The following is a 72,089-nucleotide window of genomic DNA, read 5'->3' as shown; positions in this document are numbered from 1 at the left end:
TCTAAGAGGATTTGTCCTACGAGGAGATACTAATCAGCATTGTGGACCGAAAGAGCAGAGTACTCCACAACTGGAAAATTCTCTTCGTTAAGGTTCTATGGCAGAATCACACACCCGAAGATGCCACATGGGAGTTTGAATCATACTTCAAAGCCCAATATCCCCAACTATTTGATTGAGTGAGAGAAAGACAAATTTGAATGAACAAATTTCTTTTAAGGGGGGAGAGTTGTAATATCTTTAATTTATTTTAATGTAATTAAAATTAATTGTATAAATATAATTTTTTAATTTTTTATTTAATGTAAAAATGAAGAAAAATAAGTGGATGATGAAATTGAAAATAATTTTGGGGAAAATGAGTGAAAATTTAGGTTTTGGGGGTATTTTTGAAAGAAAAATAAAAAACTAAGGGTCAAAACGTAATTTAAGAAAATTGTGCTACGTAGGACGCCGAGTCAGCAATCTCGACGAACTGGAGTGCGCCACGTAGCAAGGCACGCTGACGCAGTGCCATGCGGGAGGCCACGATGGCGATCCACATATCTGCGATCGGACAGTCCAGATTTGTTCCTGCGCGCACGGATGGTCTGGATCAGTTCTCCCTTTAAAATACAATCGGACAGTACAAATCAGATCGCAATGAACGATCCAGATCTACTTCTTATTTAAATGCGATCGGACGGTGCAGATCAAACGCGATGGACGGTCCATATTAAAAAGAGACATATATAAATAACCTTCTTCACACCAAACCCTAACCCTACCCGCCAAACCTCCCCGTCAAAGAAGAAGAGCTAACCGTCGGGAAGGGAGTCGATCGCCGCCTATTGCAGCACCAGAGCCACTTCCGATTACCAAAAAAGGTAAAATTTTTCTTATTCGCTCGAAATTCAATTTTGAACACCCCCATGACCAAATTGGAGCAAAAGGACCAACGGATGAGCTGAAAATCGCGGGCATAGCTCGGCAGCGTTGTCGCCGAAAAAAGTAAAAATCGCCTCCGATGAGACCCTTTCCGATTCCCGTTTCATGTAATTTTTTTACTATTGTAATCACCATTCCGTTCTCTATAGGTTGACTAAAGCAAAACACCCAACTACAAAGGTGAGCTGGTGGAGCCGCCGCACCGAAAAACTCCACCACCGGTAAGCTTTGTTTTTTTGAATTTTTTGGCCAACCGAGGCCCTTTAACATATTTTCTTGTAGGAATGTGTACAAAACAAGCCAAAAATGTTCAACTTGAGGCAAACCGCCGCCATGCCAGAATTTTAGAATTGGTCAAAAAGGGTTTCTAACATTGATTTTGGGCTTTTTGGGGTATTTTTAGGTAGTTGGAGTGTATTTTAATCCCGGAAGAAAAATTCAGGGAACCCAAAGATTGCCAATTTGAGTAAGAATCTCTTACCTTATTCTCTATTATGGAATTGAAGTTTAATTAATAATAATACGGTATTTTGTATAGTTTAGAAAATATCCATAATTAATTACAAGTCACTAATTGAGCCGAAACTGATTATTTATTACTTTTTGCTGTGTTTAGCTGATTGGTTGATTTTATAGTTTTCAAGTGCATGATAATACACTGAAATTGGCATGATGATGCGATTGTATTTCTTTGATGTATGTATTACTTGTTTTATGTAATTACGGTTAAATTGAGAAATTAAAAATTAAAGGTAAATGGCACATTATTTGATTAAGCAAATGGATAAACAGTAACCTTACTGGATATCCTGGGAGATGGTAGATGGACCGAGTACATAGGGAATCCTACCGTGAATATTGCTTTATACTAGACGGGATATCAAGCATTAGTATTTTGGCGCTCATACCGGACGGGGTATGAAGACGACCCACTTCACTCTCATACCGGACATAGTATTGAGGGATGGTATTTTGGTATTCATACTAGATGGGGTATGGGTATGGTTCGTTAATTAAAAATGTGAAAAAGGGTTCACGCATAGTGGGGACATCTCTATGGACCCCAATAGATACTAGTAGACTGATAAAAGAGAAAGTTGTTGTTGCCGACTGATTGCATATTAGATTATGATATTGTTTATGTTATTGACTCTATAGGTTGATTTTGAAAATTTTGCTACGGTAAGTATTCAGTAAATAATTTTATTTATAATAAAAGAATTTACTTACAATTAAAAACTGCATTAGTTATTTTCATTATTTTTATCAACCTTCATTTATGTGTCGGTGAGTAGCGTGATATTTTTATTGAGTTAGTGTAACTCACTTTTTCATTAACCATTTTAGATCAAGAGAACTAAGATTTAGAACCCGATCCACAAAAGGGTTGCGAGTAAGATGTCCAATTATTTATTTTCTATTTATTTCTTTAATTTTCGTTATTTCATTTAAAAAGAGTCATTCTCGTAACTCTATTGGGTAATCTGAATTATTGTTAAGGAGTATAAATCCTAACTATTTATTTCGCTTCCGCATTCAATTTATAATTTATTTCCTTTCAAGTTCACGGGACAGTTACAATGAAAGAGATGTACTTTTTATTTTAATTATTGCATAAAATTATTTTTTTTAAGTTACTTTATTTATCATTACATGGTGTGCGTACGTTTAGAATTCTAAGTACGAATTTTTTATCATTACACAATGTATGAAAAAGATTTAAGGAGATAATGGATAGAGAAAGAATGACATCTATTCTTTTAATTTGTTTGACATGACGTGGATTTGAGTGGGAAATTCATAACCACCACAAAGGATTCCATTAATGAAATCGTTGATTGGGATATTCTTTTCATTATTTTCTTGAAAGCCAATAATTTATGATCTTAAACCTTAGCAAAATCTGTTGATCTTAATTTATAAGAATATTTTTTATATAAAAAAAGTAAATGTCAATTTGTAGATTTTAATCCCGTATGTATAAAATATCTTAACAATTTTAAATAGAATTGAAAAAATTCTATAATATAATAATTATAATATCTCTTAGTATAAATATATAAAATATTTTATAATATTATGTACATAAATCTTCTCCAAATATTTTTAAAAATATTAAATTAAAAGAAGGAAAAAAATATATAGATTTGGGTTGTTAGATTTATTGGTTAGAAATGGTTGGAGCCACAGAAAATAAAAATAAAATTTGAGTAGGAAATTAGATTTTATAATGAGAAGTAGTGGTTAATAAATAAAATGAAAATGACTTTCTCCATTGACTCTGGGGGCACCTGCAAACAAAGCATTGCTGCATAGGGACCATTAAAATATCTCCCACCTACAACATGTGTACATGAGAAAAATAATGAAGTATATATTATTTTAAGATAATAAATATAATATCATCTACCATCTTTTTATGCTTGCATCAACCTCTTATCTTTTAATTACTTCTACTTCTCAATCACTCCATTTGATTTAGTGTTTATTTTATGGAGATGATTTTGTTGCAAGCCAAAAAGAAAATCTTCTCCTAATTGGTATTTAGGTATCATGCTTCATGACTTGTAAATTTTTCTAATTATATCATTGACTTTTTTTTTTGGGTTTAATTTCTTTCAATTAAGTCTTTAACTTTTTTATTTTCTTTCAAAATCATTCATCTATTTAATTTATTCTATTTAAATAAATTTTTAAACATAAAAGATAATCTAATTATTATGTAATTTATATTATTTAAATTGAGAAACAGAAATTTAAACATTTGAACCATAATAACTACGTAATCAATTTTTAATTGCATATGTGTCTTATATACTGACTAAATATTTAAATTTTTATTTATTTTATAAATAATTTAATTGAATATTTAATTTTATAAATAAAAGAAAATATTAAAAAAATAATTACAACAATTGAAAAATTAAAAAATAAGTTATGTGGTTCTCAATCTATTTTTAAAAGTTCAAAAAAGAAGAATCTACAAATATCCAAGTTGAAGACACTTAAAAAGGAAAGATTCAAAACCATGGGCAAAATAGGAAGAAAAGAAAAAGAAACCACGGGCATCATTTTAAATTTGAATAATTCCACTTTAAAAATAATATTATTGTTGTTTTTAGGTGAGAATTTAATTTTAATTTATTATATTCTTATATTGCAAATATGGCCGACTGACTCCCTTACTTACCCTCCAGAAAATGAAACTTCAACCTGGCCCCACTTGCCCAAATTGTTTGTCCCAATCAACACCAACTATTCTGGAACCACTCACAATTACCAAATTAATCACCACCGTCTGATTTTTTATGACATCATAAATTATATTTTAATTATCGTATTTATTTCTTTCCTTTTTTTTTAAATTAATTTTTTTTTTTTTTTTTTTTAAAAAAAGAGTGTTTAAGTTTAAGGTGACATGACTTTTACATTAAATTTAGGTAATTTTAAACTTTGCTTTAACTAAATTTTCATCATTTTAAACTCATTTAGAAAAGTTAATGTAAAAACTGAGGTTACATGTTAATTAACGCAAACTAATTTACTAAATCTTCTCGTCAAAATATAGTAATTGATATCTTTTAATTTATGTGATATTTTAATTAAATTATATAGAAGAATATATATTTGAATTTACAGTTATTAATATACATCATTTAGTATATATCTAATTATATAAGAGAACGTGTACTTTAATGTATTGTATATTATATATTTAATTTTAAGATATTTAATAATACCTAAAATAATGTTTTTATTAATTATATAAGAGACTGAGTCACTTATGATAATTGATATATTTTTTTTGTATAATATATTTAATAATAAGATATTAAATAATGATGAAAATAAATTTTTGTAATTAATAACGTTTTAACTTGTATAATATTTTTTATCTTTTTTATTTTACAAAATAACTTACTTACAAATTTATGATTATTGTTTTAATTTATATAAGATAAAAAAATTGTACCAATTAATGATTATAATAAAAACATAAGTAACCAATTTATATCATTCAAATTCAACAAAAATAAATTTTTGTGTACTTACGTTAAATTTTTTTATATAATTTATTTTAAAACTTTGAAAACAAATATATTAAATAGGCACGCGCGTAGCTTAGAAAGCTAATATTTACACAGATATATTAACTATCATAATGTAGTACTTGTTAAAAAAATTATCATAATAAATTACTTTTAATAATAATAATAATAATAATAATAAACATATTGATCGATGAGGACAATGTTTGTGACTTCGTAGTAAAACAGCATCTTAAGGTGTTACATGGACTTGGAAAATAAGGAAAACCTTTATTCAAAGATATTTTCTGCAAAAAGAATGTTATCATACTTGAGTTTGATATGTTCATTTGCCCTCTTTTTTTCTTAAGTAAATTTAAAATCTTTATACTTATAATATCTATAAAGGCCCGAACTAAAAGAAAATGATTTATTATCTAAATGTAAAAGCGAACAATAAAATTAGAGTTTACATTCTTTACACACTAAATTGGAATATCCAATAGAGTTACGAGAATATCTCTTCTATACTAGTTCATAAAAAAAGTTAAACGATAACTATAAATAAATAAATATCCTAGAGGGTTAACCTTCACTAATACTTGAAAAGAGTTAGGGAGTTAAACTACTCACAACCCTCTTGTTGATCAGGATCTTAATATTGATCTTTTTAATCAGAAATGGTTAATAAAAGAGTGAGCTATATTAGGCCAATAAGAATATCACACTAATCACTGATAGAGAAAATCGAATGTTGGTAAAAATCACAAAACAACCAATGGAACATTTGATTTAAGTAAATACATTTAACATTAAAATATTTATTCCATACTTACCATTACGAATTTTTCAAAATCAACCTATGAATACAAGTAACCAGATGACATTTATAATTTTATGTATAATATTTGTAACTCTTCATTTTAACCTACTTACTGGGACCCTTTGAGGTCCATAGGGATATCCCCTTATTCGGTAACCCAGTATCTAGATTGATAATTAATTCAGTCGTCTTCATACCCCGTCTAGTGATGAGCACTAAACATACCATCACCTCGATACCCCATCTGGTATGAGGGTGAACTATATCTCTTAAAACCTTTCGGTATGGGATTTCTCAATCTCGTCCGACTGAGGTAATGTCTGCAATAGAGTTCCCTATATACCAGGTCCGTCCACTCTTTTCCATGGTACCCTGTAAGTTTTCATATATATAGATCCTCATTATCTCAACAACCACCAATCTCATACCAATGCCTTATTATGTATTTACAGATTAACTTAAAAGGCATATAAGCAGGAAATATAGTTTATGATAACCGGATAACCAAATAACCAAATAAATAAATAAACAGTACAGGAGGAACCAAATAAAGCAAATAACCGAGGATACAGTTCAAATTAGTAATTTAATATACATAATTTAATAGTAAATATTTTAAGTAATATATGAGAAAATAAACGATAAACTAGGGCAATCGTACACTGATCAGTTCCAGTTTTACTAGTGATTTGTAATTATTATTAGAATTTTTTAAATTTTTATAAAATACAGAATTATTGATTTTCAACCTTCAATAAAAAAAAATACACTACAAATCCTATAGAGTTAACCTCTGATGGACAACTCTGATGGGATGTGGGAGGCAGCTTTTCTTCGCAACTTTCTTGTAGCGCCCGGAAAGGGGCCGAAAAAAAAAAAAAAAAGAAAAAGCCACGTCGGCAGTCACGTCAGCAGGCCCGGTCAGCAGTCCTGGCCAACCGGGACCTACCACGTGGCAAGACCACGTAGTTCCGAAACGGACCACGTTGGCGATCCGTGTAGGCGCGATCGGACGGCCCAGATGTAATCGCACGGACGGCCCAGATTCAATCAAAAACGGACGGCCCAGATTAAAACAAAATGGACGGCTGAGATCAAAAGGCAAAGGGTTATAAATAGAACCCCCACACCAGACCACAAACCCTAGCCGCCTGCCGCTCGCCGGAGAAGACGAACCAGAAGCCGGACGCTGCCACCCGCCGCCGCACCGGGGAAATTTCCGACCGCCGATCGAGGTAAATTTCGTACCCCCGACTCGTTTTTCCACGCTGATTCCTCCTGTGGCCAAATCGGAGCCAAAATCTCAGCCAAACGGCCGAAGCCCAGCGGCGCCGCCGCGCCCCTTCTCGGTTTTTGCCTCCGATGAGGCCCTTCCCGGCCTCTGTTTGATGCAATTTTTATATCACCGTGATCACCATTCTTTTCTCTACAGGTTGACTGGAGCCGAATCACCAAAATACGAACCTCGCCGGAGAGCCGCCGCACCCGAGAGCGCCGCCGCTGGTAAGCTCCGTTTTTCCGTGATTTTTTGGCCCCCCGAGGGCCCTAGGGTTGTTTTCTCGCAGGGACCGATGCGAGTGTGGCCGAATTCGGCAAGAAACGACTGAAAACAGCCAACCCGAGGTGAATCGCCGCCGCCAACGGCGGTGCCGTCGCCGGAGCACGGTGGAGCCGCCGTGCCGGAGTTGCGATATTGGCCGAAAGGGGCCCTGGGCCTAATTTGGGATTTTTTGGAACACGTGCAGGTACCAGTAGTGCGTTTCAGTTCCCCGAGAAAAATTCAGGGAAAATTAGGGACAGCCTGTAGGCGCACTGTGAAGTCGTGTTCAGACCCCGAAACGTGTAAGGACCCCTCACCCTATTTCCTATCACGGTTTTAAAGTTCAATAAATGATAAAACGGTATTTCATGAATCAACGAATGTGTGAAATTGCTTAAGGTCGCTAATGGAGCCCAAGTCTAGTGTATTTGTCGGTTAACTGTTATTTGGCCTGTTTTACAGTTTTAAATGCAGTATGAGGTTCGATGTTTTCATTTTATAGTTTCGTGTGCATATTTTACTGTTTTATTGATTATGGATTAAATGACCGGGATATTGATGCTGTATGTTGTCTGTTTAGCATAAATTACTGTTTGGTTGCTTGTATGTGGATTAATGATGCTGACTGAGAAAAAAGAGAATGAAAAATTATGTAAATGGGTAATGGTATAATGTGGTCAGCCTGACTAGAAATCCCCAAGACGGCATTCCGAACCAGGTACGGACACTATGAGTTCCTGGTTATGCTGTTTGGGCTAACCAACGCCCCGACCATCTTTATGGATCTAATGAACAGGATCTTCAGAGAGTTCTTGAATCAATTTGTCATCGTGTTCATCGATGATATCTTAGTCTACTCAAAAAGTAGAGAAGAACATGCTCATCATCTTGCCCAAGTCCTACAGGTACTCAGGGAAAAGAAGTTGTATGCAAAGTTGAGCAAGTGTGGATTCTGGCTCGAGCAAACCGCCTTCCTAGGACATGTTATATCGAAGGAAGGGGTGTCGGTGAACCCCGAAAAGGTTGAAGCGGTACTTGGTTGGGAAAGGCTGACAACAGTTAAGGAAATTCGCAGTTTCCTAGGGATGGCAGGTTATTACCGCCGGTTTGTCGAAGGGTTCTCTAGTCTAGCAGCTCCTCTGACCCGACTCACAAAGAAGAATGCAAGGTTTGAATGGAATGAGAACTGCGAGAGGAGCTTTTCAGAGTTGAAAAAGCGACTGACTACTGCACCAGTGCTGGCTCTACCGAGTGGATCAGGAGGGTACACAGTTTATAGTGATGCCTCCTATCTGGGCCTGGGTTGTGTCCTAATGCAGCATGGAAAGGTTATAGCATATGGGTCTAGACAGCTAAAGAATCATGAGAAGAACTATCATACCCATGACTTGGAGCTTGCCGCAATCATACACGCTTTGAAAACCTGGCGCCATTATTTGTATGGAGAGACCTTTCAGATCTACACCAATCATAAAGGTTTGAAGCATATCTTCACTCAGAAGGATCTCAACATGAGTCAGAGAAGGTGGATGGAACTCCTCAAGGACTATGATTGTGACATCCTATACCATCCAGGTGAGGGCAACGTGGTGGCCGATGCCCTCAGCAGGAAAAGTGCAGGCACCCTAGCCCATCTTATGGTTTCAGAATGTAGGTCCATTGGGGCTACGCAGCAGGTTCGCCTGCGAGACCTGAAGAGAGTCACATGTTTGGGCCACCTAGCAGTCCAACCCGAGTTAATCCAAAGAATAAAGGAAGCCCAGTCAGTCGACCCCGCGCTAGTAACCCGCAAGAAGAATGCAGAACAGGGAGTGAGCTCAAAATTTCAGATCTCTGCCGACGGATTGATTCGTTTCAAGGACAGAGTGTGTGTCCCAGACGACAGTGAGTTAAGAAGAGACATCATGACAGAGTCCCATAGTTCAAAGTTCGCCATGCATCCAGGAAGTACGAAAATGTACCAAACTATGCGACCTCGATTATGGTGGAATGGGATGAAGAGAGATATAGCCGACTTTGTGTCTAAGTGCTTGGTATGTCAGCAGGTCAAAGCAGAACATCAACGCCCGGGCGGGTTACTTCAGCCTTTACCGATTCTAGAGTGGAAGTGGGAACATATCACCATGGACTTCGTATCGGGACTACCCAAGGCACGATCGGGACATGATGCTATATGGGTAATTGTTGACCGACTCACTAAGTCTTCCCATTTTCTGGCCATCAGATGACTGATCCTTTAGACAAGTTGGCAAGAATGTATATCCGGGAGGTAGTCAGACTGCATGGAGTTCCGGTAACAGTGGTATCCGACAGGGATCCCAGATTCACTTCTCGGTTTTGGAATAGTTTCCAGCAAGCTATGGGAACAAAGCTGTCTCTTAGTACTGCTTTCCACCCCCAAACCGATGGACAATCAGAGAGGACAATTCGTACGCTGGAGGATATGCTCCGAGCTTGTGTCCTTGACTCCGAGGGCCATTGGGACGACCACCTATCCCTGATAGAGTTTGCTTACAACAACAGTTACCAAGCAAGCATCGACATGGCCCCATACGAGGCACTATATGGGCGTCCGTGCAGGTCACCGATCTGTTAGGAAGAAGTGGGCGATAGAAGATTGTTTGGCCCGGATTTGGTAGAAGAAACCACGTCCAAGATAGTTAAGATCAAGAAGAACATCCAGACAGCTCAGAGTAGGGAGAAGAGTTATGCTGATACCCGGAGGAGAGACCTGGCCTTTGAGAAAGGCGACCGGGTGTTTCTTAAAGTCACCCCCTTCAAGGGGATTAGTAGGTTCGGCAGGAGGGGAAAATTAAACCCCAGATATATTGGACCCTTTGAAATCTTAGACAAGATTGGTACCACGGCCTACAGACTTACACTGCCTCCTGAGCTCTCCCGGGTTCATAATGTGTTTCACGTATCTATGCTACGTAAGTACAATCCGGACCCTTCTCATGTCTTGGCTCATGAACCGCTTCCACTTCGAGAGGACTTGTCTTATGAAGAAGTACCGGTCGGTATCACGGACCGAGAGAGCAGAATACTCCGCAATCGGGAAATATCATTTGTAAAAGTCGTGTGGCAGAACCACACGCCCAGGGAGGCCACCTGGGAACTGGAATCAGAATTTAGGGCCCAATATCCCCATCTGTTTGATCAAGAGTAATGAGGCAAATTTGGGGACCAAATTTCTTTAAGGGGGGGAGAGTTGTAGCGCCCGGAAAGGGGCCGAAAAAAAAAAAAAAAGAAAAAGTCACGTCGGCAGCCACATCAGTAGGCCCGGTCAGCAGTCCCGGCCAACCGGGACCTGCCACGTGGCAAGACCACGTCGTTCCGGAATGGGTCAGTTGGTGATCCGCATAGGTGCGATCGGACGGCCCAGATCAAGCGTGCGATCGGACGGCCCAGATTAAAACAAAATAGACTGCTGAGATCAAAAGGCAAAGGGTTATAAATAGAACCCCCACACCAGACCACAAACCCTAGCCGCCTGCCGCTCGCCGGAGAAGACGAACCAGAAGCCGGACGCCGCCACCCGCCGCCGCACCGGGGAAATTTCCAACCGCCGATCGAGGTAAATTTTGTACTCCCGACTCGTTTTTCCACGCTGATTCCTCCTGTGGCCAAATCGGAGCCAAAATCCTGGCCAAACGGTCGGAATACACGGCCGAAGCCCAGCGGCGCCGCCGCGCCCCTTCTCGATTTTTGCCTCCGATGAGGCCCTTCCCGGCCTCCGTTTGATGCAATTTTTATATCATCGTGATCACCATTCTTTTCTCTACAGGTTGACCGGAGCCGAATCACCAAAACAAGAACCTCGCCGGAGAGCCGCCGCACCCGAGAGCGCCGCCGCCGGTAAGCTCCGTTTTTCCGTAATTTTTTGGCCCCCCGAGGGCCCTAGGGTTGTTTTCTCGCAGGGACCGATGCGAGTGTGGCCGAATTCGGCCAGAAACGGCCGAAAACAGCCAATCCGAGGCGAATCGCCGCCGCCAGCGGCGGTGCCGTCGCCAGAGCACGGCAGAGCCGCTGTGCCGGAGTTGCGATATTGGCCGAAAGGGGCCCTGGGCCTAATTTGGGATTTTTTGGAACACGTACAGGTACCAGTAGTGCGTTTCAATTCCTTGAGAAAAATTCAGGAAAAATTAGGGACAGCCTGTAGGCGCACTGTGAAGCCGTGTTCGGACCCCGAAACGTGTAAGGACCCCTCACCTTATTTCCTATCACGGTTTTAAAGTTCAATAAATGATAAAACGGTATTTCATGAATCAACGAATGTGTGAAATTGCTTAAGGTCGCTAATGGAGCCCAAGTCTAGTGTATTTGTCGGTTAACTGTTATTTGGCCTGTTTTACAGTTTTAAATGCAGCATGAGGTTCGATGTTTTCATTTTATAGTTTCGTGTGCATATTTTACTGTTTTATTGATTATAGATTAAATGACCGGGATATTGATGCTGTATGTTGTCTGTTTAGCATAAATTACTGTTTGCTTGCTTGCTTGTATGTGGATTAATGATGCTGACTGAGGAAAAAGAGAATGAAAAATTATGTAAATGGGTAATGGTATAATGTGGTCAGCCTGACTAGATATCTTGGGAGATGGTGGACGGACCGGGTCCGTAGGGAATCCTACCGGGATTGTGGTCTCCCATACCGGACGGGGTATGGAGATCTTATGTGTTTTGGCACCCATACCGGACGGGGTATGGGGACGGCCCGTTTCACCCTCATACCGGACGGGATAATGAGGTCTATGGTTTGGCGCCCATACTGGACGGGGTATGGGGGCGGCCCTGGAATGGATTTCAAGTGTTAAGGATTAACGGGTAGCGGGACCCCTATGGATCCCCATGGATACTAGTGGGCTGGTGAATCAGGAAAATATGTTGTGTAACGATTGAATTACGAAAAGTTTGATAGGTATTATGTTATACAGTTCATATATATGTTTTCATGATGATGATGATGTTATTACTTTCGGATATTGTTTTATGAATTTCACCGAGGTAAGTGAATGGTAAAGGTTTTATTATTAATAAAAGGATTTGTTGTAAATTATGCTCCATTGGTCTTTTTGTGTTTTCTACCCACCTTTACCTCCGAGACGGTGAGATATCGTGATGTCTTTACTGGGCTAGTGTAGCTCATTCCTTATTTAATCATTTTAGATCAAGAGGACATCGTTCCCGAGCCGGTTCCGCAGGAGGACGACGAAGGGGACGCCTAAAGACTCCCTAGTCACATTCGTAGTTTTTTACTTTCAAGTTTCTCCTTTAGGTAGTTTAATCTTTTATATTTTGTGAGCACGTTTTTGGTTTTAGTGTAAGGGATGTTATTCAAATTTTGACTTCGCTTCCGCATTTGATATTTATAATATAATTTCCATTTTAAATTTCCGGGGCTGCTACATTTCTTACTGTTTAGGATCTGGATCTTGGTCTTCCTGATTTAAAATGGTTAAATAAGGGGGATGAGCTACACTAACCCAGTAAGAATATCATGTTTAACACTGATACGAAAAACTAAAGGTTAGTAAAAATCGTAAAACAACCAATCGAGCCATTATATCTTTTTAAATAAATTCATTTAACATAAAAATCGTTATTTCTATACTTATCCTTATGAGTTTTCAAAACTGACCTATGAAGACAATAACTAGAATAACACTTTATTACTCATTTAAATGAACGATAACAATAAACTTATCTTCTTACCCGCTTACTAGTACCTTTGGGGATCCATAAGGATTCTCCCTACGCATGTACCCAATATCCAATTTATTATTTAACCGGTCGTCCTCATATCCTGTCTGACAATGGGCGCCAAACATACCACCGTCTCAATATCTCGTCCAGCATGAGAGTGAACTATACCTCCCAAACTTTTCCTGTATGGGACTTCTCAGCCCTGTTTAACTGAGGTAATGTCCACGATAGAGTTTTTCTTATGCATCAGGTCTGTATATCCTTCCCCAAGGTACTCGATAAACCTTTCATACATACATCAACATCATCAACGAATCACCCATTACATACCAATATTTCATATTTACAGATCAACAGTAAGTCATGCAAATAAACAATATAAAAATCAAGAAAATATGATTAGGACATTTGCTTCGAATAAGTCAATAGGTGAGAATAATCAGTCAAGTAATCAATGAATAAGAAAGTAATTTAAATTAATAAATAATAGTAATTTTGTAACGGCCCCGGAAATTTGGAATGAAATATGTGTATAAAAAATGTCAAATGCGGAAGCGTAATAAAAATTTTGATTAACATCCCTTACACTAAAACAAAAAACGTGCTCAAATTATAAAAGAACAAACTAACTAAAAGAGAAACTCGGAAATAAAAACTATAAATATAACTACGGAGTCTTTAGGCGTCCCCTTCGCTGTCTTCCTGCGGAATGGACTCGGGAACAATGTCTTCCTGATCTGAAATGGTTAAATAAGGAATGAGCTACACCAGCCTAGTAAAGACATCACACTATCTCACCGCCACGGAGGTAAAGGTGGGTAGAAAAAAAAAAAGACCAATGGAGCATAATTTATAACAAATTCTTTTATCAATAATAAAATCTTTTACTGTCCATTTACCTCGGTGAGATCCATAAAACAACATACGAAAGCAATAACATTATAATCATCATGAAATCATATGAACTGTATAACATAATACTTACCTCTCCTTTGTATTTCAATCATTACACAACATATTTTCCTCATTTACCAGTCTACTACTATCCATGGGGATCCATAGGGGTCCCACTACCCGTGAACTCTTAATATTTATAACCTGATTCCAGGGCCGTCCCCATACCCCGTTCGGTATGGGCACCAAAACCATGAACCTCAATACCCCGTCCGGTATGAGGGTGAAATGGGCCCCCATACCCCGTCCGGTATGGGCGCCAAAATACAGAAGGTCTCCATACCCCATCCGGTATGAGAGACCACGTACCCGGTAGGGTTCCCTACGGACCCGGTCCGTCCACCATCTCCTAGGATATCTAGTCAGGCTGTCCACATTATTCACTATCAATTCACATAATCTTTTGACCTTTTTCTTGATTTCAATCAACCAAACACACACAACATGTGAACCAGTAATGGACACCAAACAAGACAACACAGTATCGGGTTAAGTATAATACCGACCATAATCAGGAAACTATGATTCATGCATACGGGACCATAATATAATTACATCAAACATCATACTGCATTTAATACTGGAAATTAAATCAAACAATAATAGACCAACACAGTATCAGACTCGGGCTCCATTGGCAACCTAAATCAATTATACATTTATAAAGTTACACAATACAGTTTAATTATTTATTTAGCTTTAATACCGTGATAGGAAATAGGGTGAGGGGTCCTTACTTGTTTCGGGGTCTGAATACGGCTCTACAGTGCGCCTACAGGCTGTCCCTAATTTTCTCTGAATTTTTCTCGGGGAGCTGAAACGCACTATTAGTACCTGCACGTGTCCCAAAAATCCCAAATTAGACCTATGACCCCTTTTTGGCCAATATCGCAATTCCAGCACGGTGGCTCCGCCGTACTCCAACGACGGTGCAGCCACTTGCGGCGGCGATTCGCCTCGGGTTGGCCGTTTTTGGCCGAATTCGGCCACGCTTGCATCGGTCCCTGTGATAGAACAACCTTAGGGCCCTCGGTGGGTCGAAAAATCACGAAAAACTGAAACTTACCGGCGGCGGTGCTCTCGGGTGCGGCGACTCCTCCGGTGTGAGTCGTGTTTTGATGTTTGGCTCTGATCAACCTGTAGAGAAAAGAACGTTGATCACAGTATTATAAATTTTGCATCAAACGGAGGCCGGGAAGGGCCTCATCGGAGGCAAAAACCGAGGAGGGGCGCGGCGGCGCCACTGAGTTTCGGCTGAGTTTTCCAGCCGTTTGGCCGGTGGTTTGGCTTCGGTTTGGCCATAGGCGGACTCAGCGTCGAAAAACGAGCAAGGGGGAGAAAAATTACCTCGATCGGCGGTTGGAAACTTCCCCGGTGCAGCGGCAGGTGGCGGCGGCCGGCTCCTCCGGCGTCTGGTTCTTCTTCTCCAGCGAGCACTGGCGGCTAGGGTTTCTTTGGTCAGGTGTGGGTGGGGGTATTTATACCCTTTGCCTTTTAATCTTGACCGTCCATCAAGATTGAATCTGGGCCGTTCGATCGCGATTTAATTGGGATTAAATCTGGGCCGTTCATCGCGATGCAATCTGGGCCGTCCGTGCCTGATTGAATCTGGGCCGTCTGTGCGCGTGAATATAGGCCGTCCGTGCGCGTGAATCTGGGCCGTCCGTGCGCACGGTTGATCTGGGCCGTCCGTGCGCACGGTTGATCTGGGCCATCCGTGCGCGCGGGAACGGATCTGGGCCGTCCGATTGCGCGCACGCGGATCGCCCCCGTGGCCCTTCCCCTGGTCAGCGTGTCCTTGCCACGCGACGCGTCCTGGTTGGCTGGGACTGCTGACTGGACCGCTGACGTGGCTGCTGATGTAGTGCTGACGTGGTACAACATTTTTAAATTACGTTTTGATCCCCGGTTTCTGATTTTCTTTTCAAAAATACTCCCAGAATCTAAATTTTCACCCCTTTTTTCCAAAATCAATTTCAATTAAATCCAGATAATATTTTTACCCAATTTTATCATTATAATTATTTTTATTTTCATTGAATTAAAGTAAATTAAATTAAATAAAAAAAATCAAATAAATAAATAATTTTTTTTTTAATTTATTTCGGTGTTACAAATTTAGACAGTATAAGAATAAATAAACAACACAGCTAGGACAGATATACACTCACCGATTCTGCCTCCACTAGTGACTTATAATTGATTTAAAAATTTCTAAGTTTTACAAATCCACGGTTCTTGGATTTTCTGAATTTTTTCTGCAGAAATAAAAAACACGCGTTATATATTCCAAAATATCCCAAAAAGTCCAAAATGAGCATTTTAAAAATTTTTCGACTAGTTTAGGGTTTCAGCACAGCTGCGCCACCAAGCTCAGTGCCGACTCCACTGCACACGGTGGCGCTTCCCGTTGGTTTTACCATTTTCAGCCGATTTTGGTCAACTTTGCATGAAAACCTACAAAAAAAAAACAGGGTTAAAGAGCCTCTATTGCTCAAAAAAGGAAAAAACTGAGACCTTACAAGGGGAGGGGTATTCTGGTGCAGCGGCTCCGCCATTTCTTTCTTGCGATTGGGGCTTCCCTTCAACTAACCTACAAAGAAATGAGACGAAGAACATGAATGTCAAAAAAGTGAGGGAAATGAAAAACGGGAAGGGGTTCATGAGAGGGATTTTCGAGTTGCAACCGCGGTAGTTAGCCCGAGCTCCGCTTACGTTTTCTGACTCACCCTTTGATCTTTTAGCTTTGATATGGGTGTGGGGAAGTTCGAAATTCAATTTCGAATGAAAAGGGCAAATTTTTTACCTTTTTGGCATCAGCAGTGGCTCCGTTGCGGCGAAAATAGTGGCTGGTCTTCTTCTCTGGTGACTAGTTTGCTTTTTAGCCTCCCCTCTTTTTCTTCTCTGATCTCCTCTCTAGCGGCTAGGATTAGAGTTTTCTGTGAAGAGGAGTTTAAATACTCATCTTCATTAAATCTGGGTTGTCCGTTCAATGAGGCATGACCCATCCTCAGCCGTTGGATCGCTCTTATTTGAAAAATTAATCTGGATTGCATGATCTGATCAAATACAACCGTTCGATCGGGACTGAAGAGAAAATGAATCTAGGTCATCTGTGCGCGCGGGATGCAATCTGGCCTGTTGGATCTGTTAGCACACAGATCGCTCATGTGGCCTCCCCTGTGGACTCGTGTCAACATGTCCGCCACGCGGCGCACGGAAATCTATGCACTGCTAACATGGCAGTTCATGTGGCCAAAATTTTATTAATTTCATTTTTACTCCAGTTTTTCAGATTTTTTTTTCAAATATGTCCTCCCTTATTTTTACTTTGACTCTAATTTTAAAAAATATTTTAAAATGCATCCAAAACCTAATTTTCTTCAAAAATTCACAAAAAAATTAAAATTGAAATTATTTTAATTTATTATTCTATTAATATTAAATTATCCCGAACTAAATTTTCGGATTCGGATGTTACATTTTATGTGAGTTAAATACTGTCTAAGGTCCCCCAAAGCTCAACCTGCAGAACTTAACAATTACCAATTTTCTTGCTACCAATATTGAACCTTTAAATATGAATAATGATGATAATTTATAATGATCGTTTCTAACAATTACATGGATTTAGATAGTTTATTGGTATAATAAATAAAAATAAGGGTAAAGATATGGTAAATCAAATACTGCCTTTTTGCATTAATTGTTTATAATTTATTATCACTTACATATAAGGAAAATGCCAGTCAAAGTTGTAAATTTATGTACATTAAAGTTTAAGAGACAATATAGAATCTTATATTTTGGTGCGCTAGAAGTAATTTATCATGTAAACTAGCTATTATCTATAATGTATAAATTATAATAGATTCATGATTTTCTGCTTAAATTTTTTGAATCACTAAATTTAATTAAATATTTAAAATAAAACCAGCTGATTTAGAAGATTTACATTCAAATTTTCTTTGTTATTACGTTTTTTAATTAACTTCAATAAAAGTCATGCCAAAATATGTGATCGATTAAGTCTAATAAGCCTTGTACATAAAACTAAAAAAATAAAAATAAAAATAAAACACAAGCCTTGTTCAACATGAAAAATTAAATATATAAATAAATTAGTTAAAATTCACATGTATATACGTGTCTATTTCATTTAAAACTTTATTATACAATTTAATAATTCATTGTGAGAAACATCATATGCCATTTTTTTTTAATATATACTCAAATGTGACGATATTTTCGATATAGAATTTTTTTAGCATATGTAAGTAGAACATCGAGATTCTTTAATAATTCATATGTAGTATCTGAATTTTTTAAACAAATTAAATATTATTATTCTTAAAAAAAGTTTGTAGAACTTTTATTATTTCCGGGTTTTTATAATTATTATTTTTGGGTTTTTGCTGACTGTGTATGAAGAGCATATACATGCATATAATAGTAAAAAAATATAGATGATTACATCCTATGGAATAAATTAAACCTCCAACATATGGAATCTATAGGCATATATAAAATAATGATGTGTAATGAGGACAACATATATTAAATTAGGTTCAAGTTGCAATCAGAACATAGTAAACTCAATTTTCCATCCATGGTTTTTGCTCACTATTTGGAAGATTGGACCCACCTACACTGTATTATATGCTAATTATATAATTATTATATTAAGCAATTATGTAATTAACAAAAGAAATACAAAATTTAAAAAAAAAAAAATGATTCACTAAATGATTAGTGTGAACGGGTAATCAATCCTTGTGTAAGATAATTTTGACCATACACACACAAGAAGCATTGGTAAATTTATCTAAAGTATAAGCATAAATATATTTATCAATAATTTTAGTGTTAAAAATTATAAATCAACAATAATGGATACGATTTATAATTTATTTATTTTTTTTATCAATGAGGATAATTTTAAACTAGCAACTACATTAAAAAAAAATTTCTTATGATTTTAAGAGCATATTTTCCTACATCAGCTAAGTGCGTTTATAATTTTATTCTCGAAATGCTGTATATAATAACTGAACAAAAATGAGTAAGTTAGAAAAATATATCTTTTTCTTAATTAAACTAATCTTTATTATTGCCCAATGCATCAAAAATTTCATTTTCAGATGATTATATATATAATATGGAATATTGTTGATTTACTATTTATTTAGTGTTGGTTTTCTTCATGTAAGTGACAAAAAAGTAACTAATTGGTTCAAAAGAAAGCCACATTTTTGACAAGTATTTTCATGTATGGAGAATTATTAGCTTTGTTTTTGTGCAAGAAGGAAGATAAGAAGGAATATCATGAGAGGTAATATGATTTAACTTTTGTTTTAGTAAATCATTACTTTTCTATTGAAATTATTTTCGTTCCTATATTTGTTAAAAATGATAATTGAAACAAGAGTATTCCCTAAGATCTCAAAAAGAAAAAAATAAATGAAAATAGGCTAGAGGTGTTCCTAGCATAATGATTCTAAAGCTCACTTAGTTTATAGAGAAAACTAATAACTTAAATGGGCTAAGGGGTCTTCACATGATCACACTTATGGTAACATTTGAGTACAGGTTTAACCAATAAGATTTGCATCATGTACGTGGAGAAGCTATTACAGGTTGTTACGTTGAAGTCAAAAGTTAAGCATACTAGGTCAAGTATTGGATCTCCTAGATCTAAAAGGGGCAATAAATGGTCGTTTTATATTTTTTTTAAGGTAAATTAACAATGTTAGAGATACTTATGTTAGAGCTGTTGTAGCGCCCGGGAAATTGAAGAAGAAGAGAAAAAAAAGGGGGGGGGGGCCACGTCAGCAGACCCAGTCAGCAGTCCCGGCCAACCGGGACCTGCCACGTGGCAAGACCACGTCGATCCGGGACGGGCCACGTTGGCGATCCGCGTATGCGCGATCGGACGGCCCAGATCGAACGTGCGATCGGATTGCCCAGATGCAATCGCACGGACGGCCCAGATTCAATCAAAAACGGACGGCCCAGATTAAATCAAAATGGACGGTTGAGATCAAAAGGCAAAAGAGTATAAATAAGACCCCCACACCAGACCACAAACCCTAGCCGCCTGCCCTCGCCGGAGAAGACGAACCAGAAACCGGCCGCCTGCCCTTGCTGGAGAAGACGAACCAGAAGCCGGCCGCCGCCACCCGCCGCCGCACCGGAGGGATTTTCGACCGCCGATCGAGGTAAATTTCATACCCCCGACTCGTTTTTCCACGCTGATTTCCCCTGTGGCCAAATTGGAGCCAAAATCCCGGCCAAACGGCCGAAAAACATGGCCGAAGCCCAGCGGCGCCGCCGCGTCCCTCCTCGGTTTTTGCCTCCGATGAGGCCCTTCCCGGCCTCCATTTAATGTAATTTTTATATCACCGTGATCACCATTCTTTTCTCTACAGGTTGATCGGAGCCGAATCACCAAAACACGAACTTCACCGGAGAGCCGCAGCACCCGAGAGCACCGCCGCCGGTAAGCTTCGGTTTTCCGTAATTTTTTGGCCCCTCGAGGACCCTAGAGTTGTTTAATCGCAAGGATCGATGCAAGTGTGGCCAAATTCGGCCAGAAACGGTCGAAAACGGCCAAACCGAGGTGAATCGCCGCCGCTTGTAGGGACAGCCTGTAGGCGCACTGTGAAGCCGTGTTTGGACCCCGAAACGAGTAAGGACCTCTCACTCTATTTCCTATCACGGTTTTAAAGTTCAATAAATGATAAAACGGTATTTCATGAATCAACGAATGTGTGAAATTGCTTAAGGTCGCTAATGGAGCCCGAGTCTAGTGTGTTTGTCGGTTAACTGTTATTTGACCTGTTTTATAGTTTTGAATGCAGTATGAGATTTGATGTTTTCATTTTATAGTTTCGTGTGCATATTTTACTGTTTTATTGATTATGGATTGAATGACTAGAATATTAATACTGTATGTTGTCTGTTTGGCATAAATTATCGTTTTGCTTGTTTGTATGTGTATCGACAATGCTGACTGAGGGAAAAAGAGAATGAAAGATTATGTAAATGGGTAATTGTATAATGTGGTCAGCCTGACTAGATATCCTGGGAGATGGTAGACGGACCGGGTCCGTAGGGAACCCTACCGGGATTATGGTCTCCCATACCGGACGGGGTATGGAGATCCTATGTGTTTTGGCGCCCATACCGGACAGGGTATGGGGACGGCCCGTTTCACCCTCATACCGGACGGGGTAATGAGGTTTATAGTTTGGCGCCCATACCGGATGGGGTATGGGGACGGCCCTGGAATATGATTTCAAGTGTTAAGGGTTAACGGGTAGCGGGACCCCTATGGATCCCCATGGATACTAGTGGGCTGGTAAACGAGGAAAAATATATTGTGTAATGATTGAATTACGAGAGGCTTGATAAGTATTATGTTATACAGTTTATATATGATTTCATGATGATGATGATGATGTTATTGCTTTCGTATATTGTTTTAATGAATTTCACCGAGGTAAGTGAATGGTAAAGGTTTTATTATTGAAAAAAAAATTTGTTGTAAATTATGCTCCATTGGTCTTTTTGTGTTTTCTACCCACCTTTACCTCCATGACGGTGAGATATCGTGATGTCTTTACTGGGCTAGTGTAGCTCATTCCTTATTTAATCATTTCAGATCAGGAAGACATTGTTCCCGAGCCGGTTCCGCAGGAGGACGACGAAGGGAACGCCTAAAGACTCCATAGTCATATTCGTAGCTTTTACTTTCAAGTTTCTCCTTTAGGTAGTTTAATCTTTTATATTGTGAGCACGTTTTTTTGGTTTTAGTGCAAGGGATGTTAATCGAATTTTTGACTTCCCTTCCGCATTTGATATTTTTAATATACATTTCATTTTGAATTTCCGGGGCCGTTACAGCTGTGGCTAGAACTATGTCTTGAGGAGACCATTTATTGTAATGATAAAATAAGAAAACTATTTCTATTCACCATGTGTACCCTGTCTCCATACACACACTTGACTAGTCCAATTAACATACTTCATTATTGATGGTAATTCATACTTCATTATTTAGACTTCTAATTTTATATTGTTGCTTCAAATTTAATCAATCTCTTATTCCTTCGAAAGCATCTTACTTATCATATTTTTGTTCAATCTTCTCACCTTTGTAAAGACAATTTCCCATGTTTTTCATTTGATAATCTTGTTATACAAGTGTAATTGATAAGTGTCTTAAGAAAATATCAAAATTTTGTTCTAGTGTTTTCACTTTTCCTTATCAGAATAAACATGTCTTTAGTTATTATTTAGTTAATATGTCTTAATTGTCTTCGTTGATTCACTTTTCATTATCAAGATAAACATGTCTTTCTTTACTTATTTAGTGAATATATATTAATTACCTCTATTAATTGAGTTGAGTAAGGTATTACTTCTATAATTTATGGAGAAAATAGAGGAATGAAAAAATTTTATGGTGGTCTCCAACATCCATTACTCAGTCTCTCAGGGACACAAGCCTTTTGGGCTACTAAAAATTACTAAGACATTTTTAGGTTCATCACTTTAATAATATCGAGTAGTGTTAATCATCTCAAAATATTGAATCATAATAGTTTTACAAGTTTAAAGAAGTAGGTTCCCTTACCAAAAATTATTATGGTATTTATAATAACTATAAAATTTTGCTGACCAAGTTTTACTCAAACTTAATGAAGCACATCATATGCTTTCTAATCATATTGGAGCATTGGTGCTTTATATGACCTTGAATTTTTAGCAATTATGCAACTGGAAAAAGCTTTTGGTTTTATCATTTCACTTTTAAAAAGAATACTAGAAGTGTTTAGTATAAAGTACCTTAATAAGTCGTGCAAGAACATTTTGTTCTTTCTTAGTTTTCAGTGATTTAAGTTTAGAATTGAGTCATTTTAGAATTAATCTTTCAAAAAATAAATGTCTTCCCTTGAACTCAAGTAATAAAGTTGTCACAAATTTTTCACAAAAACTTTGAGAAAGAATATATGAATAAAAACATAGAAAAAAGGTAAGCCTAAAGTGGTAGGGAAGAAAACCTATTGTAACGCCCCGTTTTTTTTTTCTTATTTTCACGTTGGGCGTAATTAACAAAGCAACCAATTCCATAGTCAATCGGTCAAGCACAAGGAAATACCATCACAATCCCTTATTGAATGATCAAGGTAAATCTACAATCATGCACAAGGCATCGCACACAATACAACCGTACTTAATGTCTATGCTACCATCAATTTACACATTTTATTCGGTCAAAAGAAACGAAAATCTTTATCCTATTATTCTACACACTAGGTTCGGATACCAACAACTTCGATCCGGACTCTGTCCCTACATCATCTGTAAAGAGAAAAAAGTGAGTCCATTTAACTCAGTACGGTACAAATTAAAATACAGGTATTAGATGTAACAATATAAACCCTAAGTTCCTACCAACAGTTCAGTACCGAACCCCAGTCCCCCCCTGTATCCCACAATGTCACCTACCTAGGGTTTTTGTCCCCTGACGGCACCCCAGGCGTGCCAGTGATACCACCCACCACCAAGATTGGCGACCATTAACCACCTATCGATCCCTAATGGGCCACGCACGCACACTATTTTCCTTCATTTTTGTCACCAACATCGGCGACCATCATCCACCTACCGACCCTTATCGAGCCACACACACACACTCTAATTATTCTCTCCCGTCACCAACATTGGTGACCATTCGCCACTTCTCGACCTATACCAGGCCACACACACACACACTGATGATTCTCTCCCGTCACCAACATTGGCGACCATTAGCCACCTCTCAACCTATACCAGGCCACACACACATACTCTGATCATTCTCTCCCGTCACCAGCATTAGCGACCATTAACCACCTCTCGACCTATACCAGACCATGCACACACACTCTGATCATTCTCTCCCGTCACCAGCATCAACGACCATTAACCACCTCTCGACCTATACCAGGCCACGCACACACACTCTGATCATTCTCTCCCGTCACAGCATCGGCGACCATTAACCACCTCTTGACCTATACCAGGCCACACACACACACTCTGATCATTCTCTCCCGTCACCAGCATCAGCGACCATTAACCACCTCTCGACCTATACCAGGCCACGCACACACACTCTGATCATTCTCTCCCGTCACCGACATCGGCGACCATTAACCACCACTCGACACCTAACAGGCCACACACACACCCCTTTCATTCTCTCCTGTCGCCAACATCGGCGACCATTGGCTACCTCTCGACCTCTACCAGGCCACGCACGCAAACCATTTTTATTCACGTTCGTCACCAACCTTGGTGACCATCGTCCACCTACCGACCCCTATCGGGCCACACACACACACTCTGATCATTCTACCCCGTTACCAACATCGGCTTTCACTCGCCTCATCTCTCGATCTCTCTCTCTCAGACTTCATACTCACCGCTACTAACTCTTTTTCTCTCCTCCCCCGCGTGGCGCACACAACCCCGTTCCCTCCCACACAACTCACTACCTCACACATCTTGCTCCCTCCCGGCCTCCACTCACTCCACCAACCCCTCTTTCACTCCTGGCCCCTACTCACCCCCACCCTTACCTCACTCTCGGACACCACACACCCCGCCGACCTATTTCTCTCTCTCGGCACTCTCAGACTCCACACACACATTGCCAGCCTCCTTCTCTCTCCCGGTACTCTCAGACTCCACGCATCGCCAACCTCTTTCTCTCTCTTCCCCTGCGGTTCTCACGCGACCAACTCTCTTCTACACACCTTAATGCACGCACTCCCCTATACTGTCTCCTCCGTACACCGCTACCTCCGTAAACACTCACAAACACACACCAACTCCAGATTTCGCATCCACATTTTCAATCTCAAATCAACACATACGTATTTGAAATATATCACCGTACCTCCCATTTTCATCTTCCTTCTTTCGGCCAATCGCGCTATCACTGTCCGCGGTCTCCTCGTCTCTTCGCTCCGCTTCCTTTCTCTCTCCTTCTGGAACCTTCCTTCCTCTCCTCTTCCTCTTTCCTGCTCCCCTTCTTCCTCTGTTCTTTCTCTTTTTTTTTTCTTCTTTTTCTTTCCTTATTCCTTCCTTCCCCCGCCCCCTACTTATATCACCCCAGTTTTCTCAAAACGGCGTTGTTTTCTCCCTTGCAAAACGACGTCATTTTTTTTCTTTTCAAAACGACGTCGTTTTCTCCCCTCTGCAAAATGATGTCGTTTTCCCCTCTTTAAAACAGTGTCGTTTCCCTCTTTTTTTTTTTCTTCCAGTCATTACACCTATAATCTTGAGTCTAAATGACATAACTCATATAAGATTAAAGGAATCTTATCTTTCCTTTTTGGTAGTTGAATTTCAAAGAAATATGAAGTGTCCTCTTTAGGAGGTGAAATCCTTTAGGGGCCTGAGCATTTTACATTAAAGAGCAAGCCTTTTATGGTTCTGAGATGCCTTCTTCAAGAGAAAAATTTTGTAGAATTGACAAGTCACCTTTATTAGGCATTATATTCTCCTAAGACTTATTTATTTAAGCTTACGAATGTTTCTTGAGGTCAAGTAAAGAAGTCCAACTAAATGATTTGTCTACTTGTTTTTCTTAGTTATAATATTTACATATTTATTTAAAATAAAATAAAAATAGTCGGAAGGTACCATAACTACTTTAATTACTAATTTATTTGAGATTTTCTCTACTATTTCTCAATAATATGTCACTGCTAGTTATTCTATTAGAAAAATATTCTCCCAAGTTTTTCAACATCTTTTATTAAGTTCAAAGGTTAAAAAAGAATAATAAAGTAATATCTCACAAGATTATGTGTATAAATGCAGAACAAATGTCTCTTTTCTAAAGATTAGACTCAAGAATAAGATATGACATATTTATGTTATGTAATCTCACATATTAATGCTATCTATCATTGATCTATTTAATCCTTTATTAGAAATTTATTTTAAATACTATAGTAGTAAAAACAAGTTGTTATTCATATGAAAAAGTCATATACAGGCTTTTTTAAGTGTTTTTTTGGTTAATTTTACAGAAAATTAATATATTATTTATTTTGTAAATGTTGACTTATTCACCGATAAATGCCAAAATGTAATTTTTCAAAAGAATTTCAAAAATAAATTCCATTTCTGCAAAACATAGCTTAAATAAAATTAATCACATAAATATTAAATTAATATATTTTTGTAGAACAGAAAATTATTTGTATTAAAACCCTTGTTGCTTTTGAATCTTGATGCGGTGCATACTTGAAACTGGTATCTACCGCACTGGATTTGAGCTTCTCCAAAGCTACAGGGTCAGGGATTTAACGCATTTCAACACAGATATGATATCATGAACCATCAACCAGATAAGGACAGAGGGTGTGGGACCTCATCATGACGCACACACTCTCAATCTAACGGTTCAAAATAAATCTCATCATGTGGCCCCCACGGACCCATGCTGGCCCTTGTCGCCGATTGGCTAATTAATTAACGTCCGATTCATAGCACGCCAAAAAAAAAATATTAAAATAACTTGAACTGACGATTATGTCCTCCATTCTCTTCCTATAAAATGGAACCCCCGTCTGCCATTGCCATTCTCATGTCTGAGCTCTGAATCTCCTAGTTCATACCAGAGAAATCAAGTTAAATTACGCAACAATCTTTATTGTAGTTTCGTTAGAAAATTTTCTTGAAGCAGAGAGTTTTCTAGGGAAGAGAAAGAGAGAGACAATGTTGGGAGTTTTCAGTAGCTCGATAATGTCACCACCAGACGAACTGGTGGCGGCGGGGTGCCGGACTCCATCCCCTAAGATATCGGCGTCGGCGCTGGTGAATCGTTTTCTGGAGACCAATCCCTCGGCCGTGTCCGTGCGGATCGGCGACAACGTCCAGTTGGCGTACACTCACCGAAACGAGTCTGCTTTACACCCCAGGTAAAATCAGTAGAAATTTAAAGAAGAAATGAAAAATGAAATCTAATCAAGTGGCCTTGATAGAAAAGGCTGATGATCATTATGTCGGCTCCTACGGCGCCGTTTTGGTGTGGCCTTTTCACAAATAGGCCAATCATGGCGGGCCTCTGGTTCTCGGAAATGATGCAGGGAGAGAACAGAGTTTTCCTGGTTTTAATTGGATTGATTTCCTTGTTTGAGTTTGTTTATGTCGAATTTTGCATAAGAAAAAAGAAGAGTTTTCATGAATAGACTGTACAAGCTCACATGAGGTTGGTGAACAAAAGCGGATCATGTACGAATACTCAAATAATAATTAATATTGTAAAATTAAGAATATATATATATATATATATGTATAATCAAATTTAAGAAGTAATCTAAAAACGTATTTTTGTTTTGTGATTAAACATATTTCCAATAATATACGATATGATTCTTTAAAAAATCATTTTTTATTATTATCCTTAATTATCTTGCATTTATTTCTATTGAATTGCCTAGTCATCTACATATCTGGATTTGAGTAGGGAAGCATTATTTCAATAAATTTTATGGTTTAATTATTTGAATTAATATTAAATAAATAGTTTTTTATGTTATCATAATACGTTATTTTACTATTTGATTTGATTCAATAAGAAATTAAATAATTTTTTATTTACTTATAAAATACAATTTTTTCATCCTTTAATATTTTAGAATATTGATATAATTTTTTTAAAATATTTAAATAAAATATATAAGTATCAGTATATTCAATTTAAAAAAATTGGATTTTTGATTACTTAATTTCGGTTCTATAATTATATAAAATAATTTTTAATCATAAAAAAAGAATATGAAACATGAACACCGAGCCCTGTCTTTTTCGCACCGGTCCGAAATCGGAAACTCCCTGTGAATAATAATTTGTGGTCTAAAACTGCAGGGGATGGAGCCTACATGGTTTATCAGATTGTGGGAAACGTTTCTGAGAGGTGGCACTGTCGTTTTCTTGGTGCCACCGACTTGTGAATTTTATTAGTGTATTTGTGTGTTTTAATATTACTAGTAATTTTCTATTATTTATATATATAAAGGATTTTATATAGGTAGAATCAAAATTAGTTTTGCAATAAGAAGGACATAATTATTGAAATAAAAATCCTTTAGTTTGTTAATTTTCAACAATATCAGAATCGAAGCGTCGGGATATTTTCTTTTCTTTTTCCTTTTTTCTTCAACACATATAAATAAATATATATATATATATATATTTTATGAATATACATGTTTTGCTGTGATTGTATTTACTTTTAGTAAAGCAAACCTTGATGATGATAACCCTTTAGTGGATTTCTCAATCAACTTTTTTGCAGTTGTCGAGTTGAGAAGGGAACAAAGTAAATTAGGATAAGAATAATGAAATCTTGGATGGGGATCCATGAATTGATTCGGAACCCGAGATCAACCAATATGATAAAAACAATCACACATATAATGACTGAAAAATTCATGCTTGGAATAGTTTGTCTGATGTGTGTTATTGTCATTGGTTAATGGCAGATCATTTGCGGTTAAGGATGAGATATTCTGCTTGTTTGAGGGAGCTCTGGACAATTTGGGGAGTCTGAGACAGCAGTATGGGCTGGCTAAGTCTGCAAATGAGGTTGTTTTAGTGATTGAAGCCTACAAGGCTCTCCGTGATCGGGCACCTTACCCTCCCAACCATGTTGTAGGACACCTCAATGGAAGCTTTGCTTTCATTGTTTTTGACAAATCCACCTCCACTTTGTTTGTGGCTTCTGTAAGTCACCATCTGGTACTTGAATTATATTCTTATTCCAATTTCGATTCCATGAAATTAACATCCAAACGTGGTATTTTCGTGTAATTGTGACAGGATCAATTTGGTAAGGTTCCTCTGTATTGGGGAATCACTGCCGATGGATATGTTGCCTTCGCTAATGATTCTGAGTTGCTCAGAGGTGCTTGTGGCAAGTCTCTTGCATCTTTCCCTCAAGGTAATTTCTCACCTACCCGCTCCCATAACTTCCACTCTTTCCTTCTTTCAAATTAACCATTTTGAAATTGACAATATCTCTCCACCATTGCAGGTTGTTTCTTTTCTACAGCAGTTGGAGAATTGAGAAGCTATGAGAATCCTAAGAACAAGATCACTGCAGTTCCCGCTAAAGAAGAAGAGATCTGGGGTGCTACATTTAAGGTAACTAATCAATATATATATATATCCTGTTCTAAGGTTGCATAATACATATATATATATTTATATGTTGTAGATGGGTGAAAATACTAGTCTAGTTCTCTATCATACTAGTCCGGACAGTATTATAACCATTGAAGGGAGTGAAACAAACTTTCTCGAATCCAAGCTGGAGTGATCACCTTCCAGATTATACATTAGATTATGATATAATTTGCTGCAATTATATAGTATTTGTGGCATTAATTATCAAAATTTGACGGGGTTTATGAAATTCAGGTGGAAGGACCAGCAGTTTTTGCAGGTACAAAGTAGAAGTTGGCTGAGAATTCTATAATTTGTTTTGTTTTTCTATGGTTATGAATATGTGAATAAGTTTAATAGTTGTTAGAATGGAAAAATAGAAGCCAAGTTGGTTTAGGCAACTTTGTATTCTGAGTACTTCAATTTGCTTCTGTTTTATCTTTATTGTACAGCTTGCTTTTCAGTTAAATAATGTAAGTGTTGGAGGTTTTAAATCTCATTTTTTTTTTGTGTCTGCTTTTACGATTTTCATCTAATTAATATGCTTTCTATTCCAATTAATATTAATTAACCTTCTTTTAATTAATTATTTTTTTTTGTGACAAAAATTGGATAATTCTTAACTCTATAATTACCTTTTTATTTTATGTTATTATAAGAATATCATGTAGGTATTTTGGTCTTTATGCTTATATATATATATATATATATATATATATCTACATATATTGCAAAATAGAATAAGTTAGTAACTTTTATTAAACACATAATTCTGAATTGAATATTTAAACATTTAATTACTCATTTCTTAATGCAAGATTTAAGTGTTTTCAAATATTATTCTAATTAGCATGTTTATTTATTTATTTATTTTTTGGAAGATAAAAACTTATTTAAATTCCTTATTTGAATCAAAATTATCTTTAAGTTCTGGATAATTAAAATTTTATAATACTTATCTTATTAACATTTGATTTAGATTTAGCATTTTTTTTTATAAAAAAAAAAACTTTAATTCTTAAAGAATATGGGAACATAACTCCTCCCGTTTCTAGTTCTATCAATATTCCATTCAAAATTATTTTGCTAAATATTATATTCCTAACATAAGAAATAATATTGTAACTATTTTTCTATACAATGCAATCATATTTTTTTCATAAATTATCATTTTTAACAACAAATGAGGTTATTTTACAAAATCATGTGAAGCCACATCCAAAATTCTGTGAATTTAGAATATTGTCTAGCTACCTATTAAACTAATTGAATTTCTTAAAAATATTTTATTTCAAGTATTTTACTTGTATAATATATCATAATTAGAGTAATGTGAGGTAAAAGAAGACTATATGTAACATCCTAAGTCCGGAATTTATGGTCAAAATGATGTAATTTAATTTTTAAAATAATAATAATAAAAAAAATGTAGGGTTAATTTTATTTATTTTTGAAATATATGAATTTTAGATGAATTTGAAAACAATTTTAGAAAGTAGGGTGAAACTGTAAATAAAGAGGGATGTATTTGAAAGAAAAGTTTGAAAAACATGGGTCAAATCACAAAAAAAGAGAAGTACAGGCCATGTAGGACGTCCACGTCAGCAGTACGGTGAGTCAGAACGCACTATGTGGTGGACACGCTGGCATGGGCTCTACGCAGGAACCACACGGGCGATCCGTGAGTCAAGACGATCCAACGGCCCGTGTTCATTCTCGCGCGAATGAACAGTTCGGATTGATTTCTTAGATAAGTGCGATTGGACGACCCACGCATCTTCGATTGAACGGCCCAGATATGTTTTCCTAATAAACGCGATCGAACGACTGATGAGGATCCACGCGAGCTCGGATGGACAACTCAGATCGAGGGAGGGGGTATTTAAACGTCTCTTCTAACCGAAACCCTAACCTTAGCTGACACCTACTCACCAGAGAAGAAGAAGAAGAAGGGCAGCTGGAGGAGAAGCCTAGCCATCAAGGTTGTCATACCGGAGACTCAAAACGCACCGATGAGTGCAATTTTTCTTCCCATTCTTCCCATTTCTCCGCTCATTAATCGACTAACACATTTTTTATGCAGAATAACTGAAAACAACTGTGACTTGCGAGGAGGAACAATGGAGCTTGGTTGAGCCACCGCACCAGAAGGCCAAAATCACTAGTAAGCTTCAGTTTTTCTCATCTTTTTGTCGATAAACACCTCATAACCATGATTTAAATAGATTTTCACCAATAATCAACCGAAAATGGCCTGACTGAGAGGAGGAGCCATCGGAGAAAGAGGATTAGGCAACAGAGCACAGCAGCGCTGCCAAGTCAGCACCCTAAACCCTCGGTGAGATTTTTTTTCTTTTTTAGCTGTTTCTGGCGTATTTTCATGCTATTTTGACATACATTTCGATCTTAGTAAGAAAATTCAATAAATTTAAGAACCAGGAACCATCGAAAATCGTAGTGAAAAATGTGGTGTTTTGGACACCGACCCAGGATAAGAATTCCTCATCCCTTTTTTCTATTATAGTTAAATTGAAGCTAAATTGATAATAAATAAAAAATTTAGTTAATTTGCGATCCTTTAATTAATTAAGTACATGTTACTAATGGAACAAGTAACCGATCAGTTTATACATGTTTTGAGTTTTAATTGTAGTGATTATTTCTTCAGTCGTTTATTATGCTTATTTATTCATTTTACTACTTACTTTAATTTATTCATTTTAATTCTACGGCTAACATGATAAGGTTTCTTAATCTATGTTATCATGTCATTTTATTATATGTATAATACGTTTATGTCAGTATAATGCATGTTTATTTTACGCACATAACCTAAATATGAATTTCATACTCATGTGCTGTTTTAAATACAAATATACGTGTCTTTTAAGGCTAGATAGTAAATAAAAGAAAATATATGGGTGAATTAATGGTGTTGAATGAAAGGGGCTTACTTGACATCTTAAAAAAAAGTGTACGAACTTAGTACATAAAGTGAACTCTACCGTGGATGTTACCCTCAGTCGTACGGGGCTGAGAAGTCCCATACCATAAGGGGTTGGGAATTATTTTAATTACACTAATACTGAACGAGGTATTGAAGCAGTTATGTGTTTTGACGCCTATTATCGGATGGGGTATGGGGATGACTGTTTGATTTTAGAATGAATGTTCGTGTCCACGTGTTATGGGGATCCCTATGGACCCCCAACAACACTGGTAGGAAATGTAAAATGATAAAAATGAATATGGTAAGGAATCCAGTTTTGGGAAATAATGTAAAGTTAATTATTATATGTCCTTTAGAATGTGTATTATAGATTGTTATTCTTATCCTTATCTTAATAAATGACATTTAAGAATTTACAGAGGAGTTGAAAAAATATTAATATTTTTAGTGAAACGAATAATGACACTAGCATTTGAGTTTTATTACCAATGAGCTCCATTAGTTATTTTATATTTTTTGTATCAGTGATAAAGTGTTGATATTCTTACTGAGGTAGTGTAGCCTATCCCTTTATTATTAATTATTTCAGATCATGACAACCAAGACCCAAATCCTGAACAGTAAGAAACTAGTTAGGAGATTGCCTCTTTCGCTTTCCTAGTTTCGAGTAGAAGTTAATCATATTTTTTTTCTCTTATGCTTTTTTCATTAAAGTTTTTAAGGGTATTCTTGTAACCCTATTAAGCATTTTAATTAACTATACAAGGAATGTAACCCTAAACTCTAATTGCTTCCACTAAATTATAAATTTCAGTATTGCTTATTGCACTATTTCTGAGTTATACGCTCAGAATTTCCAATAGGGGGTTTGGGCTTTTACACTATAAAAGTAAATTTTAAATTTCAAATAATTCATAGTCACCGTTATTTTGTTAGAGAGGAGACCGTACGATCTTATCATATATTTGTATATTATATATTATTTCTTAATTATATATGCAATTTATATTTTAGTTTAGCTTTTTTTAAAAAAAAAAAACCAAATTTAGAGATTAGGCGCTTGAATGCATCAAATGGTGTTCTTTATTGTGGGTAAGGTTTCTTCTGTAATTAACAAAGTCGAGAAGTGAGATAAAAAGTATACAAGGTTATTCGATGGTCACACCCTACTTAGAGTTGATCCTCCTTTAATGTTATTCCCTGATCAAATCCCTTTGAACATCTCCAACCCCCAATTCTTTTATTGTTTTAATATATTTTTCATTTCACTTGAGAATATAACTTAGTGAGGAAACATGCATCCTTACATAATATTATCTCAAATTCGAGGCAAACTCTTTAATTCTTTTTTTTTTAACTTTAACCAATTTCACCTATTTTTCTCATTTGTTCATAGTCTTATTTTTAAGTGTTTAATTTCACTTTATTTTTTATTTGAAAATTATAAATCATGGTTGCTTGACTGGTGACTATAACACTTAGAAAAGGTCATCATGAACACCCTACCCATTTGTTTTCCTAGGATACACTAGATAGAGAAATTACGTGCATGAAATCTATTAATGAGAAAAAAAATTTCTCTTGAGAAACTAATTCGATGTCTTTAAAGGGTAATGACCTATTGCTAGATGTCAATAATGATTTGTGGATTCAATATAACTAGTAATTGAATTTATTTAATTATATTTTTAATAAATAAGATTAATATTCAATTATATAGTTAAATGATTGAACTTGGTTTTAAGAGTCTAAGGAATTGTTATATGTACATAATCCCAAAGTTTAGTTAGCAAGATTAAATAAATTTAGGATGGTAAAATTGATTAAAGAGTTTAATCAAGAGCAATACCAAATTAGAGTATTAAATTAAATTAGGATGAGATATTAAGTATTCATTATTTTATCAAGAGCTAATTGGTTAAGGTTATTTAGGGTGTATTTGGCTAGATTTTCGGCTTAGGCTTTTGCATTTCAAAAGCATTATTGCGGCATTTGGCAAATATAAAAGCAAAAATATACTTTTAATAGCTTAATACAAAAGTTTTTAGAAAATAACTTTGACTTTTATTAAAAATTTACACTTAAATCTCAACATTCATTTTCACCAAACAAACAATTTTTGTTTTTCTAAAAGAAAAACACTTTTTATAGTCATTTCTGTGAAACATCAAACAACTTTAACTAAAAGTGCTTTAGTCATAACTATTTTAACAATATTTTTAAAACTCACAACATAAATTACAGATGTCCTAAATGTCTACTCAGGCATTTAAATATATCTTAACTTAAAACTAAAAACTAATTAAAAAGTATTCTAATTGGTAGGCCAAAGTAATAATAATTAAGCTTAATTATAGAGTATAATTAAAAGACCACGTAAACAAGGGTATTTTGGTAATTGGACTTATATATGGTCTACTAGCTATAAGAGAAATCCTTTGTACTTTGGTCAACTTTTAATGTTTATCCTAAAAAATTAGCGGTAAAATTGTTAATTGAAGTACTATATCTAGATTAATACTTAGTATTTTGAACTAAACTAAATATATCAATTGAATCTCAAAAACAATATTAGATTAATTACAGTATAGATAAGAGAGTGAAAATATCATATTATAAAAAGGGGCAAAGCTCATCTTTTGCTCCCTTTATTGAGAATCAAGGCCTCCTATTGTTGTTTCAACGCCTTATAAGGCTTCCCTCATCTCACTCTTTTTGGTTCTTGAGAATGGTCGTTTCTTTTTCTAGGATCAAAACGATTATCCTGCCCCATGGGTCCATATCCATCCTTGAACATCATCGTGTACTGTTCATTTCCCTGCCATTTTTATAATCATCACTTGTCATCCACATAGGTGTATCCATTCCCCCTAAGTGGACGGGAAAGAAAAATTTCTTGACATAACCCCAAGTTGCAGAACTAATGGTAAAAGGGTCGACCTAAGGGATTAATTAACACATTAGTTAAAAGTCAAATAACTTGAAATCGACTTTCGCACATTCTTAAAACTAATTGGATTCATTCAGTTTTTTTTCCTTCTTCTACCTTCTTCTAATATGATCTGAACTCTCTCTTGAATACATATAATAGATTATAGACTCTCACTCTAGTACACTTGTTATTTATAGGATCATTCACCCAAAAGCTTTGAGAAAGAGTTATTAAAATTAGGGTTAAAATATAGGTGTTGTATACGTAATATAAGAGAAATTTAACTTTAGATATTCTTTTTAATATAAGGGAGTAAAATAGAGATTTTTAAAGATAGTGATTATTTGATAAGAGGTTAAAGAGAAAAGGAAAAAAAGTTTTTCTCTCATCTTATTGCCCTAATTTATAAGCTTAGAGGAAGAAAAAGGCCATTGGAGGTTTGGCTTCTTTTATGTAGATCATGTTTCTTCCATCTCATGCCCTACTGATATGTTCTTGTATAACTTCAAGCTCTCTTAAGGATTTCATTCTCAATCTTATGTGATGTTAACAATTTTTATCTAGATTATCATTCTCCATGTCGGTTCAACTATTTCATTATTCATCTTTGTGCCCTTCGCCTTTATCCAATTATCAACATTTCATTATTTTATCTTTTTATCTGATAGTTCCATAACTATTACCTTATTGTTCTCAATTCTTTGCATTTTAGTTATTTTAGTCTTAATTCCAAATATTGTGTCCTTCATTAATTCCATTATGTTCTTCTTGCCCATTTAGATTTTCACATCTTGGTTCCTAATCTTATGCCCTTCAGTTGCCTTGTTTATTTATCATTATGCATATCTAGTTATTTTATGTTATTATGTCAGCAATGTTCCTAATCGTGTTCTTTTTTGTAGTTTCATTAATTATTTTCATGCTCATTTAGTTTCAGTTAATAGTCTCCAATTGTTTGTTGACCTTCTGGTTCTTCTACTCTTGATCTCACACTCCTTTAGTTGTTATTTCTCAAACTTATACCATATTGTTGTTCCATCCTTTACCACATGGATTTCTAGTTGCTCATGCTCTTTGACTTCTAATTTTAGGATTCATAGATCTTTTTGGTTCATATGTTATTTTGTAGTCATATCCTATTCTTATTGTCATGCAATGCTATGTGTACATACTTATTTGACCTCGTTTTGTTTAAACTATGGTGTCTTGTTTAAGAATTTAATTTATCCCATAAAGTTCCCATCCCTTTGAGGGTTAGTTTCTTATTTCAAGAATTCATTATGATTCTATAGTTCTATCACTTCGAGGCTTAGTATCTTTGTTCAAGACATTTTTTCTTAGTTTTGTCCACTAAAATTTCTAACAATGCATTTTGTCCGAATATCGTCTTACTATTTATTTTTTATGGCGTTCACCTAATAACTATCTTGGTGACTATCCACCTTCATTTTTCTTTTAGATGCCCATAATCTTTAACTTAAAGATGGTTTAGTTTTTGGCTTCTAGTGCATCTTCCCTTATCATAATCTAGGACAATTTTAACCTTTACTTTTGCAACGCTTCCAATTATTTTCTCAGTTTCTCGCCCTTGATTCTTTAAAGATACTTTTAACATTCTTACTGGTTTCCCTCTTTCATTAGTGATTATTACTTTTGCAATTTTCCACTTTTATCACCCTTATGTTGTCTTTCTATATGTACCTCTTGTCTGTTATTCTTAAGTTATTTAATTTGCCTTTGATTCTCCAAGCATTATTTTTGCCCTCTATGAGATTTCAATGACTCGTATCTCAACTTTGTATCTAGTTTGTGGAAATTATACCTTTGATACTTCTTATCTTTCCTCTTCTAGGATGACTATTTTGACATAACCAATCTTGATACTTTTAATTTTCTTCCATAAGAATTCACCCAAATGTTTTTATAGTGTATGATTTTTTTACTTGGTACTAAATGAAAATGTTTTCCCCAATGCTTCTAGTCTATCTTTGATTCTAGGGATTCTTATTTTCGAAGATTTTTCACTTCAACTTATTCATGATATTCTTGCCTCTTATTCATGCCTTGATTTTTTTTGCTTATGATTCTTTTAGTAGATTATGACTTCATATTCCTTTCAAAAATTTCATGTTTTTTTTCTCTAATTATTTTCACATTTACAAAACCTTTATTCTAGACAGCTTCAGTCACTTTTTAGTTTTCCTCAAACTTAGTTTCCTTATATAATGTATTATTTTCCATATGCTTCTTCCTTACTCTTGCAATTATTCACTTTCATTTCCTTTGTACAGCTATGCATCAATCTAGAACTAAAAGGGACCAAGGACCAAAGAAATTGCAGGAGGTCTAAACTGAAGATCATACCATTTAAGTTTTGGTTTTGTCACGTTTGGAATGATATTTTCTAATCCAATCTAGCTTGGACAGTACAGACCAAGCTTTTTCTAAATTATGTTTTAATTTAAAAAATCATCTTTCTTTATTATTCTAGAATAGATATTCTAAACTTATTCAATGATTCAATAATTTGGTAGATATGAAAATCATCTAAGTTGTTTTCTCCATCATCTGTGTAATGCTATATTAAAGTAAATGGTCATTGAGTACCAATCACATAAAAAAAAACTCCTGACACAATATCTAATCCTTTATAGATTTTTATTGGAGTATTATAGCAATACCCTGTTCCAATCTAAAATAGAGTCCTAGTACACACTTTTTATTTGAATTTAATTTTTGCAAATAATACTTTATGAATAAAAATGGTTCTTTAGACTGAATTGATGTTTGAAAAATGGTTCTTTTAAAAATAAACACACATACTCAAGACTGTAATATAGAGAATTGAATTAATTCCTACATAATAGAGGGAGTCACTGATGGAGGCATAAATGGAAAAGAGAAATAAAGGTAATAGTCAACAGTTGTGGTTCGCCTTTGGATTTCAGAATGGTTGGGTTACGACATGGACATATGAGAGATTCTCAACTTTTTCTTTCTCATCATTTGCTTGGGTCAAACTCTTGGTCATGAGGCCCTTGCAAATTACCACCCATTGTTTATGTTTCTATATTATTAACCCTTTTTCTTTAACAAATAACATACATTTTCTTTACCGAAGTAACTTTTATAACACATCTTTAGTAGTTTTCTCTCTTATTGACTTCTTACCCTAATTCTCATCATGATTTTTTATCTTCTTTTTATTAAAGGAATTAATTAATTGTGTAATTATTGTAAATAATTTGATAGGCCCACAAATTAGGTTATTAACAAAAAATCCACAAATTAAGTGATTGATAATAAATTTTACAAATTAGGAGATTGATAATAAGTTCCATAAATTAGGTGATTGATAGAATTAGAATATTTGATTGACCATTAATTTCACATCTTGTATATGTATATATACCTCACCTTTGTTCAATGGAGATCAAGCCATCGTTCTTCACTCTTTTATGGTATCCGAGCTACTAAGCTCTTGAGTTACTTCTTCCATTCTTCCTTTTTTTCTTTATCTCTCACAATTCTCCACACACTTTTTTTTTTCAACCATTATGGCTTCTAAAAACATCTCTACATCTTCAACTGCTTATACCATTATTGAAAGTACCCAACACCAAAATAATTCTCTTATTACCATTAACACTACAAATATTTCAAAGTTGACCACCACCAACTACATCACGTGGAACCTCTAAATCTGAAGACTATTATAAGGATATGATATCTATAGCTTTCTTGATGGTTCCCATCCCAATCCCACACCAACCATCATCACTAATGGTAAGGCGACTCCAAATTCGGCCTACACAACATGAAGTGCCAAGATCATCTTCTCTTCAGTACACTCCTTGGTGCAGTCTCTCTACCCATCCAACCTCTTCTTGCCTGTAGTACCACCTCCAAGGACATATAAACTACTCTGCCTAATACCTATGCCAAATCATCCTATGGTCACATCAAACAACTCAAAAACCAATTGAAGAATTGTGTCAAAGTATACGCACTTTATCAAAAATTGAGTTGATGAACTTGCTCTCCTTGAAAAACCCATTGATGATGAAGATCTCATTGATAAGATTCTTGATGGCATTGGCGAGAAATATAAAAGAATTGTCGATGTGGTTAATGCACGTGAAACACCTATCTCCGTTGATGAAATTCATGAACAACTCATCAATAAGGAGGCATCTCTCCAACAATCACACGCACCACCATCATTCCTTCCAGCCACCGTCTATCCTATTAATCGACACAAAAATCAATCTTGGTAACCATCTCCTCCTTCTTGGCACCCTTCTGCAACTTGCATATACAATCATAGACAACAATCTAATGCTCCTCATAATGATCGTCCTACACCATGTCCATATCTTGGGCATTGCTAAAGATGTGGTGCTCAAGGACACATTATCAAATGATGCTCTCTTTATTGACTTGTCAATGCCCAATCATCATTAGCTCCATCAGCAACACATCTACAGGCTCCACACCTTGCTTCTTCATAGCAACAACGTGCACATTACGCATCTCTTGAGACCATTGACACCCCCACATGGCCATTTGATAATGGGGCATTGCACCATGTCACCACAGGCTTGAATAATCTTTCACTCCACACTCTTTATGCAGGGTCTGATTACATTATTATTGGTGATGGCTTGGGGTCTTCATATTACCCATACTGGTTCCACCACTCTTCTTACCCCTATTCGTACCTTTAATTTACACAATATACCTTACGTGTCTAACATGGAAAAAAAATCTTATTTTTATTTATCAACTTTACAATACTAATCATGTTTATAGAATTCTTATTCATTGTTTTTCATGTGAAGGACCTGAGCACAGGGACAATCTTTTTAACAAGAAACATTAAAGATGGTGTCTATGAATGACGAAACTCCTCTCCAAATTTGTCTTATCCGTTCGTTACCTTTTCTAGCGACAAGACCACTTCCTCCGAGTGGCACTCCAAATTAAGTCATTAATCCTCACCTATTCTTCATCATATTATGTCAATATTTTCTTTACCTTATTCTATGTCACAAAACACTCATTATAATGTGTGTTTAAGCAATAAAAGTCACAAGCTTTATTTCTCTGTATGTATAATTATTTCATCTCATCCCTTACAAATCATATTTTTAATATTTGGACCTCCTCCATTTACTGTGTTGATGATTTTAAATATTATGTTATTTTCGTTTATCACTTTACACGTTATATATTACATTACCCCTTAAAAAAAAATCTCATGTTTCTAATATTTTTTTCTTGTTGAAAAGTAATAGTAAAAAGTCACTTTAAACACTCCATTATCACTCTTCACTCCGATAATGGTGGGAAATATCAAGCATTAGATCAATTTTTATCCCTTTATGGAATTTCATATCTCACATCTCTTACACATACACTTGAACACAATGGTCTCTCATAATATCGACATTGACATATTTTTGAAACCAATGTCTCTACTCACTCACGCCTCACTTCCACTCACATACTTGAATTATGCCTTTGCAACTGCAATATATCTCATTAATTGCATACCCACACCCACACTTTACCTTTCTTCTCCTTATGAGTCTCTTTTCCACTCTCTACCAACTATACAAAAATCTGTATCTTTGGTTGTTTATGTTATCCATGGCTTCATCCGATAATGGTGGGGAATATCAAACATTAGATCAATTTTTATCCCTTTATAGAATTTCATATCTCACATCTTCTACACATATACCTGAACACAATAGTCTCTCATAATATCGACATTGGCATATTTTTGAAACCAATGTCTCTACTCACTCATGTCTCACTTCCAATCACATACTTGAATTATGCCTTTGCAACTGCAATATATCTCATTAATTGCATGCCCACACCCACACTTTACCTTTCTTCTCCTTATGAGTCTCTTTTCCACTCTCCACCAACTACACAAAAATCTGTATCTTTGGTTGTTTATCTTATCCATGGCTTCATCTGATAATGGTGGGGAATATCAAACATTAGATCAATTTTTATCCTTTATGTAATTTCATATCTCACATCTCCTATACATGCACCTGAACACAATGGTCTCTCATAATATCGACATTGACATATTTTTGAAACCAATTTCTCTACTCACTCACGCCTCACTTCCACTCACATACTTGAATTATGCCTTTGCAACTGCAATATATCTCATTAAGTGCATGCCCGCACCCACACTTTACCTTTCTTCTCCTTATGAGTCTCTTTTCCACTCTCCATCAACTACACAAAAATCTGTATCTTCGGTTGTTTATGTTATCCATGGCTTCATCCATACTCCAGTCACAAACTTGAGTCTCAATCCCTCCCTTATGTGTTTGTTGGGTATTCCCTCACCCAAAGTGCATATCTCTACCTTGATCATTCTATTTCTAAATTTTACACATCTCATCATGTTAAATTTGTGGAATTTATCTTTTCATTCATCTATTCAAAGTCATCTTAGTCGTCCAAGACTAGAAATACTCCCAAATTAGTTTCCATCAACATCATTGCATCCTATTAAGGTTGCATCACTCAATATAACCTCTACAGCCTTGCCCCCGAGTTTAGATCCATCTCACAGTCAACCATTCGATGGACCAGAACAGTTCACTGACACCAATAATAACCCACAAAATCCACCCTCTAATTCCTTACCTTTCTCTCTAGACCCACTCCTCTAGAACCATCCACTAACACCTACATCATGACCACTCTCACTAAAAATAAAATTTATAAATCTATCTAAAAACTCAATCTTACCACTACCATAACCTCAACCCATCAACTTAGGCATACATTGATTCAAGCCCTCAAAGATCCAAAATGGCATCATACTATGTCTGAGGAGTATGATGCTCTTATACGGAATGGAAGATGGAAAAATTTCCCACCTAATTTAATGCAAAATGTTGTCAGTTGTAAATGAATTTTTAGAATTAAACATTTACCTGATGGCTCAAGTGACAGATACAAAGCTCGACTAGTTACTAAAGGATTCCATCAACGTCCTAATGTTGATTATCATGACACCTTCAGTCTAGTTGCCAAACCTACCACTATTTGTATCATCCTCAGTTTTGTGGTTAGTTGCGAGTGGTCTCTTAGTTAACTTGATGTCAACAATGCTTTTCTACATGGTCATCTCTCTGAAGATGTTTTCATGGTAAAACCACTTGGTTTTCTTAATCATGATAATCCTACGCATGTTTGTAAGTTATGCAAGGTTATATATTATATCAAACAAGCACCACGTGTCTAGTACCATGAACTAAAAAAATTTCTTATAGCCTTTAGGTTTACAAACTCTTATGCAAACACTGTATTTTTAGTTGTAACGCTAGTTACACTCTACTAAATCTCCTTGTGTATGTTGATGATATAATTATTACTGGCAGGAATATTGTTGTAATTCAATAGTTTATTGATCTTCTTGACAAAAAGTTCTTTATCCAAGATCTTGGTGTTGAAGTTACTACCACTTCTACTAGTTTACTTCTCTCTCAACGGAAGTACATCACAAATCTTCTCGCTCGTACAAATATAATAGGGGTCAAATTTGTCACCATTCCACTTGCCACCAAGCCAACACTTATATTTCTAGTACTACTTTGATAGATCCTTCTTAATACAAAATAGTTGTTAGAAGTCTCACTCGTATTGATATTACATATATTGTTAATATGTTATCTCAATTCATGCATCAACCTAATATTGATCATTGGAATGTTGTGAAACATTTACTTTGCTATCTTTATCATGGTCTTGCCTTGCACCGCCACATCTTTATCTCTTTATGCATTCTCAAATGTTGACTAGGCTAGTAATAAGATGACTACATCTCCACTAGTGTTTATATTGTTTACCTTGGTCACAATCCCATATCCTAGTCCTATAAGAAACAACACAGTTGCACAATCCTCCACTGAAGCTAAATATCATTCTGTTGGTTCTACAGCTATTAAGTTATGTTGGATTTGTTCTCTTTCAACAGAGGGTGGCATTTGTATTCCTACTACTCCGTTATCTATTGTGACAATATTGATGCAACTCATCTTTGTTCTAATCCTGTCTTCCATTCACGGATGAAATATTCTATAATTGATTATCATTTTATTCGGGATCAAGTCCAAAGTGGAGCTTTACATATCACCCATGTGTCCTCAAAATATCAATTAGTAGATCTCTTAACCAAACCTCTTTCACGCACTCGCTTTTAACTTTTGGAGACCAATATTGGACTCTCCATAGGAGCTCCATCTTGAGGGGGCATATTAGAGGAATTAATTAATTGTGTAATTATTGTAAATAATTTGATTGATCCACAAATTAGGTTATTAAAAACAAACCTCATAAATTAAGTGATTGACAATAAATCCCACGAATTAGGAGATTGATAATAAGTTCCACAAATTATGCTGATTGATAATAGGTTATCTTGTATGTGTATATATACATCACCTATATTCAATGAAATTCAAGCCATTATTCTTCACTCATTTACTTCTTAGGCCTCCAATAGTATTATTGGTTATTGTTCTTTAGGTATTTAACTCAAAATGCAACCTTGTCTCGTTTTTTAATAGTTTGATTATCATACTTCTCCTAGATCGCATCTATGTTACTCGAATTTTATCCTTCTTTTTCACTTTTTTAAGTCTTAAAATCTTTACTCACCAATAAATTGCATATGCATTCCCTACCAGGGTTCTTATTCTATCATGCCCTAGAGTAATCCTTTTTTTTTTTTTGAATTCTTGCTTTTATCTACAACGCATTATAGGCTTGTTACACTTCTATGTTCAAAATGGAGTTAAGACTCTATTTTCCTCTTCATTAAGACTTCATCATCTAGTATTTCAAGACTTCTTCATATTTTTCACTTTTTGCATTTACAATGCATTAGCTTAAATCAAACATTAATAAGGACTGTGAAACTTACCAAAGATCTTACCCTAACAATTATAGTTCAAGAGGTTTTTACCCTCATAGCTTTTTTTCCTTCATAGCAGTTCGTCATAGAAATTGTAATTTAAGAGGTTCTTCATCCATAAAGTCTCTTTTTCTTCAAATTAACTTTTTGCATATTTATGATGTCTTTTCATATGAATCTTACTTACTAAGGATTCTTCATCTTCAAAACCTCTTTTTCTTCATAGCTATTTTCTACATATACTTGAATCCTTGTGGTAGAAACTATAGTTCAAGAGTTTCTTTATGCTTAAAGCTTCTTTTTCTTCATTTGAGTTTTACCTATTCTCGAATTTTCAATATATCAACTTAAATAAAGTGCCATCACTTGTTAGTGATACTTACTTGACATCTCATGGTAGCAATTATAGGTTGAGAAATTCTTCGTCCTTAAATATTCTACTTTTTTTTATTTCTTTATTATTCAAATTTTCAGGTTGTACACGAGTCTTATATAATTCTATGCATGTTCAATTAAATATATAATTATGTGTGAGTTATTTACCTTTAATTATAGGAATTTTCTAATTTTTTCCCTTCAAGAATTTGTTATGTTGCTAGAGAGAGCCCATACATTTAGTAGAGAGGATGAAGATCATTTTAACAACATTAAGAAAAGAGAGTTCCATAATTGCTCGGGAATATTGACCAAGACAATAAAAGTCTAGTGCAAGCATGAATTAATAAATAATCATTCGTTTATACACGATAATAGATTTTCCCAAACCTTGAGAATTTCTTTCTGATGCATCTTCTTTTTATCTTTTTTTTTTTTTTTCCTGTTCTTCTCTTACATTTTTTTTTCTCTTTTTTCCTCTTTTTTTTTTCTTTTTGTCTCTTCATTTTTTTCATTGTTTTTTTTATTATCCATATTCCCATGAATTTCATTTCTATTTCTCGTTAAGATTAGCGCTCCATGAGCATTCCTTCGAACTTTTTCCCTAATTGAAGCCGAGCTTTCCCACATCATTAAGAGAGTGCTCACAGTTAGGTATATTTGATCTCAAATACTAAGATTTGTGATAAATATATTTTTAATCCTTAAGGTGTCAAACAACATTTCTGTTCTTATAATTGATTGTTTTATCTTGTACAACTGCATGTAATAGGGCACTCTCAATCAAATAAATCTTCTAAGCTGGTCAAGTAAATGCCTTAATTTGCTTAATTTCTATTTTATGTTCTTATTTTTAATTAATTTATACACTCACCAAATATTAAACTTATAAAATGCTAAATTAGACAAACACATAATTTAGAGCACAACACAAAAATATCATACTAGAACAAAAACAGATCAATTAAATATTTGCAGCAAGTTATTGTGCTCAGATAAAGTCAAACTTTAACTCCTGATTATCAAGTAACTTTTTTTTCTAAAAGAAAAAAGAGAAAAGAAACGTACGTCTTATATTTGGTATCAGTTCAACAAGTAAGCTTTAATATAGAGGCGCACTTTACTCCATATTGGTATGATGTACATGGATTGATATGATACCATTTTTTTTTTTTTCCTTTATTAGTTTTAAATTTTGATTAAAACAGGCGACGGAAGAGTAAATATTTTATTGTTTCTTTCTCCTTATTTCCTCGTTCAAAACATAGCATAAAACTCCATAAATAATTTAAACTAAATTCAGTTTTATTACTTCACCATTCAAACCGAGCTAAACACTTTCTTTTCGGAAAAAGACCAACTGGTGCTTTTTCAAAAAGAAAAATTATAAGTTTCAAACCACTAGACAACTTCTATAAATATGATTAGTTTACTTTAGATTTGATTTCTATAATTTTTTGACAATGAATAAATCACAGTTATAGAATTTACAAACTAGTCTGTCATCTTGAAGCACCTACCAGTTACTTCTCTGTTATGTTTTTTATCAAATTGAATTACTTGTCTCAAGCCAAGTAAAATCATCTACAGTCACGCATAAAGATTGAAAAAGTTAAATGAGAAAGAATTACCATAAATACACACACATATATATATATATATAGAGTTAGTTGCCTTCTAAAACTGATCCAGACGGGCAAAAATCTTAAACACTATAATGTATACTTCTTACCCTTACTGCCTGGCATAATCTAATCATACTGCCCTTTAACGCCCTTTTAACCCGATGAGAATAGTAATTCACATCAAGTCTGTCTTTTTCTCTCCCCAATAAAAGGAAAAAGAAAGAGAAGTAGCTCTGAGAAAGGGAAAATAACATAGAACAGTTCACCCATCAAAATTTCTTTATTCTTCTGAAGTACTTGTCAACTTGAGAATTATTGCTAGTGTTTACTTGCGTGCACAGCAAGGAGACTGAGGTTGAAGATGGTAGTCTCTTGAAAGCTGTTGTGCTATAAACTCTATTCTTGAATCCACAGGATTAACAAGCTGGGGAAAGATCCTCCAAGCTGCAAAAAGCTTGAGAGCCTTAATACAAGCTTTCTTCTTTTAAATTCTTCCCAACCAAAGATAATTATGATTTAGACGACATACCTTCTTCCTAAGCACTCAATGATATCACTGGTGAGGGTTGATCTTTTCTTATTCTCAAAAGCAAGAGATGCCGCTTTCCTCAGCAAAGCAGAACCAGCAATGCAACCCAACATGGTTGGATTGGTTGGACTGTAAAAAAGACATAGGAAAGAATACTAACTCTAAAAACATGGAGCAGGATTGAGGAACACAATGAAAAGCTGCAAGATGCAGAACCTGCTAGTCATATTTCCTCCCGTAGCTTTGACATGTTGCCATGCCCATGACAGAAATACTGCAACACTGTTAACAACAATAGACTTTATTGGGATTCAAAAAGTGTCCTTCGGTGAAACAAAAGCTGAAGAGAAATTTGAAGCTTATTGAGTTACTAAAAACTTGAAAAAAAGAAAAAAAAAAGAAGAAGATGCAAAATGGATCATGTTTTTCTGTTTAGCATCTGAATATCAAGTTTCTGAACATACCATCAGCAAGCATAACAGAGAAACCACCCCATCCCCTCTCTATCTCTCTCTCTCTCTCCCCCTCTCCCTCCCCCTCTCCCTCCATCTATTGTTACATCTTATTTTTGGTCATTATGTTTGAACTTAATCAATTGTAATTATGAGAATCTTCCACCCAATTTTGTCAACGTAACAAAAAAAGGAGTGAATACTGGCATCTTAAAAGCACAACTCTACATCTGATTGATATTGTTGGAAAAATGGGAGGGGCATGTGCGCAATGGGTGTGCATGAAGGGTCAACCAAGATGGATACTCATTTGGATCAGACGAGAAAAAAGAGTTGTTGAGGCCTCCTATGTAAAATATGATTTATTACATAAATATTTCTTAGTATTATAATATTTCCGATCTAGTATCTTTCCATTCTGAATTAGAGACAGGAAAAATTTTCTTCATCTTCCATTATTATGATAAATGTTAAATATCTAAGAGTAATAAGCATCCTGTGCAGATAATATCTGAAAATCACAAGAAGTGATTTTTTTATATAGTTCTTTAACTTTACCCAGGTACACCACGAGAAAAAGTATCTCAGTAGATGTGTGCAATAGAATTTTAAAGATAGCCAAAGTGGAACAAAAGTTTAACTATTATCATAATAGAAATTAGATAATTATTACTACGGTAACTAAGTTCGGGAAAGAACTGAAGAAAATGGAAAGTTCTTTTAAGTTGTGCAAATTCAGCATAACTTAATACCGGCCAGAAAATTGAAAAATGGAATTACCTTCCAGAAAGAATATCACCTTGACCACCACACCGACGAGGGGAACCATATATGCTCACTGTTTTAACTGCAAAAGGAACATCAATTATTATCATAAAGAATATCAGGGATTTATATTGCACCAACGAATTTTAAAAAATTAAAAGTAAATCATGATGAAATAAAAAGGCTGGTAGCACATACTCCATAACCCAGATATGATCAAAACAAGAAAGGGAGCTTCTCACAAGGTGGATTGGGTAAAGAATTTGCTGATTTCAGGGATACAATAGTTGCATGAAGAGGATGCAATATGATCACAGGATAAATAATCTTCACAAGTTCATTGATTTCATTTATGTGATGGGACTTGGGTACCAAAGGCAGATTTGTGTGCTTTTCCAGTTTCCCTTGATCTATTTACATTATTTTCACAAGTTTTCCTTTTTCTCGAGAGAAATAAGTAAAGATGTAACATAAAAAGGCATGGAGGGGCACCTCCCCATAGAGGAGAATTACATGTCATTAATAAAAATGAAGATATCTATGATGTCCTTCAGATTCTATCTAAAGACAAAAAGATCACCCTAAAACAAAATAATCAAGGTCTGGAACCAATTATCTCTAATATTGACAAAGATGACAAAATGTCTTCAAAAATCCTCATGCTTGCTTCTTTCTAAATTACCCCCAAACCTCGTCCATAATAAAACCACTAAACACCCAGGACAAGTAATGGAGGCACAGAGTCAAAACCTATTAACCTTCTCGTATCAGTGCATCAAAAGAAGATATAGTTGGGGGGATTCACTCTCTTCCAAAAACATATGACATTTGTTGACAATGCATCTACAACATCAGCTTCCAGGCAAACATCGGTGTACAGGAGATGCTTTTCACTTCCAAATCTGCTTCCAAGGGAATCTAGAAAATCTGCTTCTGAGGGAATCTAGAAACAATAGGTCTGGAAAAAATGTTGACTAATATATTTTATTATTTAATTAGTTATGATGATGTATTTAGAATTATATTAAAATACTAATCTCCTGTAATTAAAATTTAATATAATAATAATTTTCTTATCAGTATGTTAAGAATTCTATAAATATCTCAGGTGTAACAATTTAAATGGTGAGAAATAAAATTAATATTTTTTTTCTAAAATCAACATTTGTATCAGAGCCACAATAAGTTATTTTAGAATTCTAATTTTAGAATTTTTCCCAAATACTAAAATAGTAAAAATAGACTAAGTTGGTACTCACCGCCACCCCAGATGGAGTCACAGCCGCCGCAGTCTTCTCGTAAATCCAGCACGCGTTCTGTTCCTCCAGTTCTCTGGTATCTGGCGCGCACGGGAACATTTCGCCATCCGCCTTACAGCTTCGTATACAGAGACTGAATGGCTTCGACAGTCAGTGCAGATTTGTGACTCACCTCTCTGGATCTGGTCTCAATCCGCCTGCCGCACCTTCGTCTTCTCCCTCCGTGCCTAGTGGACAGATCTGATCTCTGCGCCTCTCTCCGGCCTTCTGGTTTCCTGATCGCTGTTGGTCGCCTCTTGCATGCAGATCTGGTATGTTCTGCCGTGCACCAATCTTCTTCTTCCGGTGCGTGCAGAGCCATGCGCAGGGAGTCTTTGAGCCGAACTGAGCCGTTTTTCGAGCTGATCCTGAGCTGAGTGAGGCGAGCCGAGTTGAGGCAAGCCAACTGAACCAAGCCGAGTGAGTCGAGCCGCTCTCCCTTCAAGCTGAGTTGAGCCGAGCCGATTTGAGCTGCTTCTTGAGCCGAACCGAGCCGAGCCAAGCATGAGCCAATCCAAGTCGAGCCCGAGCCAAGCATGAGCCAATCCAAGCCGAGCCCAAGCCAAACTGATGACCTGAACAGAGCTGAGTCATCCACGCCTAAGCCAAGCCGCTGCCTTGCCAAACATATTTGCTTTCTCCGTGCGCGAGCAGCTCTGAGCAGCCTTTTTTGGTCCTTTTTCAGCTCCTCCGCACGCGGCCGCCTCTAATTTCGCAACCAGGCCTTCTCCATGCGTGAGTTTGACCGGCCTTTTTTTGTCCTTTTTCCAGCTCTTCTGTGCACGTCCGCTTCTAGTTTCACGATTTGGTACAAATCTGCTTCGCGCACGAGCCGTTCCGACCAGCCTTTTATAGTCCTTTTTCCGATTCCTCCGCGTGCGTACGCCTCTGGTAGACTGCAAGATGACTTAATCTGCAAGTTGGTCATGTGTAATATTCCTTCACTAACTTGAAAGGGGATGTTGACTAACATATTTTATTATTTAATTATTTTTTATTAGTTTATTAATTTATTATTTAAATTGTTATGATGATGTATTTAAAATTCTACTAGAATAATAATCTCATGTAATTAGAATTATAGTAAATAGTAATTTTCTTATCAATATGTTAAGAATTCTATAAATATCTCAAATGTAACACCTAAAGAGTGAGAAATAAAATTAATATTTTTTTTCCAAAATCAACCAAAAAAAATTATGGTAGAAGGATTTCTTGTACCCTCTCTTGAGTCCAAAGATAGTAACCATATGAGATAGCACCCACAAGTTGCCAACTTATGCCCTCTCATCATGGCCAAAGGAGGTGGCAAACGACAAGTTACCAACTTGTTCCCCCTTGCATTGAACATTTTAAAGAACTTGCAGAACAACTATTCGAGAAATTTGCTCAATCATGAACATTATGGGAAAAATAACATGTAGTAAAAGGAGATTCCTTTGTCATGCAACTCACTCCTTCATGTAATTCTCCAGGACCAACTAATGGGATCTTATACACTCTTGACCCTTTTGATACACCTTTTAGGGCTAGTAAAGCTTCTTAACAACCAGCAGGATTTCCCTCTACTAGAGGTCCTAATTTAAAATTACATTTCAACACTTCTATAATGAGAATCAACTTAAGGATGATCCCATAGTCAATCATGAAAACCGAAGACCTCCATCTAGGCAAGAAACTTTGGTCCATGATCCACTTGTTAGACATGATGGTAAACTACTTAGACCTCTAGGTAGAAATTAAGGTTGGGATAATATGTGAATCACAATTTCCCCCTATCCCTCCAAATAATCAAGATAATTCCTCCAATATCACCGAAAAAAAAGTCAAAACTAGGGTATCAAATTTTGATCAAAGATTAGATCCAAGATTGGCATTGAAAGTATGGAGGGTATTTCGACTGTTATGAGATAAATAACATTGAACAACTTTGTTTTGTTAAAACTCATTGGACTTGCTAAGAAGTATTTACAAAGGATCTTGCAAAATCAAGAGCAATTGAGTGAAACTCTCATAAATCATGGGGTAATGATGATACAAGATCAAATGATTGAGAACTTTTTAAATCTTAGGCAAATCTCCTCTATTGTCCCATATTACAAATCATGTTTTAACGAGCTTATCCTTAGATCTGAGACTGAGGAAGAATATTTTATTTCTGGAAGTAGATTTTTTAATGGCCTAAGACAAGTGTTATGAGATAATACATGTCTTAATTTTTTAGAATAATTAATTATAAATATCTTAATAGTATAAATATGTATTTATAAATTAACTATGTAATTAATAGATACATTTATGTGACTGTGGATTATTTTTATTTGTATTTTCATTGGTTGTTGGTTTCAGTTTTCAGTTTGTAATATAGGAGGTTAGTAGGAGAGAAAACAGGGGGAAGCAGATGTAGTAGGCAGTTCAGAAATTAACTCCTAAATAACTACTCCCTCTACATATCTAAAAATCTGCTGCTGTCTTTGTGAAAGTTTAGTTTCTATATAGAAAATTTATCAAAAACTTAAGTACTTTAACTCTAGGAGACTGTCGGATTCTTTCTCAAGGAGTACATACATTTAGATCAAGATAATAAATATCTTAATTTTTTAGAATAATTATTTACGCATATCTTAATAGTATAGGCCTAAATATTAAATTAGTCCTATACTATTTTTAAATATTCGAATTGATCCCTGTATTAATTTTTTTACTCTTTTGTCTTCGTACTTTCAAAAAAAATGTGTATCAATCCCTGTCTATAAAATGTCACTAACAATATTAGTGGATTTACCACGTGACAATAAATTGTATACGTAACTATTTCTATTTAAATAAATTTTTACGTTACATGTCACATGACATCTGACATGTAAAAAATATTTTAATTTTTAATTATTTTGATATAACAAAAAATTAAAAAATAAATCATTATGCGCCAAAGCCGTCCTCAACCTATCTCTCTCCCTCTCTCTTCTCTTCTTCTCCCACTACCCTCTCCCTATCCCTAACCACCATTCTCTCGACTGCAACCCACTACTCTCTCTCTCTCTCTCTCTCTCTGGCCTTCACCATATGTAAATGAAGGCAAAAATCATGGATAGACTGCATAATTATCATAAGAAAGAATAACAGGTAAAATTATGTACCTAACAAATGTCACATTTTGGCATCTGTGAGGAAAAACTGGTGAGAAGAACTCGCTGGTGCTTGCTAGCGAGGTTGTTGCCAGCATGTACCTTCTCATTGCATATCCAGCAGAGAACCACATCATCTTCACAGCACAGCATGCTTGCCTCTGCTGCCTCCAACATGTTCCGCTAAATCTTCATCTCTCTAGATTCTGCAGCTTCTGACTCTAGCACTTTCAGACACTGTGAAGTCCTCTGTTTACTTTACTCTCCGGTAGGAATTCAGAATCCAGAGAATCCTCCCTATAAAATCATCAGAAAAGCTACTCTGTCTACAACCTATAATTCCCTACTTCCTCCATATTTTGAAACCCTCCCGCCTCTCTTTGTATATGTGTATATATCCACATGTATCTGCTCTGTTTCTCAATCCTCCAATTTAAAAAAAGTTTTTGCTACCATAAGATCTCATGGAAGAGCAGAGGGTGGTGGAGTGAATGGTGGTGTGAGATGGGGAGAAGTTAGTGGAAGAGGAAGAGAAGAGAGAGAGAAGCGGGTTGAGGATGACTTTGGCGTGATGGTGCGTCTCTGTAGAACCTGGAAGAATTTATTTATTTTTTTAATTTTATGTTTTTTATTTTTAGTTTTTCACTTTCTTATATTAAAAAATAATTAAAATTTTAAATACTTTTTATAGGTCAAATATCACATGACATCTGAAGTGAAGATTTGTCGAACTAGAAACAGCTATGTATCCGACTTGCTATCACGTGATTTTTAGAGGATTTAATAGACAAAGACTAGTACACATTTTTTTAAAGTAGAATGACCAAAAGAATAAAAAAATTAGTACAAGGAACAATTTGAATATTTGAAAACAGTACAAGAATCAATTTAGTATTTAGGTCTAATAGCATATACATGTACTTATAAATTAATTATGTAATGAGCAGATAAGTTTATGTGGTTGTGAGATTGTATTTTTATTGGTTATTGTTTTGTATTTTTAGTTTCTAGTGTGGGAGGTTAGTAAAAGAGAAATAGGAGAGAGCAGATGTAGTGGACAGTTATGGAATTAACTTCCAGACAGTTGCTCCCTGTGCAGATTTAAACTCTTCTGTTATCTTTATAAAGATTAAGTTTTTATGTAGAGAATTTACAAAAGTTTCTTGAGTACTTTAAATCCAGAAGATCGTTGAATTCTGTCTTAAGGAACCCATATATTTGGATAAAAATGGGTAAACGAATAAGAACACTAAAACAACCTTTAATACCTACTGATTTTCGGATTAATCATCCCATAATGAGATATGTAAATCAAGATCCTAACAGCATCATAAATGCAATGTACATGGGTTGTACCCCTTGGTACTGATGTTTATATACACTACACTTTTATTTAAAAAAAAAAAAGACCCAAACAGCATCATATAAAGAGAGAACTTCTACGACATTCTATTGACTGCCTAGAAGAAGCTTATTACAAAGCCTTGGAGATTGACCACTATTTAGGAGATTCAAGATTGTCTATGACAATTACCCAATCACCTCCTAGAAGAATATGGAATCTAATTGGTGAAAAACCAATAAACGGAAACAAATGTTAACAAAGTTTTATATTAAAAGGAATAAGATGATTTAATTTCTTTCTCTAGTTATTTCTATTATAGATTTTAATGAATTAGCTATTTTCTATTTAATAGGATTCCTAAACAGCATATTATTATTTTGGTTACGTTTTGACGTCTACCCATGAATAGGATACCATAGTTTAGTTATTCGGTACATTTTATAATTATTACACAAATATTAAGTTATCAACTTGATGATTGAGACCCAAGATCTCTAGATTCAGTTCTAAATAAATTTGCCTTAAGTATTGTGTTCAATCTCAGTTAGCCCAGCATCAATTTCTTTCTCTAAATTACGGTTTCTCTCCCTTTCTTTCCCTTGTTCCTCTTTTCCCTCTCTCTTCTTGCCTGAACTTTCTGTTTTCTCTCTTCCGCTCCCAATCTCTTCTCTTTCCATATTAAGCTCCAGTAAAAAAATTGTTGCCCTTATTTATCAAATAACAATTATAAAATTAAGAAATTATATTCTACATCAACAGTCCCGCCCATCCAAATCACACTTGGCAACAATTACCTCCTTCATATGCCTCCCCTGTAGTACATGAACTACCAAAGCCATTTAGCCAACAACAAAGCTTTGCACAAAATTGTAAGAAGTTTTTGATCGAGGTCGTCCAACCCCACAACACCCCCCCCCCAAAACCCCAAATATTTTCTTCTACACTCCAAGCCACAAGATGAAAACGCATATAATTCTTAGAAATACCTCTAAGGAAACAACGTTGTAAGGTTTAAAGCCTCTTGGGAACATTAGATGGAATAAGAAAAAGAAAGAAGATAGATGGACAAATTGGAGAGAGTAACTTTTGATGAGAGTAAGTCTACCACCATTAAAGTGAAAATTCTTTCTCCGATAAGACAATCTCTTCTCTGTCTTGTTAATAACTAGGTCCGAGATATAAGATACTTGAATTTACCACCTAGTGGCAAGCTGGATCTTTAATAGGGAAGTGAGGCAACACAAGATCCAAATGTACTAGATAATTCATCCACTTCCACCCCATAATCAAAGGAGACTGATTTGGATTTTTGCGAGTCAATACGGAGGCTAGAAACTACTCAAAGCAAACTAGGACACATCTATTATTCATCAAGAACTCTTCTTCGAGATTAAAAATTAACTACGTATGACCAATGAAAAGTAAGTGAATGACCTCCTTTCTTGATTCACCACTACCATTGTCCAACCCTTCAATGAGATTACAAGATCTCACTTGATGTCCTGTTAAAAGCCTCAGTTGGCGAAATGAATAGAAAGGGGGCAAAGAAGATTCTCTAGGTTGAGACCTCTAGAGGACAGAAAGGAACCAAAAACGTCCCCATTAACAAACACAACAAAGTAGTAGGTGGAGATACATCTCTCAATCCACTTAGCCCATATAGGACCCAACTCCATCCTTCTCAACTCATAAAACAAAAACGAAGGCACATGGCCATAAACTTTCTCATTAGCAAGTTTGTAAAGAAAGCCTCTTTTCCCATATTTAATACTGGAATACACAATCTTGTTTGCAGTAAAAGCTGCATCAAGGATCTAACAGGCCTTTCATAAAGCTTGTTGAGCTTCTCCCATAACTTGGCAAATCACCCCACTCAATCTGTTGGCAGAAACCTTCGCAATAAGTTTGTAGATACTACCAACTTAAGTTGATTGTCCTTAAACACTTTATATCAGCGCACCATCACCTCTTGAGAATCAACAAGGAGGGTGGAATTCAAGGAAATCACAAATTTTTTCCAGAAAAAAATAATAATAAATAATCATCAACAACCTTCATGACACCTGAAAGGATAAATTCGAAGACTTTTGCGGAAAAAAAAAAACCATTAACATAAAACCCCATATGGCCAAGGGCCCCTGTCCCCGTCACAACTTAACATAGATTGCATGGACCTCATCTTCCATGACACCATCCTGAATCTCCATCCTCCCATCGACACCATCCTATCAAGTTCAAGGTCATCTAGATTAGGTTACAAAGAGTCTTCCTCCAAAATTTTCACAAGTTTTCATGCTTATACAAGTCAAATGAAATTGATGAATGCTTCAAAGGTAAGGTGCTTTGGGTCAAGCATATGAGTAGAGCCTATCCTAGATGCTATTCTTCTAGTTAATTAAATCTCACCACCATATAGCTTGAGCCAAAAGGATAGCATCCAAATCACAACTATGATTGTAGAGGTTATGAATATGCAACTGAAGTATAGAGAGGAGCAGAATCCATTCTAGATTCCCATCCTTCTAATCAACAAAATCTCACTACCCATATATCTTGAGCAACAAGGTGATTCCTATATTGCAACCACAAGAGTGGTTCCAGGTTTGCAACTGAATCATCACAGGACAACTCCAACATCACAACCACGATGATAGAGGTTCAAAATATGCAACAGAAGTAATGGAGGAGCAGAATCCATTTTAGATTGCTATCCTTCTCATCAGCAAAACCTCACCACCCATAGCTTCAGCCACAACACAATTCCTATACTGCAACCATGACATTTGTGGTTCCAGGTTTGCAGCTGAAGCATCATGACATCCAAAAAATTGGGTTTTATGAGACCAAAACGCACTAACGAACTTGCAGTTCAACCATCCTGCAAGTCATCGCATGCAGTGACTAGCCACACCCTGTATAATTCTACACAAACTGCAATATTCCCAACCTAAATTTTGTGCCATACTATCATTTTAAACAGAAAAAAGTGTTGGAAAGGTTGTAAAACAATAGATAATTATGTAATAATCCAATTCCTTACCTATCTCACCATCACTAATAACATCAGATTTTCCTTTTCGTAAGATAGTTACTCCAATCCTGATAAAAAGGAGTAAAAACTCGTTAATAGTAGCTGGCCATCATTGATGCTTTCTTGACAAAAAATTTTCGCCATATTGATGTGACACAATTTGCCACCTTATAACCATGCTAAATGATGCATATTGGCCAAGTATTTTACCCCTCTAAAAATTTAAGAAAACTGACACCACTTACTGTTTGGCAAGGGAAAGTAATTGCTTGCAACCATCTTGATCATTGACTTCACAATTTAGTACTTTCTGGACCAGGCGCTTGTATTCATTCACATTTGGGGTCAGAACAGCAAAGGGATAACCACTGATAAGATCAAGATTGTTTGTTACCAGAAACAGCCCATCCTAAGGAATCACAGTCGTAAGAAAAATACGTAAACAAGTGATCAACTTTGAAATACAAAAATAACTAATCAATCCAAGAACAAATCACAAACAACATTAAATATTGACTTACCCCATCTACAACAACTGGAACATTTGACTCTCTTGCATGCTTCATGATTTTACTAACACATTCCTGAAGATTATACACGTCTTAGGAATTTCGCAGAGACTTTACAGAGAAAAATAATAAAAGATAGAAACATAATGTACAGCTGAATGACATCATTAGGACATTTCGCACTATTAAATAATTGATTGTGATCAATTATCTCAAAAGTATAAAATTTTAAAATAATCAGTTCAATCAATTATTTAATATGATGAGATCTAGTATATAATAGTTGGGAATATCATCTACCATCCAATTATCTGTTCACTCACTCCTTTGCCTGTTACTGGATTTTGAGTTTTGCAAAGTTCATCAATCTTCATTTAGCTTGCATTCCCTTACTCATCTTGGGTCTTCATGCCTTCTTTTAGGTTTAAATCAACTTACTAATCTTAAAAACCATACTTGCACATTCGGACATGTGTTAACATAGATATTTTGCTATAGTTTGATACATTTTGGTATATTTTTTAATTCCTCTTTTGTAAGTTGGTGGTGTCAATCATACCCTAATTTATCCGGCCTAAAAATAAAAAAAGAAATGAGGGGTAATAGGTGCGAAGTGCTAACAAGAAAATGTTTAATATTCACCATTTAATTATTATTGTTATTATGATTATGCTTTCAAAGAAAAAGAAGAGAAAAATAAGGAAGCACAAAACTCCTATACCAAATAACCCAAACCCAGCTCAAACTTGCCTAGCCCACCAATTTCGGCCAAACAGAAAAACCCAGCCTCCAGCCTGTTGAATTCTCTTCCCAAGCAAGCAACCCGGCCCAGCATAGTTTTCAGAGTGCCTCCACTTTATCATTGTTGCACTATTTGTCACAATAGCGAAAGGTGGCACCCCTTGGTGTTTATTTACATCATTGCTTTTTTCTCTCTAAAAGAATTTTGCAATGAAAGAATTGAAAGTTAGAATTTCCACAATATTTCACTCTGAAAGAGAATAAGATAAAAAGAAAAGGAAGAATAATAGAAACAGAAGGAGCATTCCAAATTTGAAGAACCCACGAAATCAGACAAGTCTTATTGTCGAACAGCCTTTGATTATAGACTCATTTTAGAAATTTGAAATTTCTGAAGTAGCCAATTCAGAATTATCATTGCAGAGTGGAAATAATTGACTCTCATAATTTTCAGCATAAAAGTATTTAAAATTTCTGTATAAAGAGACAAAAATAAAAGTTATGAATGTGCGATATATCAAGCTTAGAAGCAGAAAACACGCACTCATCCACATAAAGGATAACCTATGTGGACATGCTTCATGCAGAACCAAATATCTTATGTAGTAGAAAGGAAAACTAAATGCGACTCAAAAAGCACATACCAGAAGAAATGGATCCCTTCCCAGTCCAGGACCAATAACAAGGCAATCAAAACGTTCCATCCACTTATCAACTTCCACAAGAACATTTTGTGAGATGAATCTTCTCTCCTGATCACTTAAACCACTGTTTTCATAATAACAGTGCCCCAACGGGGAAGAAATTAATAAGTAAAAGTTGGCATAGGAATAAATAGAAGTGATTGGGCAGGAAAAGAAAATGAACCTAATGGTATATGATTCTTCTAAAAGAGGGTGCACTATTAATTCTGGACTATAACTTTTGATAACTGGAGCAGCATCTTTGGTACAGAACACATGGGACAAATCAGCACCCTACAAGGGGAAAGGAAAAGAAATGTGTTTGTTCAACATAGCAGCTCCTAAATGCAGTAATCACAAATCATTTACTTTCAGAAATTCTATGAAAGTACAAGGCAAGAAAAAGAAAGAGTATTTCGTACTAACGATTTTCAGTGCTGAAATTGCAGCAAAATATGGAGCACCTGTGTATTCACGGCATCCACCAATAACAGCTACCTTTCCTGTTCAAGTATGGAGGAGAGAAATTTAATTTTCGTTCTCTGGAGAAAAAAAAATAACAAACAAACAAAAACAAAAGACAAAAGATAGCTAGTCCTTTCGCTTCCAGTTATAAATTTACCCTAAAACCTCTCTTCCTTGACATTGTTCTTCTTCCAAGTAATTATTTCCTCAAAAAAAAAAATCTCAACACTCAATATTGCAAGGATTCACTGAACATCAAGTAATCATAAGTTACCATGTTACCGTAATAATTTCGTACGGCAGAAACATGATCAATCAAGCGATAAAATATTATCCATTCAGAAGTAACATACTATAAATTTGCATTGAAAAATCAATTAAAGAGAGACGTCGAAAGCGCAATGAGCTAACCTGCCTGGCCTTTATGCCTCTTAGGGTCAAGAGAGGGAGTGATAGTTCTCAAGATGTTCTCGGCATCTGCCTCCAAAGAGACTTCGCTCATAGACTTCATTGACTGAATTCTATTATGGAGATGACTTTGTCTGTTGTACCCACCACCGAGAGACCTAATCAAGAAGTGCTGTCTTCGCAGCACGGAAGAGGGTGATAACATTCAGCTCTTCACAAAATTCAACCCACCATTACGGCAACGGTTAATTAACATGAGATAAGCAATATCTCTTGCTTCTTCAACTCAAACTTTAAGAAACAAAAAGAGAACAGAGTGACAATTGACCTCAGTCTTGGAAACTTCTGAGCGGGTTTTGATGGAAATGGAACCCCGATAGATTCAGACTGTTAAATATATGTATATATATGTGTGTGTCTGGGTGTGGGTTTGGCGAAGGGCAAGCAGGTGGGTCCCACGTCCAAAGCAGGACAATTTAAACGACGTCGTTGGAGGCTAATTGTAAATACTGGAAAGATCGAGCGAAGAACAGGCGGAGAGAGAATGAGAGAAAGGGCAAAGCTGAATGCGATTCGATCAGGGATAGTGATAATCGGATCTTTGGCGTTCGGATACTTGACTTTAGAAATCGGATTCAAGCCGTTCCTTCAAAAGGCACAAGAAGAAGAGCAAAATATTCGTCTCCAGCCTGATTTCTCTCTGTGTCCTGAACAACAAGAAGAACCCTCAAGCTATCGCTCCTAACGACTCAGGTACTCGGTTCACTTGTCTAGCTTCAGGATTCATTGATTTTAATGTTAGAGATGTAGCTTTTTACTTTGTCAATACGTGATTATGCGTATATATTAAGTGGAATAAGGCCAAGAGGATTAAAATTTTTGGAGACAGTACATGGAAGTGTTGAAAATGAGAAGGATTCTCTGAAAAGCCAAGATGGCGGGGTTGGATCTCAGCAGTAAAGCGAAGATTACTTAGAGACGGCCAACCGATAGGCAAAAGAGAATCAACTAGCTTTCTTCTGATTTGAGTAGCTTATAATAGGGAATATGCTAAACCTGGGAACTGGGCTTGGTCATCCTTTGCCTTTTAATGGCATTTCTTTTCCTGACAAATTTTTTGGTCAACATGTCTTAAACTCTTTACCTTTGAAGTTCTGCCATATAAAAGTCACTGATAATGCCCTAGTCTAGACTTGGGATGTGAATGAGTTAATCTCAATGTATTGCTGTTGAAGAAAAATGTTTAAAAAAAAAAGAGAAAAGAGTGAGATTACATTTTTTGTTCCTCAGTATAAACCAAAAGTATATAAAGACTTTGGGAACTCTAGAAAGGGCAATCTCAATACTCACCTGAAATATCCTAAAAGACAAGGTAATGGTCAGAGTACTAATGAGGAGGTCCTAAAACTGTCATTAAGAAAATTGTCAAGTGTTTCTTCTGCAAGGAGAGTGGTTATAGAAAATTTGAATGTTAAAAGTTTAAGTCAAGACTAGAGAAAAATAAAATTGAAGGTAATCCTATTTCTCTCGTTTGCTTTCAGTCCAATTTTGTTAATGTGCTACCTAATTCATGGTGGCTCAATAATGGGCGCACTTGTTCACATTGCTATTACATTGTAGGGGTTCAAAACTAAATGGAAGTCAAGTAACTTAGAATGCAAGCTTAAAGTGAGAAGGATGTTGAAACAAATGTCGAGCTTATAGAAGTTATTACACTAAAATTAGAGATTGGCTTTGAATTAATGTTGGAGAAGACTACATACCTTTTTTAGACATAATTTGATTCTGTTTCTATTTTGGATAATTTAGGATATTTTTTCAATTTTAGAAATCGAAAAGTTAATATTTCTTTTCATTCTAAAAGTATTGCTTTTAGTGTTTTTTTTAATGATCTTTACGAAATGTGTTTGGCTCCCTATTGATTTTTGTAACAATTCCGTAAATGCAAAATGAAATATATAATAATTTAAGTGCGAAAGCGAAATAAAAAGTAAAAGTTTACATCCCTTACACAATAACTTAAAAGTACTAAACAAACATTTCAGAATGAATTCTCTAAAAAAAACACGAGAAATGAGAAAAGTAAAGGAAAATATAAAATATTTAGTATCTACTCGCAATTTTCTTGTGGATCGGGTTCGGGAACTAGGTTCTCTTGACCTGAAATGGTTAAATAAAAGATGAAGTACACTAGTTCAGTAAGGACATCACACTATATCACCGGCACAAAAGTAAAGGTTGGTAGAAAATCAAAATAACTAATGGAGCACTAAATTTAAACCAATACATTTATTAAAAATAAAATCATTTCTCTTTCACTTACCATCGGGGAATTTATGAAAACAAATTATAAAAACAATAATACCACACAGATCATAATTTAATGCACGATCAACAACATATAACATATCATAAATTCACATTCATTAACAATAAATTAAATAATAACTGTTTCTCGTTTCACCAGTCTACTAGTATCCATGGGGATCCATAGAGGTGTCCCTGCTACATGTGAATCCTTTCCCTTAACAATCTTAATTACAGAGTCGTCCCCATACCCCGTCCGGTATGAGTTCCAAGACTTTAAACCTCAATACCCCATCCGGTATGAGGGTGAAGCAGTCGTCCCCATACCCCGTCCGGTATGAGCGTCAAATGACCAAGTCTTCATACCCCGTCCGGTATGAGACAACGTTCACGGTAGGGTTCCTTATAAACCCGATCCGTCCACCATCTCGCAGGATATCTAGTGAGACTGTTATCTTATCTGTTTATTAGATCACACCCATTTCTTGTTTTCCCTTAGTCTCCGTTACCAAATCAACATAATCACATAAATAAATAAATATGCATCCAGTAATGCAATCATATGTTAAATCCCAAGATCAAACAGTGGTCAAGTAAGGCAGTAAAACATCCATTTAGACCATAAAATATATAAATCAGATACCATCATGCTTTTACACTGTAAAATAAATCAACAGAAATCAATAGAGAACAATGTCTTATTCGGGCTGCATTAGCAATTCGTAATTAATTATACACATCTATTTAATTTGTACAAAAACTGTATTATTATTTATTCAAACTTCAAATTTATGATAAGAAATAGCGTGAGGGGTTCTTACTTGATTTGACACCGAAAAACTAAATGGTTACTGCGCCTACGGACGGTGCCTAGGTTCTCTGAATTTTTCTTCGGGAACTGAAATGTGTTTATTGTACCTATAAATGTCCCAAACAAACCCAAAAATCAGTCCCAGTGCCTACTCGGCCAATTTCGGAAATCCAGCACGGCAGCTCCGCCGTACTCCGGCGACGGCGGTCCGCCTCAGGTTGACTGTTTTCGGCCGAATTCGGTCGATTTTATATCGATTCTTGCGAGTACACACGCTAAAGGGTCTCGGTGGTCTGAAAAAATATGAAAAATCGAAACTCACCGGCGGCGGGGCTCTCCGCTGTGGCGGCTCCTCCGGCTCACGTTGCGGTTGGATGTTTCGCTTCAGTCAACCTGTAGAGAGGAAAACGGTGATCACAATGGTGGAAAAATTACAGGAAACGGGAATCGGGAAGGGTCTCATCGAAGGCGGCTTGTGAAATTTTTCACGGCGTTTTCCGGCCACAACGGTGGAAAAATTACAGGAAACGGGAATCGGGAAGGGTCTCATCGAAGGCGGCTTGTGAAATTTTTCACGGCGTTTTCCGGCCACAACGGTGGAAAAATTACAAGAAACGGGAATCGGGAAGGGTCTCATCGAAGGCGGCTTGTGAAATTTTTCACGGCGTTTTCCGGCCAATTGGCCAATTCTTTTACTCCGATTTAGCCATTGGTGGGTTTAAAATTGAATTTCGTGCAAAAGGAAAAATTTTTACCTTTTCTGGTGGTTGGAAAAAGTTTCGGTGGGCGGCAGTTGGCGATGGTCGTCTTCTCGGCGGCTGGGTTGTCTTCTCTGGCGAGGGGTTCTGACGGCTAGGGTTAGGTTTGGGTGCGGATGAGGTTATTTATACTCATCTGCTTTTGATCTAGGCTGTCAATCGCTTTTAATCTGAGCAGTCTGATCGCGATTAAATAGGGAGTGAAGCTGGGTCGTTCATCGCGATTCAATCTGGATCGTCCGTGCGCAATTCAATCTGAGTCATCTGTGCGTGCGGGAACAGACCTCAGTCATTCGATCGCGCGCGCGCGGATCGCCCACATGGCTCCCCACCGCGTGGCCTCCCGCGTCAACACCTCTGCCACTTGGCGCATCCTGGTTGGTCAAAGCTGCTGACCGGTCGTCTGACGTTGCACAATTTTTCTAAATTGCGTTTTAACCTCTGATTTTCGATTTTTCTTTCAAAAATACCCCCATAACCGAAATTTTTACCCCTTTTTTTAAAAATTATTTTTAATTTATTTCTTAACAAATTTTTATCCATTTTTTTCATTAAATTAAAATAAATTAAATTAATAAATAACTATATTTAAAAGAATGAAAAAAATAAAAACAAAAATAAATGTTGGGTGTTACAATTTTAATATATGCCTAAATATTGAAAATGTTTCCCATAAAAAGTCCTTTATGAAAAATTTTCAGATAGAGTAAACATTTAGGTCATATTTCAAGAAAAATGATTGAAAGATTAACAAATGATGAAATTTTACTTTGATGATCATGGTACTTATGTTGATTGTCTTAGCGGAAAAATTACCAAGGTTGAAAAGTCTAGTGTGTCATGTAGTTCAGATCATTAGAGAATCATTTACACTGACATCTCTGTACCTCATGACACTGCTTTATGAGACAATAAGTATTTTTTTGTATTTATTGTTGATTTTTCTCAGTATGGGTATCTTTATTTGAGTAAAGAAAATCAGTTGGTCTTGAACAATTTAAATTCTGTAAAAATAAAAAATAATTGGGAAAATCTATTAAGGTAGTACACTCTAAACGAGTTGCTAATTATTATGGTAGACATGGTACACAGAACAAGTAATGGGCCCATTTGCCAAATACTTACAAGATTGTGACATTGTTGCCCGTTATTCATTGCCTAATAGTCCCCAACAAAATGGTGTGACTGAAAGGTGCCTTAAGGAAATGATGAGTGTGATGTCTATGTCTAACCTACCTGAAAATCTTTGGGCTGAATCCATTAAGACCGCCGTATACATTTGTAATAGAGTTCTTAGTAAGTCTATACCTAAAACATCTTTCGAATTTTGAACAGGAAGAAAACCTAGCTTGTTTTGCCTTGGTGTTTGCGGTTATACTTTTGAAGTAAGAATATATAATCCTTTTGAGGAAAATCTCTAACCATCTACGTACTCGTTACTACTTTATTAGTTACCCTGAAAGGTTTAAAGGACATATGTTTTATTGTCCTACACGCAGCACTAAAATTGTAGAGTCCATGGCAGCTAAATTCTTAGAAGCAGATGTTGCAGATATTGATTTTATCCTACATGTTGATGACTCTAATCACTGTGAAATAGTTTTCATTCCTTTGCCACCGTTAGTTACCAGTGAAGCACCAATATCTGGAGGGGGGTGAGGGAGAAGATATTAATTTTTTAGCTATTGGTCGTTCCACTAGTTGTAATCTTCTTGCTTCTGTACTAGTAATTGCGGATCAATTTTGTAAAAGTACGGAACTTAAATGGAGATGAATTCATAAAATTAAATGCGAAAGCGATTAATAGAGTTAGGGTTTACATTTCTTACACAATAATTTACAATGTCAATATGCTTAGGGAAATATTCCTTCTAAAAAACAAACGGTAATTGAAAAAATAAAAAAAAAAAAAGTGAATACAAAAGTGTACTCGAACAATCTTCACTAGCACTTGAATAGAGTCCCGGTGATAAACTACTCACAACTCTCTTACTGATCAGAATTTGGATCTGGATTCTAGTTCTCTTGATCTGAAATAGTTAATGAAAGGGTGAGATACATTAGCCCAATAAGAATACCACACTAATCACAGATACGAAAAATTAAAAATTGATAAAAATTAGAAAAACAATTAATGGAGTCCTTATTTTAGTTAAATACCTTTAAACTTGAAGACGTTTATTTGATACTTATCGTAACGAGTTTTCCAAAAATAATCTATGAAAATTTATATTCATATCACTTTTCACTTTCATGCATACAAGAACAAGGGACAATAATTTTTCTTTCTTACCTTCTTACTAGTACCCCTAGGGGTTCATAGGGATGTCTCTTTCCCTACCCGTGAACCCAATATCCAATTTTACGATTAACCAGCTGTCCCCATACCCGGTCTAGTAATGGGCGTCAAACATTCCATCGACTCGATACCCCGTCCGGTATGAGAGTGACCTATATCTCCCAAACCTTTTTGGTAAGGGACTTCCTAGCCCCGTCCGACTGAGATAACATTCATAGTAGGGTTCCCTATGTATCAGGTCCATCTGTCTTTTCCCTAGGTACCCAGTAAGTCTTTCACATACAAATTTCTATCAACAAACAACTAACAAACGCATACTAATATCTCATATTAAATTTACAGATCAAATAAACTAAATTCATGCTGACGGTATATAACCAAAATAATCAGATAAGTCGATAAGACCATTAAAACTATAAATTAAGAACATGTATTATATGAAAATCAAGCAAGTAGAACAGTACAAGAAAATAAACAAGAAATCAAGACAATTGTGAATTAACCGGTTTCGACTTCATTAGTGACCTGTAATTATTTTTAGGATTTTTTAAATTTTCACAAAAATACAAAATTATACATAATTAAATCCCAATTTACCATAACGGAGAATAGAGTGAGGGATCCTTACACGAATCGGTGTTTCAAGATGTCGCGCCATGTACCATGCCTCCTAACAGGTATTTGGTTCCCAGAATTTTTTCTGCAGAATTTAAAACACTCGTCACGTACCTAAATATGTTCTAAAATTTTAAAATCGGTGTCCATAACTCTTTTCGGCCAAATTTGGAGTTCTGGCACGACGGCGGCGTCGGCCACCGCCTTCCGCCTTAGCCAAGCCAGTTTGGCCGATTTTGACCAGTTTTACACATATCCTTACAGAAAAACACGTTAGGGGGCCTCAATTGACCAAAATATTACCAAAAACACCGAATCTACTGACGGGGGGTCACTGGGTGTGGCGACTCCGTCGGTCCTTCTTCGCTGCTGGGATTCCTTCTTTGGCTAATCTTTTTTTGGCGGCCAGCAGTGGCTCTGATGCGGCAATGATCGGCAGTCGGTCTCCTTCTCCGGCCCCTGGTTCTTCTTCTCCGGTGGGAGCTGCCGACTAGAGTTTGTGTTCTCATGCGACGCGAAGTAGTTATACCCATCCCGCGTTGATCTGGGCTGTCCATCGCGATAAATCTCGTCCGTCCAATCACGCCTAGAAAGGAAACGAATCTGAATCGTCTATCGCGATTGATCTCGACTGTCCGATCGTGTCTAAGGGGAAAACGAATCCGAGTTGTCCACGCGCGCGAGATCAGTCATGGGCCATCTGATCGCGAGGCTCGCAGATCGCCTGCGTGGCACCGACGTTAGCGTGTCTTGCCACGCGGTGTGCTTCAATTCGTCGGGGCTGCTGATTAAATGGTCTTACGTGGTCGAACTTTTCCTATTTGTATTTTGATCTTCTATTTCTAATTTTTTTTTCAAAAATACTCTCGAAATTCAAATTTTTACTCTTCTCCAAAATTGCTTTCAATTACATCCCTATTTATTTTTTTTAATAATTTAATTAAATTAATTTATAATTAATTTTTTTATTTATTTTTAAAATACCGAAATTGATCACATACCAAATTTTGAGTGCGAATATTACAAATTTTAAGATCCAATTGTGACAGAGACCTTCTATTGAGACACCCATTAGGAGATCTACAAGGCAAAGAAGATCAGCCATATCAGATGATTATGTAGTTTATCTCGGAAAATGTGATTATAACATTGGTCATCACTTGTCCTCAATCTGAAACGTGGGTTGATGTGATAAGGGATTAGATGTAGTCATGGCATAGAATGAGGTATAGGAGCTTATTGAGTTACCAATAGTTTCAAAGTGAGTTGGTTGTAAATGATTGTTTAAAGCCAAGAGAAACTCTAAGGGTAAAGTTGATTGTTGTAAGAGTAGACTAGTTGCAACGATTCTACTAAAAGAGAGGGCATAGACTTTAATGAAACCTTTTCACCTATTTCTTCTAAAGATTCATTTAGATTCACCATAGCTTTGGTGGCCCACTTTGATTTTGCATTCCACGCAATGGATGCTGGAACTACCTTTTTAAATGGTAGCATTAGTATGAGGTTTATATGATACAACCAGAAGTTTTTCCAGTGAATGGTAACAAACACATAACTTGTAAGTTGAAAATGTCCATTTATAGTTTGGAACAAACGTCTCACCAATGGTATCTCTAATTTGATGAAGTATTTCTCTCAGTTTTATTGAGAATAAGATAGATCAGTGTTTCCATATGAAGGTCATTGGGGAGTAAATTTAACTTTTCAGTTTGCTGTATAGATGACATTTTGCCTGCAAGCAATGGCCTTGCTTTACTTCATGAAACCAAGTATCTTCTGTTTACAACCCTTGATATGAAAGGTCTTAGGGAAGCTTCCTTTGTACTTGGAATCAAAATTATATGTGATAATCACGTTGTTTATTTGGACTTTTCCACCAGGCTTATATTAGAAGGATATTTGAGAGATTTGAGCTTTTAAGTTACAAATATACAGATGTACCTATTGTTAAAGGTGATAAATTTAATAAAGAGTAATGTCCTAAAAGTAAACTTGAAAAGGAATTTATGAAGAACAAACCTTATGGTAATGTGAATAGCAGTATATGTATGTTCGAGTTAGTATTACACCAGATATTTTGTTTGTTATTAACACCTCAAGAAGGTATTTGTTTGATCCAAGTCCTGATTATTGGGCTACAGCAAAGAAGCTGACGAGATATCGTCGGAGAACTTAGATTACATGCTTGTATATAAGAATGTTAAACATCTTGAAGTAATTGGATATGTGATGCGAACTTTGCAGGCTATACTGATGATTTCAAGTCCTGGTCATGATATATCTTTATGTTAGTTGGAGGAGCAATATCTTGGAAAAGTTGCAACAAACTTTTACTATGTTTTTTTGGGTCTATGGCACCTTATAGAGCCTTTGCACATGCCTTTTGGCTTAAAAATTTTATCTCAAGGCTTGTGGTTGTTGATTCCATTTGGACCTCTTAAGACTTTTTGCAATAACGCTTCTGGTTCTTTAGAAAGAACAATAGAAGATTTAATGATCCTAAGGACAAGAAACCAAGTACCTGATACTCAAGGATTTAGTAAACAAGAAAGCATGATGGTCAACTACATTGAACTTGATACTAGCTAATCCATTGATCAAAGGACTAAGACCTATTGTATTTAAAGAACATGTTATGAACATGGGTATTTGATGGTCCTTCGACATACTTGATTAGTGGGAGTTTAACTTATTGATGCATGACCATTTTGATTAGAATTTTGTAACCGAGTACTTTTTATCAAATGAAATAGAATTCATGATTGATATTATTTTATTATTTTCTTTCTGGAAGTTTGAATCATTGCACATCATGATTATGTAATCAAATTTTAGTGTCGTCTGTAAATACTGTTATGTAAATTATAGTATACTTGTTGCACCATGTTTGAGCTCATTGTGGTATACATTGTTGTTAACACATGATATTTTGGAATTTCTAGATGACCGATACAGAGTATTTTGGTGATATCTCGATGTTAAGTAAGTAATATCTCGGTAATGAGAAATCATATTATGGACTACAAAGAAAATAGCTTGTTAAGATCATATTTGAGCTATTTCTTCTTATATTACCATATCTATAATCTATGTCAATGTTGTTGTTAATAATTGTAACCATGACTAGTGCTCTATTATTGAATTATATATAGACTATCATTTATTCATTGTTGATTGACTTTATTGTATTTGTTTGATTTTAAGGTGTGTGCCCAAAACCATTATTTTTCAAAATAGCCACATGGAAGTTTTTAATTGTTTAGCATGTAAAATAATTGTCACTTATATATTTATATATATTTGTTTTATATTATTAAAAACTCAATTAAACATTGCCCAAGCAGAAGATTGTAAAAATTTATAAACTATTATTTAATTGAAAATTTGTGTTTATCAAAAGCAGGTTAAATTGTGAGTTTTGAATGTAACCACATTTGTGATTTAAATTTATTAAAACGTCTTATGATTTTGAAATATAGATTGATGACTTAATGTAAGCTCATGTATATCTTAGTAAGAAGTTGGTAAAGGAAGATCCCTGTATGGGAGATAAGTTCTCTCCTTCACTCTTATATATATAATTAGTGTCATCAATAATTGTCATTAAAAAAAAAAAAAAAAAAGAGAAAAGAAAGGGAAGAAGTAGCAGCAAATTTTAACACCATGTTCTTGTAATATCTTTCGAAGGTGGCTGCTTGCATGGAAGGAGGCCAAAGGGTTTTGAAATCTGTATAGAGCTTACCTGTATGATTATACATTTTGGGTGGAGATAATTTTGACATTATAAATTTAGATTTTTAGTAAAAGTTAAAAGTTATTTTTAAAAAATTATACACTATAACTTCTTACTTTAAACAAATTTTAAATTTATTTATTACCAAAAGTAATTTGCACTTTATTCATTTGATTACAATGGTATTTTTAAAATGCAAAAATCACTGTTAAAAACTGCCCAAATGGATTCTAAGAAGTTTTTTGTATCATAATATATTTTAATGCATATATTTATTTTTTGTAATTCTTTTCTGGAAATATGAAACAAAAATCTTTCCTGTTAGATCTGGCTGCAGTGCTGCTTAAAACTAGTCTGACTGGTGGGCAAAAGAGAATAAACTAGTTTAGATCTTATTTGAGTTGGTTCATACTAGGGAATATACTAATTTTGGGAACCAGGATCTGGTCATTGTTTGTTTGCTATCAACATTGTGGCAAAATTTGCCCGTCGACAGCTGAATCTTTTGACTGAAATCCCCTTATATATGGAAGAACTTCAAAAATATAATTTCCTTCTTGTGAACAAAAGTCTTTGTATTAGGAATATATATAGTTTGAAACATGTTTAGAACATTTTTTAGTAATATAAGTTAAAGCCAGAATAAGAATCTTCATTATGGAACATGTTTATAAGAAATGAAGTCACAAATGCAAGATATTAACGTTCATCCTTGAATACATTCTGGAAACAGTCTCCCATATCCTAAAAACTCAGCCAAAAACTTATGTAAAGGGATTAATGAGGAAAAAAAAAAAGAAAAGAGCAAAGAACCATATATCCAAGTGGAAATAAGTTAACGTAAGAAAAAACTAATTAAAAATTAAAAAAAAAAAAAAAAAAGCCATGCGAAACTCACATATTTGAAGTTTAATGTACTATCAATTTCTTTTACTAGTTAATGTTAGTTTTGCATTTATTCTCGTTTTTTCTTCTTTCTTGTCGTTTAAACCTTGATGTCTTTCTTGGGAGAAAACCTATTTTACTTTTCTCTTTTTTCGTATTTGTTGCAGAAAATGGACAATCATTTACTATTCTTTTTCCACAAGATTAGTTCGTTCCAATCCTCTTCACTTGATCAATCCATCCCAGATTGCTCAAATCCTAGATTTACTCAACATAAATGTCTTCTTTTTTTTTAAAGTATAATTAACAAGCATGTATGAGAGAGTATTTTACTCACTTTATTTTGTAAGAACTTCAATAAGAGTTTCTAAGTTGTTGTGTTTATAAGTTCTAAAAAAGTATATAAGTTAGGATTTTGTGTTTATACCTGGAAAGTAAAAGAATGAATACAAAAAAAGGAAAAAAAAAAAGGTGAAATCATGATTTTGTAAGATATATAAGTTAGGATTTTATAAATTGTTAATAAATAACCGTGTATTTTTAGATGATGAACAATAGCAATTCTTTAAAGCGTTAGGAAGCTTTATAATATAAAAATTGGCAGTCAACAATTGTTTTTGTAAAAGAGATTAATTACAAGATTATTTCTAGTGTGTTTGCTTATATGTAAAGGTTAGTGTGTTTATTTATTATGTAAAATATTAAATGTCCCACATAGATTATTATTTAGTTCACTGGTTAAAAAAAGTAATAATAGTAATAATTCCAGTAGGATGGAATTAGAAGGGGAACCCAAAAATGAGGTAGATACATGGGTAAATCCGAATACTCGTAAGTGAATTTATTAGCAAAATCTAGAGTCTTGAAATGAAGAAGAAGCTGTAGAAATAGTGAGCAAACAAGGAGGCCAAAAACTTTATCCCATTGACCCAGACCATGCATAAACCATGTCAACAGTGCAACATTTAAGCCAAGGAAGATTCCATTAATTATAAATGCGTTACAAATCATTTTAGTTTAATACGTAACTTTGACCAAAACATGTGTACCCCGGTTTAAACTAAACTAATAGCAATATAGAAATTTTGAAGTTTACTTAATGGTGGCCATACTGAAATTTCTCAAAACCTTGTAAGTCATGGAAATCAAATCAAACCACATTTGAAAACTATAAGAAAATTCGTACTAAATCAAAGAAAACGAATATAGAAACATACTTAAATTTATAACAAAAAAGTTCTTCGCGTCCTACAATAGATCTTCTGAGTCAACACGC

The 72,089-nt window shown here is 35.5% G+C and overlaps 2 protein-coding genes and 1 long non-coding RNA gene across 4 annotated transcripts; 2 read left to right on the top strand and 1 right to left on the bottom strand.

Annotated features, from left to right (window-relative positions):
* Window positions 1-26,619: 26,619 nt before the first annotated feature.
* On the top strand, window positions 26,620-29,709 carry AILP1 (aluminum induced protein with YGL and LRDR motifs). The gene is made up of 5 exons (XM_022036158.2): window positions 26,620-26,962; window positions 28,529-28,769; window positions 28,866-28,986; window positions 29,080-29,189; window positions 29,466-29,709. Exons 1-5 carry the CDS (start codon window positions 26,760-26,762, stop codon window positions 29,499-29,501), a joined length of 711 nt encoding a protein of 236 aa, XP_021891850.2. The 5' UTR covers window positions 26,620-26,759; the 3' UTR covers window positions 29,502-29,709.
* A 549-nt stretch (window positions 29,710-30,258) lies between these two features.
* Window positions 30,259-37,676, top strand: LOC148266742 (uncharacterized). Of its 2 annotated transcripts, none has more exons than XR_015817855.1 (3): window positions 30,259-31,192; window positions 31,294-31,548; window positions 37,384-37,676. It is a non-coding gene; the product is annotated as an uncharacterized LOC148266742 (long non-coding RNA). The 2 variants fall into 2 exon arrangements; XR_015817856.1 differs by lacking the exon at window positions 37,384-37,676 and having other exon boundaries at window positions 31,294-31,374; window positions 31,436-33,740.
* Window positions 37,677-46,050: 8,374 nt separating this feature from the next.
* LOC110808283 (pfkB-like carbohydrate kinase family protein) lies at window positions 46,051-60,434 on the bottom strand. The gene is made up of 11 exons (XM_022033728.2): window positions 59,406-60,434; window positions 58,956-59,032; window positions 58,714-58,823; window positions 58,491-58,614; window positions 57,118-57,180; window positions 56,842-57,005; window positions 56,606-56,664; window positions 47,810-47,876; window positions 46,794-46,859; window positions 46,578-46,706; window positions 46,051-46,492 (listed from the first exon to the last, which is right to left on the bottom strand). Exons 1-11 carry the CDS (start codon window positions 59,605-59,607, stop codon window positions 46,465-46,467), a joined length of 1,089 nt encoding a protein of 362 aa, XP_021889420.1. The 5' UTR covers window positions 59,608-60,434; the 3' UTR covers window positions 46,051-46,464.
* Between the last annotated feature and the right edge of the window lie 11,655 nt (window positions 60,435-72,089).

This window comes from Carica papaya, chromosome 3 (assembly GCF_054855325.1).
Source record: "Carica papaya isolate Zhongbai chromosome 3, ASM5485532v1, whole genome shotgun sequence".
Classification (NCBI taxonomy): Eukaryota; Viridiplantae; Streptophyta; class Magnoliopsida; order Brassicales; family Caricaceae; genus Carica; species Carica papaya.
Note: the sequence above shows the minus strand (reverse complement) of the source record. Positions and strands in the feature narration are given on the sequence as shown.

Coding starts and splice junctions, on each gene's coding strand:
- AILP1 (XM_022036158.2), top strand. CDS start 26,760: ATGTTGGGAGTTTTCAGTAGCTCGATAATGTCACCACCAGACGAACTG. Junction 28,987..29,079: donor TCTTGCATCTTTCCCTCAAG/GTAATTTCTCAC, acceptor CCACCATTGCAG/GTTGTTTCTTTTCTACAGCA. Junction 29,190..29,465: donor TCTGGGGTGCTACATTTAAG/GTAACTAATCAA, acceptor TATGAAATTCAG/GTGGAAGGACCAGCAGTTTT.
- LOC110808283 (XM_022033728.2), bottom strand. CDS start 59,607: ATGTTATCACCCTCTTCCGTGCTGCGAAGACAGCACTTCTTGATTAGG. Junction 58,824..58,955: donor CAATTTCAGCACTGAAAATC/GTTAGTACGAAA, acceptor TTCCCCTTGTAG/GGTGCTGATTTGTCCCATGT. Junction 58,615..58,713: donor GAAGAATCATATACCATTAG/GTTCATTTTCTT, acceptor TTATGAAAACAG/TGGTTTAAGTGATCAGGAGA.